The 63,490-nt window shown below is 47.8% G+C and overlaps 23 protein-coding genes across 23 annotated transcripts in view; 8 read left to right on the top strand and 15 right to left on the bottom strand.

The window, feature by feature from the left end:
* LY89DRAFT_685953 (uncharacterized protein) overlaps positions 1 to 1,376 on the bottom strand; it is a 1,556-nt gene extending 180 nt beyond the window's left edge. Inside the window, exons 1-4 of the mRNA XM_018215180.1 lie at positions 1,255 to 1,376; positions 845 to 1,201; positions 491 to 790; positions 1 to 241 (exon numbers count right to left, since the gene is read on the bottom strand). The exon at positions 1 to 241 is cut by the window's left edge and continues 36 nt beyond it. Of these exons, the coding sequence (XP_018069492.1) occupies positions 1 to 241; positions 491 to 790; positions 845 to 919 (616 nt within the window). The 5' untranslated portion in view covers positions 920 to 1,201; positions 1,255 to 1,376. The remainder of the gene's footprint in view (positions 242 to 490; positions 791 to 844; positions 1,202 to 1,254) is intronic.
* A 283-nt stretch (positions 1,377 to 1,659) lies between these two features.
* LY89DRAFT_588357 (Cloroperoxidase) lies at positions 1,660 to 3,078 on the bottom strand (the record flags this gene model as incomplete). Its single annotated transcript, XM_018209477.1, has 3 exons — positions 1,660 to 1,987; positions 2,048 to 2,676; positions 2,728 to 3,078. The coding sequence occupies 3 exons, from the start codon at positions 3,076 to 3,078 to the stop codon at positions 1,660 to 1,662; spliced, it is 1,308 nt and encodes a 435-aa protein (XP_018069491.1).
* A 1,305-nt stretch (positions 3,079 to 4,383) lies between these two features.
* LY89DRAFT_648297 (DUF221-domain-containing protein) lies at positions 4,384 to 7,618 on the top strand. Its single transcript, XM_018212006.1, has 2 exons — positions 4,384 to 6,462; positions 6,514 to 7,618. Exons 1-2 carry the CDS (start codon positions 4,464 to 4,466, stop codon positions 7,557 to 7,559), a joined length of 3,045 nt encoding a protein of 1,014 aa, XP_018069490.1. The 5' UTR covers positions 4,384 to 4,463; the 3' UTR covers positions 7,560 to 7,618.
* A 1,454-nt stretch (positions 7,619 to 9,072) lies between these two features.
* LY89DRAFT_587891 (uncharacterized protein) lies at positions 9,073 to 10,125 on the bottom strand (the record flags this gene model as incomplete). The annotated part of the gene is made up of 1 exon (XM_018209452.1): positions 9,073 to 10,125. A coding segment is annotated over one exon (1,053 nt), but the record flags the coding sequence as incomplete, so codon positions are not given.
* Positions 10,126 to 10,377: 252 nt separating this feature from the next.
* LY89DRAFT_685948 (uncharacterized protein) lies at positions 10,378 to 11,372 on the bottom strand. Its single transcript, XM_018215179.1, has 2 exons — positions 10,585 to 11,372; positions 10,378 to 10,531 (listed from the first exon to the last, which is right to left on the bottom strand). Exons 1-2 carry the CDS (start codon positions 10,992 to 10,994, stop codon positions 10,498 to 10,500), a joined length of 444 nt encoding a protein of 147 aa, XP_018069488.1. The 5' UTR covers positions 10,995 to 11,372; the 3' UTR covers positions 10,378 to 10,497.
* A 10,880-nt stretch (positions 11,373 to 22,252) lies between these two features.
* Positions 22,253 to 22,450, top strand: LY89DRAFT_537440 (uncharacterized protein; the record flags this gene model as incomplete). Its single annotated transcript, XM_018208117.1, has 1 exon — positions 22,253 to 22,450. A coding segment is annotated over one exon (198 nt), but the record flags the coding sequence as incomplete, so codon positions are not given.
* A 313-nt stretch (positions 22,451 to 22,763) lies between these two features.
* On the bottom strand, positions 22,764 to 23,419 carry LY89DRAFT_685945 (uncharacterized protein). Its single transcript, XM_018215178.1, has one exon. The coding sequence runs from the start codon at positions 23,351 to 23,353 to the stop codon at positions 22,802 to 22,804; it is 552 nt and encodes a 183-aa protein (XP_018069486.1). The 5' UTR covers positions 23,354 to 23,419; the 3' UTR covers positions 22,764 to 22,801.
* LY89DRAFT_104072 (uncharacterized protein) lies at positions 23,278 to 24,857 on the bottom strand. The gene is made up of 2 exons (XM_018205031.1): positions 23,694 to 24,857; positions 23,278 to 23,452 (listed from the first exon to the last, which is right to left on the bottom strand). Exons 1-2 carry the CDS (start codon positions 24,747 to 24,749, stop codon positions 23,417 to 23,419), a joined length of 1,092 nt encoding a protein of 363 aa, XP_018069485.1. The 5' UTR covers positions 24,750 to 24,857; the 3' UTR covers positions 23,278 to 23,416.
* A 108-nt stretch (positions 24,858 to 24,965) lies between these two features.
* LY89DRAFT_735262 (uncharacterized protein) lies at positions 24,966 to 26,497 on the bottom strand (the record flags this gene model as incomplete). Its single annotated transcript, XM_018219992.1, has 2 exons — positions 24,966 to 25,865; positions 25,916 to 26,497. 2 exons carry the CDS (start codon positions 26,495 to 26,497, stop codon positions 24,966 to 24,968), a joined length of 1,482 nt encoding a protein of 493 aa, XP_018069484.1.
* Positions 26,498 to 26,982: 485 nt separating this feature from the next.
* On the bottom strand, positions 26,983 to 28,791 carry LY89DRAFT_685944 (uncharacterized protein). Its single transcript, XM_018215177.1, has 2 exons — positions 28,583 to 28,791; positions 26,983 to 28,234 (listed from the first exon to the last, which is right to left on the bottom strand). Exons 1-2 carry the CDS (start codon positions 28,670 to 28,672, stop codon positions 27,023 to 27,025), a joined length of 1,302 nt encoding a protein of 433 aa, XP_018069483.1. The 5' UTR covers positions 28,673 to 28,791; the 3' UTR covers positions 26,983 to 27,022.
* A 767-nt stretch (positions 28,792 to 29,558) lies between these two features.
* LY89DRAFT_563938 (RTA1 like protein) lies at positions 29,559 to 30,395 on the top strand (the record flags this gene model as incomplete). Its single annotated transcript, XM_018208505.1, has 3 exons — positions 29,559 to 29,688; positions 29,741 to 29,983; positions 30,046 to 30,395. Coding segments are annotated over 3 exons (723 nt in total), but the record flags the coding sequence as incomplete, so codon positions are not given.
* Positions 30,396 to 30,885: 490 nt separating this feature from the next.
* Positions 30,886 to 32,972, bottom strand: LY89DRAFT_648285 (putative aldehyde reductase; the record flags this gene model as incomplete). The annotated part of the gene is made up of 12 exons (XM_018212005.1): positions 32,573 to 32,972; positions 32,434 to 32,521; positions 32,362 to 32,375; positions 32,195 to 32,279; positions 32,119 to 32,138; positions 31,993 to 32,065; positions 31,810 to 31,942; positions 31,696 to 31,760; positions 31,508 to 31,636; positions 31,339 to 31,454; positions 31,081 to 31,247; positions 30,886 to 30,962 (listed from the first exon to the last, which is right to left on the bottom strand). The coding sequence occupies exons 1-12, from the start codon at positions 32,617 to 32,619 to the stop codon at positions 30,886 to 30,888; spliced, it is 1,014 nt and encodes a 337-aa protein (XP_018069481.1). The 5' UTR covers positions 32,620 to 32,972.
* Positions 32,573 to 33,206, top strand: LY89DRAFT_104003 (uncharacterized protein). The gene is made up of 2 exons (XM_018205030.1): positions 32,573 to 32,833; positions 33,097 to 33,206. Exons 1-2 carry the CDS (start codon positions 32,629 to 32,631, stop codon positions 33,108 to 33,110), a joined length of 219 nt encoding a protein of 72 aa, XP_018069480.1. The 5' UTR covers positions 32,573 to 32,628; the 3' UTR covers positions 33,111 to 33,206.
* Positions 33,207 to 33,620: 414 nt separating this feature from the next.
* LY89DRAFT_103721 (putative charged multivesicular body protein 5) lies at positions 33,621 to 34,635 on the bottom strand. The gene is made up of 2 exons (XM_018205028.1): positions 34,256 to 34,635; positions 33,621 to 34,207 (listed from the first exon to the last, which is right to left on the bottom strand). The coding sequence occupies exons 1-2, from the start codon at positions 34,319 to 34,321 to the stop codon at positions 33,638 to 33,640; spliced, it is 636 nt and encodes a 211-aa protein (XP_018069479.1). The 5' UTR covers positions 34,322 to 34,635; the 3' UTR covers positions 33,621 to 33,637.
* A 1,259-nt stretch (positions 34,636 to 35,894) lies between these two features.
* Positions 35,895 to 39,413, top strand: LY89DRAFT_103946 (SAPS-domain-containing protein). The gene is made up of 3 exons (XM_018205029.1): positions 35,895 to 36,700; positions 36,750 to 38,279; positions 38,327 to 39,413. The coding sequence occupies exons 1-3, from the start codon at positions 36,047 to 36,049 to the stop codon at positions 39,113 to 39,115; spliced, it is 2,973 nt and encodes a 990-aa protein (XP_018069478.1). The 5' UTR covers positions 35,895 to 36,046; the 3' UTR covers positions 39,116 to 39,413.
* A 1,443-nt stretch (positions 39,414 to 40,856) lies between these two features.
* LY89DRAFT_698040 (class I glutamine amidotransferase-like protein) lies at positions 40,857 to 41,801 on the bottom strand (the record flags this gene model as incomplete). Its single annotated transcript, XM_018216950.1, has 4 exons — positions 40,857 to 40,950; positions 41,015 to 41,371; positions 41,440 to 41,683; positions 41,735 to 41,801. The coding sequence occupies 4 exons, from the start codon at positions 41,799 to 41,801 to the stop codon at positions 40,857 to 40,859; spliced, it is 762 nt and encodes a 253-aa protein (XP_018069477.1).
* Positions 41,802 to 42,287: 486 nt separating this feature from the next.
* On the bottom strand, positions 42,288 to 43,429 carry LY89DRAFT_783330 (uncharacterized protein). The gene is made up of 5 exons (XM_018222666.1): positions 42,937 to 43,429; positions 42,749 to 42,885; positions 42,675 to 42,698; positions 42,472 to 42,628; positions 42,288 to 42,389 (listed from the first exon to the last, which is right to left on the bottom strand). Exons 1-4 carry the CDS (start codon positions 43,087 to 43,089, stop codon positions 42,520 to 42,522), a joined length of 423 nt encoding a protein of 140 aa, XP_018069476.1. The 5' UTR covers positions 43,090 to 43,429; the 3' UTR covers positions 42,288 to 42,389; positions 42,472 to 42,519.
* Positions 43,430 to 43,745: 316 nt separating this feature from the next.
* On the top strand, positions 43,746 to 44,895 carry LY89DRAFT_735254 (NAD(P)-binding protein; the record flags this gene model as incomplete). The annotated part of the gene is made up of 4 exons (XM_018219991.1): positions 43,746 to 43,841; positions 43,904 to 44,019; positions 44,136 to 44,614; positions 44,684 to 44,895. The coding sequence occupies 4 exons, from the start codon at positions 43,746 to 43,748 to the stop codon at positions 44,893 to 44,895; spliced, it is 903 nt and encodes a 300-aa protein (XP_018069475.1).
* Positions 44,896 to 44,943: 48 nt separating this feature from the next.
* Positions 44,944 to 45,856, bottom strand: LY89DRAFT_103655 (uncharacterized protein). The gene has a single exon (XM_018205027.1). The coding sequence runs from the start codon at positions 45,726 to 45,728 to the stop codon at positions 45,213 to 45,215; it is 516 nt and encodes a 171-aa protein (XP_018069474.1). The 5' UTR covers positions 45,729 to 45,856; the 3' UTR covers positions 44,944 to 45,212.
* A 1,979-nt stretch (positions 45,857 to 47,835) lies between these two features.
* Positions 47,836 to 49,258, top strand: LY89DRAFT_685938 (uncharacterized protein). Its single transcript, XM_018215176.1, has one exon. The coding sequence runs from the start codon at positions 48,099 to 48,101 to the stop codon at positions 48,999 to 49,001; it is 903 nt and encodes a 300-aa protein (XP_018069473.1). The 5' UTR covers positions 47,836 to 48,098; the 3' UTR covers positions 49,002 to 49,258.
* A 405-nt stretch (positions 49,259 to 49,663) lies between these two features.
* On the bottom strand, positions 49,664 to 51,348 carry LY89DRAFT_670626 (uncharacterized protein; the record flags this gene model as incomplete). Its single annotated transcript, XM_018213173.1, has 5 exons — positions 49,664 to 49,703; positions 49,833 to 50,364; positions 50,502 to 50,592; positions 50,650 to 50,883; positions 50,941 to 51,348. 5 exons carry the CDS (start codon positions 51,346 to 51,348, stop codon positions 49,664 to 49,666), a joined length of 1,305 nt encoding a protein of 434 aa, XP_018069472.1.
* A 3,707-nt stretch (positions 51,349 to 55,055) lies between these two features.
* On the top strand, positions 55,056 to 56,040 carry LY89DRAFT_103619 (uncharacterized protein). Its single transcript, XM_018205026.1, has 2 exons — positions 55,056 to 55,348; positions 55,417 to 56,040. The coding sequence occupies exons 1-2, from the start codon at positions 55,237 to 55,239 to the stop codon at positions 55,806 to 55,808; spliced, it is 504 nt and encodes a 167-aa protein (XP_018069471.1). The 5' UTR covers positions 55,056 to 55,236; the 3' UTR covers positions 55,809 to 56,040.
* Positions 56,041 to 59,314: 3,274 nt separating this feature from the next.
* LY89DRAFT_750346 (uncharacterized protein) lies at positions 59,315 to 61,082 on the bottom strand. The gene is made up of 4 exons (XM_018221197.1): positions 60,236 to 61,082; positions 60,135 to 60,179; positions 59,799 to 60,082; positions 59,315 to 59,681 (listed from the first exon to the last, which is right to left on the bottom strand). Exons 1-4 carry the CDS (start codon positions 61,028 to 61,030, stop codon positions 59,348 to 59,350), a joined length of 1,458 nt encoding a protein of 485 aa, XP_018069470.1. The 5' UTR covers positions 61,031 to 61,082; the 3' UTR covers positions 59,315 to 59,347.
* Positions 61,083 to 63,490: the final 2,408 nt, after the last annotated feature.

Here is a 63,490-nt window from a genome sequence, read left to right as displayed (position 1 = left end):
CAAGAAATTGGACCAATACCATAGGCCCTTTTAGAGCAAGATGAACGGCCGCTGTAAGATAGGCCAATTTTGTAGCTGAACGGTTATCCTGCATGGTTACGCTATCCCCGATGGCTGCATCATCTGCGAAGACCTGTGCTTCGAAGCTATGGCCGCCGTTGTACTTCCACTCGGCATTTCCATTAACTTTGACAACGAAATCGCGCATGCCGAGTAACGAGCTGCAATATTCGACAAACTCCTACAAAGATACTCTCGTTATCTATAAGTCCTGATTATATTATACAGCTCATGATTGAGATACAAGTGTAGCCCATAGCTCATTTTTGGCACGGTAAAAATCCCAGCATCTGAAGGCGAATCAGGTAACTTGGATAAAGTGTCTAACTTATCTCATCAAATGCCATATGAGGGCATGCGGATATATAACAGATAGAAACCAGGAAAGGGGAGAGGTGATGTATGAGATTCATCGAGAAAATTAGCATACCTTTGCATTTGTCACATCTAACCCTGATGTACCATCATCAAGAGGTTCTTCTTCTCTTCGAGCACGCCCCAGCGCATCTAAAAACTGCAATGACGCGGACTTCCCAGCGGCCGACGAATTAGGAGCTTCTGCAGTTGTTCGTATGTCGAATGCTGGCAGCTCAATTGAAGATTGATACACAAGTCTTGGTTTATTTTTGGATATGTGTGAACTATGGCTGAGTCCAAACTTCGGCACGGTAAGCACCGAAGCAGCCTGAGTGTAGACATCGATCTTGAGTTGTACCGCATCCTTTCCTTTCTGTTTGAGTTCTTAGTAATTCGTTTCAGCTTTCTGATCGGGCCTGATAATGACCTTTCTAGTCGGGTTCACTATCACCTCCATCTTGTCCATCAATGTAGCCGTCTTCGTCGTCTTCCTTCCAACCATTCTCAATACTCTATCTCGGTCTTTCTTCGTAGCATGGCGCGTGAGGTTCTTTACTTTAGACCATTTGGTCGAAATATTTTGCCTCGGCTATTCGGATACAAGATCATTGCTTTTGGAAGGCAAGCTTCTGCCAGATACCAGAGCGGCGGTCGATTCCCCGCTTGCAAGCCATATTTCGGTATTGGATGCGGACTCCCTTTGCAAATTGGGTGGCAGGCGCTGTCTAAGAGGTAGAAGATAGGGGACGGAGGATAGGGAACGACAGCTAGCATAGGACAGGCACTAGAGAGATCTTGATTAGCAACGCAATGCGGTGTGAATTCGAGGTGGGATACTTGTGGAACCAGAAGCACGCGTTCGCAAACCGCAGCTGTAGCGCGGCAATTCATGAGCTACTTTTCTCCAGATGCCCATTTTCTACTTGCAACTGCAGACAAATCAAATGCCTCAAGGCACTACGTCGATCGAATGAGTGTTAATTGTTGGAAGTCAAAGAAAAGTTATTCTGGGCAGAGGAAGAAAGTTAATCGGGTCGGGTGAATGATGTTCCGAATACACATTTCAGCCTGCATTCAGGGCTTCGAGGACTAATTTCAGGGTTCCTCAAACTGAGATGAGGCTGCTCACCACGCTATTCAACCACGACTCGTTTCATCAGACAGCAACGAACACGATCATAGAATTCATATATCATTACTACAATTTTTTTCTATCCATCATACACAATTCCATCCAGTGCTCTACAATTGTGTAGCATACCCAGGGTAATTCCCAAATTGATCAGCATCAATGCTCGCAAGTTGTGGGCAGTTGAGTCCAGCCAACGCATTGTTTGTCGCATTATTTAACATTGCCAATGGTGCTGTAATATCAGCATATAAGCCTTTCAAGATATCAGGCGCTGCAAGCGCAGCTGCTTGGTAGACGAAACATGCGAGGTTGTTGTCTTCAAGGAGCGTGGTGGCGTTAAAGACACCGCCGGTCAGATCGTCAAAGTTGAGGGGCGTGAATGAGTTCACGGTGCCAGTGTTACCGCCGACTGTGAGGACGTTAGGGTATTGCGAGGCACTTGACAGCTGGTTAGCGTTCTACTCCGGATAAAGAGGGATACAAAGGTACTCGACTTACAAGTACAAAGTATCAGTTTCCAAAAACAAGATGGAGTATTCATCCCCAATAGCTCTCTTGTACCAGTTCTCCGGGATTCTTTCCTGACCAGGGTTATATGTGAAGTTTCCTGATTCACCAGTGATGGCGAAAAAGGACTTGAGCACATCCTGATTCAAGACCCCCTCTGGGTATTCAGCCGACTTATTCGACATGAACCTATAGATAAAGGTATGGGCTGCTTGGCTTACAGCCATGCCTGTGAAAGGTCCGTACCAGAAATGTGGGTTCTCTGCGATACTTCTTTCGAACGTAATCTTTCTCTCCTGCGCCAAGACTTCCATATTATAGTTTGCCGTAGCAGCATCAGGCTGGAGATCAAATAGGGTCTGGAATTGGGAAACTTGGAGGGCATAGTCGTTTCCATATTGGTATAAATCGCCTCGTGTGGGTGAAGTGTCGGTTTCGTATTTGTTGTGAGAGCCGGAAATACCGTCTGGTGTTCCTAGAAGACCGAGCAGGTTTCCGAGGAGGTTTTGTTCGCTGGCATCTGTTGGAGGACCGCCGATTGACCAGCCAGGTGTAAGGGAGAGTGGGTTTCCATCCATGACCGTTCCGTAGACAGAGAGGAAAAGGCCGAGATCGAGACTCTGTCATCTATTAGTATACCTCAGATGTGGAGAGAAAGAAGGCAGTCAAACCATCCCAAATACTTCATTTGTAGCAGAAACGAACTGATCAATAGTAGCAAACCCATCGTGAGGCAGGTAGTTATGATTTGCCAGCGCATTCAAGCCAGGACAAGGACCACGCATATCGCCAGCACTGAAGTTTGGAGGGACGAAGGCATGTTCGCCTGACACGTCGATAAGTTGCTCTGCAGCATTGAAACCAGGGAGGATGCCATTTAGTCGTTTCTCATGAGCAGCTCTTGCTGCTTGAAAGACATTTGCATGTCGGACTGCGTTTTGGGCAGCTTCGAGAGCAATGGTGGGAAATGCAGAAACGCCGGTTGAGAATGCAGCAGCTGCTGCTATTATTGAAGATTTCATCGAGGATATGATATGAAGAGGAACTTGAAGAAGACAGAAGGCAAGAAGTTCGAGAAAGGGGGGTATATATGGCTTCCCCGCAACACAGCGGAAGATATCCACCTCCTCTCCCCAGTCTCCATAATTCCAGTATCAAGCTCGGTGGCCCATATGATCCACATTCGCGGACAAACATCCAAAAGCGTCCAAATACCCCCAACATGCGGCTGAAGATTGGCTGCATGATTGACGCCGTCAAGTTCGGGAGATGAACAGAGCCGGACGTCGCCATCTCCTTTAGTCACTGAAAGAATGATCGACATTTAAGCTTGAGTTTAGTGCCGCGCTTGCATTAATGAGTGAGAGCTTAAATAAAAAACAATTTGAATTGACGAATGGGAAACAACGGATTTCAAGACGTGGATAGATTGAGCTGAAGCTTGAAAACTGCTGAACGGAGGAACTTCCGTTTCGGTTGGTGTTTATGACCAAGTATGACAGCGAGGATCTCTTCATGTGGCAGGTCGCTGTTCCTGCAGATATCCGGGAATGACAATGCGAATACAGCTGAATATATATTTGAAGTTCTACAAGCACCGAGCTTCTCCTTTATGTGCAGGATATTACTCGTCCTGAAGAAATGTAGACGGAGACCCCGAAATTTCTCCAGTAATACAAATGCATCGGTGGCGTTGCGGGTGACGAATTGGTTCATCCGAAGTAGCGCGCCACATTTGCCCCCCAAGTGTCGGCATATCATATCCGGAGCCAGTCGGTTGAAGGTTGTCGAGCCGGCTGGATCAGAGATGATAGAGATGTTTCTGTACCTTTGACAAAATCGCATATTCCGGAGCTTTGAATTGAGTTGTTGGAGATGAGAGACGTGACCAAGGACATCAACGGGTGATTTGCAAGCTAGAGAGAGCGAGATTGCTACAACGACAGTCAGATTTCTTCTTTACTCAGCATCTTCATCAACTGCTAAGACTCGACAACACATTCCAGAAATCGCAATCAACCCTTTTCAGCTCAGCAATCTATCCTCGTGGTTACCTTGTCTCCATCTCAGAAGGTTCTCGCCAATGCGTCAGTATAAGTGCAGCATACACTGAGATATATATTTGTTTAAACATTGTACTTGAACGATAACGGCCAAGTACACGATTAGCGAACTGATGGAAACCCCCTTTCTCCCTTGTAGTCAGCACGTGATCAATGCCGGCAGCAGCGTTTCGGCAAAGTTTGTGGCGCCTAAAATAGCCTGATGTCATCGTACATCACCATCCCAAACTAGCAACTCGACGTGTGTCACAACAATTCTGATAACAACGTTTATCGCGAACATACTTCTCTGCTATTGTTTGCCAGCACGAAACAAAATGCGATAACACAACCTGAACATCACGATGTCGGGGATCGCGAGTATCCTGAATGGAACGGTGAACGGGGCTGCAGGAACAGCACAGGGGAAAGCAGGCACAACGATCACAACCTTTTCCATCTCTTTGGCTGCTGGTTTTATCCTTTTCGCAACTCAGTTCAGCATCTTCCTAATCATTAGGAACTATCTATGGGCGAAACGCATCTACCAACCACGATCATTCTTGGTACCGGTCAAGCAAAGGATCAAACCACCTCACAACAATCCATTCAAATGGCTCTTCACCGTTTTCCAGATCAAAGAAGATCCCGAAGTCCTGGGAAAGGCTGGCATGGATGCATACTTCTTTCTTAGGTTTCTCAGCATGTGCCTGAAGATCTTTACTCCCATGGCCATCATTATCGTGCCCATTCTGATACCTCTCAATGTCAAGCAAGGAAAAGCAACCAATACCATTGCAGGGGTCACATACAATATTACAGGACTTGATACTCTGGCTTGGTCAAATGTCTCTCCTGCAAATAGCGACAGATATTGGGCTCATTTGATCTTATCAATTGGAGTTGTGGCCTGGGTTTGCTTCATGTTTCACCAAGAATTGATCCACTACATCACCAAACGAGTGGAATACATCAGCAGCCCGGGTCACTTATTGAAAGCATCCAGCACAACTGTTCTCATACAGGATATTCCAGAAAATCTCTGCAATGAAGCAGCATTGGAAGAGTTATATGGCGATTTCCCTGGTGGCATCCGACGAATCTGGATCAATCGAGACTTTACCACGATCGTGAACAAGGACAAGCTTCGAAAGTACTACGAAAATCTTCTCGAAAATGCCGAAACCGATCTTCTACGGAAAGTGGCTAAACGAAGTCGGAAGGCAAAGTCGCACCAGGCAGGAAACTCGGTTCAAGCTTCAGAGCAGGTAGCTCCAGAACACCAACCTGAAGAACATCCTGCGCGCCCGGAAATGGGTCCCCCAACTCCTGAAGCTTGTCGACGAGATCTGGAATATGACCTCGAAACAAAAGCTGCGTGGAGCAGATTCCTCGCGCCAAAAAATCGAGCAACTATGAGGATACCCAAAGATGGGCACACAGCAGCAGCCAAAATTCCCCTTATTGGCCGCTTCTACACTACAAAAATCGACACAATCTACTATTGCCGCAGAGAACTTGCTCGATTAAACAAGGAAATCGAAATAGATGCTCAGACACCAGACGCTTATCCACAAAATATGTCAGCTTTCGTACAATTTAATTCTCAGAAAGCAGCACACATGGCTTGTCAGTCCGTTGCCGACACCGCTCCTCGGCACATGAAGAGGAGATTGGTGGAGATCTCACCTGGAGACATCAACTGGCCCAGCTTGAATTTGTCCTGGCGTTCTCGCTACATCCGCCTTGTTGGCTTCTTGTTCCTTTTCGCCATTCTATTGTTCGCATTCGGTCTCATCTCGGTATTCACAGGCATCTTGTCTCGAGTATCGACTTTGTCCGGATCAACCTCTTGGCTCAAATGGATCGGCAGTCTCCCTCCATGGCTACTTTCCTTCATCCAAGGTACTCTGCCACCTGTCATCCAAGTCATTGTCCTTAGCGGCCCACTCCCGATTCTCATCCGCCTCTTAACAAATAGGACGAGAGGTGCAACGACCGGCCAAGAAGGCGAACGCTCACTCCAGCTTTGGTACTTTATTTTCCTGCTCGTCGAACTTTTCATCATACCCACCGTCTCGTCCGGTCTTACCAGCATCGTTGAAGAACTCATCCGCACTCCCACATCAGTGCCAAATATTCTCGCCACGAATCTACCGACGGCAGCCAACTACTACTTCTCATTCTTGATCTTGCAAGCACTGTCCTTGAGTGCAACGTCGATCTTGCAGACGATTCGATTGTTCAAGTTCTATGTCATTGGTCACGTCAATACGCCTGATTCGGTATTCGAGAAATTGAGCTGGACAAATTTAACGCGTATTGGCAGTAATGTTCCATGGTATACTACCTTTGCAGTTATTGGTATGTAACACACTACCTCCGGTTACCGAGCCTACACTAACCAAATATCAGGACTTGTCTACTCGACCATCGCGCCACTGATGCTACTATTCATGTTGATCACTTTCAGCCTCTTTTGGGTCGTGATCAAGAACAACGTCCTCTATTGCGTACGAACAGGCACCGTTGACGGAGGTGGACTCTTTTTCCCAAGTGCCATCAACCAACTATTCACCGGCCTCTACTTCATGGAGATTTGTCTTATCGGCCTCTTTTTCCTAGTCCGCGATACTCAGGATAAAGTCGCTTGTGCTGCGCAGGGTATCATCATGGCGGTGGTTTTTGTCCTCACAATCTTATACCAGATATGGTTGATGAATCATCTCGCTCCATTGTTCAAATACGCTCCTATTCGTTTGGAGGCCGAGTCCAAAGCTTTACTATCCGAAGACCAAGAAGAACGGAGAACAGCAAGTCGTGAGACTCATGATTCTTCGAAGGAAATCAACCCTGCACCCCAAGATGAAGAAAAAGACCTGGACCTCACCCAAAACAGCTCTACAGATCATAACCTCGAACCAAACAATCAACAGAGACCACCCCTCTGGCAACGACAATCCTCAAATCGCTCCAAAGACCTCCAAGCTCAACAGCGCGAGGATACCAAATCCGCAGCACGCATCCTAGCCCGTCTTAATGCTCCTCTAAATGAAGCCCGACTTTCGCATCTCGAGCACAAGCTTGCTGGACCCTCGGCCGCTCTGACCAACACCCTCCTGCCCCGCCGCGCCGACATCGAAGCCCAGATGCTCGACGATCCGATCTCCAAGGTCATTATGCAGCACAACGACGAGCTAGAGAATCTCGAGCCAGAAGATCGTGATCTTTTGATCTCGGTTGCGTTCATGCATCCGGTGCTAAGAGAAACGAGTCCCTGCGTTTGGATCCCGAGGGATGATGAGGGGGTGAGCGATGATGAGGTACGCAGAACGAGGGAGTTGAGTGCCGATGTGGTTATTGATAATAGGGGAGCTTTCTTCGATCGGAAGCTGAAGGTGCAGGTTGATAAGCAGCCGCCGGATATGTCTGAGTTTGCGCTTATCATGGCAGAGTTGTAATTTTGTATATAGGGCCCTTTTCTTTGTCAGATACCCATCTTGAATCCAGTTGAACGACCAACCTGTTGAAAAATGTCCAGTGAGCTTTCGCGCCTTTCGTTATAGTTGATTGCATACTCTCATAAGACCCAATCCATGTCTTCTCGTGGCGGCTGCTTTTTCCGGGCTACTACCACGTCCGCTGCGCAACAACCGTTGGCATCCTCATTTTGCCTACTACTCTGTTTTGCCGAGCTTCCTTCACTTTCCTTTGGCTAGTGCTACTCTCCTTTTGGGAGCCAATCTGGTTCCCCGCTACGGGACGAAAAAGGTGGTCGAATTTGCACACTGCCCAAATCTGATGGAAGATAAGTTATTGCGCACAACAAAATAGTGTATTAAAGATATTTTTCAATAGATCGAATAGCTTTTTAAAAGGTACAAAAGCAAGTCTTATCGAGTTTTAATTGTACCATAGCATATAATATTAGTTGTAGTAACGGGTATTTGGTGTTCTCGCCTGACAAAATCGGCCATTCATTTCCGCCACTACTACTCTCCTTTTTCGAATTACCTCCACTTCCGAGTCCTGACCGCCGATCTCATTTTGTCCTCCATTCTCTATTTTCCTTTTAAGGTTAGAATCTGGTGGAGCTGCGCCAAGGAGCCACGAAACCTGAGACTTTGAAAAACAGCGTAGGATAGTATCTCTGGCTGTCGTGTCCGCTCGTGATTTCCCTTCCGACTTGACGTCAGGCTGATCAAGATCACCTTTCTTGGACAAAAGGAGTTTTACCACCTCTGAAACACCTTTCTGCTCGGGCGATATCAGACCGTCTCTTAAGCTGGCCATGAATATCATGAAGGTAGTCGTTGCTTTGAAATGACGCGATGTCCAGAGTTTTCCGTGTGGATTCTTTTGTGGTGCGAGTGTCCTTCGCGCATTTGGATCGATACCAAGATTAAGCAAGTAGCTGACAAGCTCAGTTGACAATTCGCCAGAGACTCGGTTGGGCAATAGAGCGTGCGAAAGAATAAAGCTACTGGAATAATTATCGTGGAGGACTTCTGGATCGGAGTCTATGGTGCGGCTGATATAATGCAAGAGCCCATATTCGCACGCCACGCCGAGACGAATTAGATCATCTATGCTATCGATATCGTTTTCGATTCCCTCGGCTTCATCCAGAATATGGTCAACAGCAGACTGATCTGCGCATTCTTGCAATGCAAGGTATGCGAAGTTGAATATCTCATCCCAAATATCCAGAAATCGCCCGGGTTCGTCTTGCTCGAGTGAAAGACATTTTAAAGTGAGGAAGGCTACATGGCAGAGTTTGACCCAAAGTTGACCGTCTGCTACGGACTCCGAGACCACGAAGCTCCTGACGTCCTCTGAGCGAAGCAAATAATCACGAACGGTACGATGAAGGAAGTCAACTTTATACCGATAAAAGTCGTTCTCAGCCTGCTCGTCTGTTACAACTTCTACCAACCCTTTGCATCGACCGTCCAGACGGCGTCGCATAGTATCTTACTTGTCATCGATGGCAGAGGATGTGAGCTCAATATCACCTCCCGCGAGACCTAGGTTTGGGTCCTCTGCAAGATCGTCAACGAATGCGTAAGTTATCAATGACAACGGCTCCTCTCTGGACAGAGCAATCTGAAACACTTGAGCAGTTTCTTTGCGATAGAACTTCGGTATGGAGTCAATCATGTGCTGGAAGTAACTTTCAAGGTCGTCTGGAAATTGGTTAAGTCGGAGGTGCATAGTCTTTATTGGGTCATTGTATGTGAGACCATCGAGAAGATCACGAACAACAAGGAAAACCCAGAGGAATACCCCTTGTACCTTTCTGACGACTTCACCAATGAGGTCCGAGTAGCCTGGGCGTGCTTTCAGAAGTTTCTGGTACTGATCGTGCTTCATAAATTTGTCGGACACATATCGATATATGTCTGGCTTAGTCAAGTCTTCTAACTGTAGTACCCACTTGGTAGACGTAAAGGCATCCGCAAAGACAGTCCAGGGCCTACTTGCCAAGCAAAGTTTAACGTTAGGCCAGGTTGCCAGTTCCCGGAGGGTGCTCACAAGTTCGCGGTGATCCTGTGCGCCTTCTGCTTTGAACTCGTCGAGGCCGTCTATGAAGAAGCAGAACTTCGACTGTGCCTTGGTATGAACAAGACATTTGTATACATGAACTAACTCCTCATGACTCCAATCTAAACTCTCGTCAAGAAGGTGATCCAACTGTCTCGGAAGGTGTTCTGAACCCGGATTCAAACACCTGAGTTCTGGGTCCTTGAATCGTGCTCGAACCATACAGACGTAATGTAGAACCTCCGGGCACTGCCGCAGAATCTCAAAGAGAAGCGACCTAAGCAAACCGGTCTGAGATTTTTGCAGCGCTGTACCAGAGTTCCAGAAGAAGAATCGTGCAGTAATCAGTTGTTGATTTCCGGCCCATGCTCTCAGATGGTTTAAGGTCTCAGGATGATTGCTCAAGAACTTCATGAGGGTCGACTTTCCCGAGCCTGCTTTGCCTTTGATCCAGAACACCTCGCTTTGGGCTCCAAGCCAGTCGACAAAGTGGATTTTCTGTGACCTAAAACAGCAATGAGATACACAAGATCTCTAACAGTATTAAAACCCTCGAGCTAAGCGACGCGAGACTCGATTTGAGGATGCATACGGGCATACAATCCATGAAGCAGACGGAAAAGGAAGTTGGAAATATCTTCAAGCAAAAAGCAAGCATCGGACACACATCCCCGCCCAAACCTGTGAAAAGCGAAGATATAGGACTTGGCCACTTGCTCTGCACCGTCCAAGAGCAGCTGAATAAGTTGGAAAATTTGAACAATACTATTGCCACGATGAAGCAAGATCAGGAACTGTTGAAGAGCCTTTGGTTCGACAGTATATCTATCGTCAAGACAACCTCCCGCTGGCTCATCAAAACACATTCTCTTGGCTGTTCAAAAGTGCTCTGCCCGATACGTCAGGAACGGAGAACGAGTTCGCATTGTTTTGAAATCTTACCTAACCATGATCTGGATGTGCAAATTCATCTGGCTTTGGAGAGCCGATAGCCTGTCGGACATCTCATTTATCTTGCCTCGGCTCCATGCCTCTCGCAATGCAAGGACGAAGCTTTTCCATTTCGTATTCCGGCCTTGGAGTTTCAGCTTCTCTAGAGCGTCCAAGAGTTCCAGACTGATCCGCTTGCTTTCTGTCGCAAGACGCCTTAGCTCTTCGGAGTGCTGGTTCGAAATGATGATGCCGTTGCTTAGGTGTCTCAGGTCGTTCGCAATGCTTTGTAGGACAGCGTTGTCGTGGCTAGAGCCTGATGCTGACTTGTAGATGGCTTTGGTCCCCTCAAACAATTTCCAGGCAAAGTCGATGAATTGGACGATATTGCCGGCGAGGCCCAAGGCAGTAAGAGGGTCCATTGAGGTAATTGATATCGATCGCGAAGAAACAGCGACTTCAGCATGTGAAGAATAATTTCGCGATTTCGAGGGGGAATTGACAACAATGCCGCGGGCAGTGCCACACCACCACCAGCATCAGGCTGTGGGCTCAGGATGCCTTGTTAGACGCTTTGCTAGACACTTTGCTAGACGCCTCATTGTATGCCTTGTCAGTACCCTTCTCATCTAGTCGTTGATTGGGATGTCTGTCGATGGGTGACGCCCGACATATATGCACAACTACGTGGAGTCTGTCCATCATTGGGCAGCCAGAGCATACGAAACATGGGTTGTAAAGAAAGAAGTCAAGAAGTGTGGCCGAGTTCGGGGACGTCAAGAATCGACTATGTGATGTGCTGCTTGAAGGATTGAAAATACCAATGATCATTTGAAGCTGACCTTGCGGATGAGGAAACTGAGATTGACCCCACTTGCCTGATTTAGCTGGATCCAATCACGTGTGTCACCATAATCTTATGCATGTCGTGATTAAGCCACTATCTCATGCTAACGTATCTTCGTATGTGAAAGAAGGATTCGGATCACTTAGAGATTGATAGTAAGGAGATATCTCCTTAAGTGAAGCATCTCATGAAGTTGGGTACCACGTGATGCTGTCGTATCTCAACCTTGAATCTAATTTCATTGCTTTACCTGAAACCTCGAGCTTTATCCGTAAGCTTTAAAAGCTTAAGATACTTAGTTACCACTATAATACTTGCTAATTAAGGGTGCAATAGGTTACACGCTCAGTTGCTTCGCCCCCTCGCTCGCGCCGGTACTGCACTAACAGTAAACATGATACCTACGTAGGGTAGTGAGAGCTTGGAGCTTTGAGTGAGCTTTGAGAGAAAGCTTGGCTAAGAGAGGACTCGGAGATAGTAAGAACCCAGATGAAAGACAAGCCAAAATATACTTACTAAAATAGCGGCCGACAAACCCAATTGGGTTCGACCATCGTTGAACTAAGTATCATTCCCTCAGTACGGTACTGCCCACTAGACCAAAAGGAGACAGAGTATAAGTGGTTATGCGAGTGGAATGGAGACAGTAAACATTGCGCTAATTCAAGTAAAACTGAAATTCCTTCCTCTCAAAACTTTCCAGAGATCGGATCCTCTAATTCCCCACTTTCTCGCCATTCGTTCCTAGAACAGGGTATAGAGGGCAATGAGGCACGGATAGGAGATAATGAACAAGAAGAGCACTATAAACTCTGGTTTTTCTCTAAACGACCTACCGCCACAGAAATCATACTTTTCTTGAGTTGAGAGAAATGCCCGTCTATACTAACAAACTGTCACTTTAAACAAAGCAAATATTATAAAATATATCAAACGGCACTTTCAACTTCATGCTCCATCCCTTGTCAATATCATATATCCTCTCTTAACATCTAAACACTTTGCCCCTCATTATATCAGGAGTTAAAAACTCACTTGCAAAACTACAACAATTTTCAACCCAACAAATAACATCATCAACATCAACAAACCAGCTCAATACCCCGAATAAACCACCAACCATAGCAACCATCTAAACCCCACTACACACCCATCTATCCATCCACACCTGCCTCAATTCACCGCCCTAAAATCCATACCAAAGCACAACGGCCTCCTCTCGTGGAGCACATACATCCGAAAAAGAAAACTCGAAAACAGTCGTCTGGAGATAGGACATCTAAGTTATCAATTCAAAAATTGAATGAAAAATAGTGTATTCATTTCTAGGAATGCCAGTCTGTAGGTCGGAAATTATTCAGAACGGCTCGAGGAGCTGAAGTTGTGCTACTTGCGCTGGTTGCGCTAAACGCGCTGAACGAGCTGGATGCGCTGCGCAGATTGCGCTACTTACGCTGAGTGCGCTGGATGCGCCCAACCCGCCCAACCCGCTGAACGTGCTGAACGTGCTGAGCGCGCTGACTGCTCTGAACCCGCTGTTTGCGCCCACTGCAAAGAAAATCGAACAACACAAATGAAAAACGGCAACGCGCAATAACAGATATTTTACTCAAGCATCGCATCTCCTCTCTAAGTAATTGAACCATGGAACAGAATCCTTGGGGAGGAATACTTTTTCCTCCGCAGATAAAGCGAGCAGGAACGGAAATTGTAACAGTAACATTGAACCAAGAGGCCCAAAATACTCATTGACACACAACACCCTCCTAGATCTCAAAATAATCCAACAACAAACGCTCGCTCGAAAAGGTATAAAAAGAGTCCACTTAGACAGATACTGTACCCTCGGATCAAACTCAACTCAACTCAAGGAACCCTATAAAACGGTATCACATGAAGAAGTAAAGTGGTGATGCAGTGCAGATCAAATCAGAATATATTCATACACTCCCTTCCCCTCTCTCCTTCTCCTTCTGCTCTCCCTCCTCCTCTGCCCCTCTGCTCCCTCCTCATCTCACCTCACCCTACAACTTAAATTTAAATTCAAATTTAAACTCCCTAACCCGCACCGCACCGCAGAAAAAGACTCGCTTGTATAGTACAAATCCCCAAAGCCGCAGAAAAAAGCGCTCGCGCGTCCATCTTATCTTGTTTCTTCTCTCTCCTTCCTATCTTACAATTTCTCCCTTGCTTTCGAACTTTTATCCCCATTGTCAGTCAAATTTAAATCGGAAAAGAAACCAGCTCTTAAAAAGAAGAGGCAAATAAAATCAAACGCCATCCCCTCCAAACGCCAGAAAAGACTACCGCCACCACCCTCGGAAAATAGAGGAAGAAAGAGATTACTTTAATTCCGCCTCTGACTCCCACTCCTCCCCAACCCAAACCACTTCTTCCCGGAGTTCTTCCCGCCATCCTCCTCCCCCACCATCCCAGCATTCAAACTCCCCCTCCTCGCCCTCCCCTCCAGCATCTGCACCTGCTCCACCCCACCCCTCCTCACCGCATCCGCACCCGCGGACGTAGGTCTATAGCTCTGCGCTTGCCCCTGTCCAGGCCTCGTCCTCTTAATCGGCGGCGGCGTAGCACGCGCATCGTCGTCATCTAGTCCGGGGTCCGGGTACGATTGCGTTCTGCTCGCTGGCTTGGAGCGGAGGGGTTGTTGTGGTGAGGCTGTGACAGGAGGAGCTGGTGAAGTTTCGCTGCGGCGGAAGAGGCCGAGGCTTGAGAAGCGGGTCTTGTTTGGTGGTACGGATGTTGTGGGGGAGGGGATAGCGGAGGCTTGGGTGGAGTGGATGGAGCTATTGTTGGATTTTCTCAATTTAGTTGTGGCGGAGAGACTGGAGCGACGGTCTGATACTTCGGGCTTAGGCGTGGTGTCGATGGGGACGGTGCCGTATTGCGGTTGTTGGTCGTCGTAGCGGATTGTGTTGTCGCTTCGTGGGCCATCGTCGTTATTGAGGGTTGTGCGGCGGAGTTCTTGGTATCGGGCTCGGGTGTGGGCGGGGAGTTCGGGCTCGTTGTTGTACATCATGTCTCGACCCCAGTCTCCTGCTGTGAAGCTAAAGAGGTTAGGAGTCATGACTCGTTTGGGACGGAGGGGGTCAGCCGAGTAGGTGCCGTTGCTGGATATGCTTGCAACGTCGGTTGTCAGGTCTTCTGATGGTGTGTCCCAGCCATGACCTTCGCGTCTGCTTGTGACAGTCTCTCCTGCGCTTCGGGGTCGAATAGAAATTGTGGATTGGAAAGCATTATAGGTTTCTCCTGGAGTTGGGAATGCCGCGATGCTATTAAGAAATGTACCCTCTTTCATCCGATCTTGAGCCAACGTATCATTCGAATGCTGGTAATGTCTCAACGTATTGGTGCTAATGGTATCGGGAGTGGGTGGCAGCGTCTCCTGCTGATCAAAGTTACCCTGATCAGTAAAAACCTGCCTCAACTCCTTCGACTTTCGTTTTTCCTGGACACTCAGATTTCGTTCCACTTGCTGGATACCACGATTCTTCTTCTCCACCGTATGTCTCAACTTCTCCAATCTCTGCAACGGTGATTCGAGAACATCGTTGATCGACAAGAATTGACTCTTTCTCGCGGCAGGAAGTGGTCTGAGTGGTGAAGTAACGGTAGGAATAGGACGTTCATCGACCCATTTTTCAACCGAAGATGAAGCTCGATGTCGTCGTGGTAATTCGTCTTCGAGAACGTGATCATCTAGTGGCAATTGTTTGTGTCCATAGATACTGATGAAAGAGCTTTCACTCAGCACACTCAACCTAGGGCTATTCGCACCGTCTGATAATTCTTCCGGTAACTTTGGAAGACCGACATCGCTGTAGCTGCCATCATGTGGAAGGTACAAGCTCCTGAGATTCTCCGTGCCCTGTGTAGTCTCGGACAAAAACGAAGGCATTCGAGGAATACTTCTCGTAGGACGCAGTGTACTCTTCTCGTACTGTGGAGGCGAGCTCGATGGTTCCTCAGGGCCGTGATCAAAGTATCCGGGTTCATATGAAGCATCGAAAGCCTTGACTTCTTCCCTCTCATATCTCTCGAGCTTCTCTTCCAGCTCGCAGATCACCCTGACAGCTTCATTGACAGCATTATCCCTCTTCTCGAGCTCTGCTAGCAGTTGATCATTGATCTCCTGCAATTCCTCTCGCTCTGCAATCTGTTTGTCCAGCCGGGTTTCCAAATCTTCCTGTTGTTTACGGCGAAAGCTAAGCTCGAGCTTCAGATCGAAATTCTGCTTGTGTAAAGTCGAAACTTGCTGTCACAAAAATCAGCCCTCACGTTCCAATACCAAAACAACAACACTCACGTCCTCGATCTGCTTCACTCCCATCGGCTTCCCACCACTCGAAATGCCACACGAGCTCGGCCGCATCTCATCCCTGATCATCGAAGCCTTGACCGGCGAGCTCTGCACATCCCGATTATTCATGCTCAGATCAATACTCCTCCTCCGACTCTGCCTCGCGCTCTCAACCTTCCTCTCTCGCAACCTCTCTTGCAATAAACTCGCACCGGCAGAAGTCCCTCCTCTCGCGCTCTGGTTCCGCGGTAAGTTCGTCGACGAGCTATTGGAAGAGCTGGGCGTCATTCTCGTCATGGAACTCGCACTCGATTCTGGACGAGGAGGATTGCGCGACCGTCTCGACGATGCTTGGCTTCCGTCCTCCATATTTCCTTATTTGTGCTGCGTGGAAAGAGAAGAAAAGGAGTTTTGATGTTTCGATTTTGGTTGTTGTTTTTGTTGACTTTTGCTGCTGCTGCGCAAGCGGAATGGAGGAACGCGGCAGAATTGTTGTTGCAACGGTCCGCTTCCGGGATCTTGCTTGTATGGTATGCGATGGGATTCGCGGTGGTTGGCGAAAGTGAGAAGAAAAGGAACGGTTGTGGTAGGCGGTGAGGGTGAATTGCTGCGAGGTTCGACCTTGAAGAATTTCCACCTCGCAGACACGTCGTCGTCGAGAGGTTCTAATTGATTCTGAAATGAAGGTGAGAAGTGGATGCGAAGAAAAAGATTGTTGTACAGATGGACGATGGGTTGCGGTGAGTGGTGAAGGACTGTTGGTCGGGTTCCTGTTGTTTTTGTTTTGTTTATGATTTTTGGTTTTCACATTGTGCAGGTCAATGCAACACGCCGCCGATATTGGATGGATAAGAGGTCGTGAGACAGTTGGATAACTGAGACTTTTCGATGTCAGCAACAGAAAAAGAAGAATTGAAGCAGCAGCAGCAGAAAGAGGAAGAAGATGCACGAAGGCGCAAGACAGGACGAACGCACGAGCGAAGGAATCGAACTGAATATGCCCGACGAAGATCAGGCAGTCAGCGTTTCCCACGGCATTTGCTTCTCTCTCCTCCTCTCTACCAATTGCGCGTGGGAAGTTGGATCTGGCTGGGAGCTGGAAGAGGCCAAAGCAGAAAACGAGGCAAGGGACGACGACACGCGCGACCAGGGGAAGAAACGTTCTCTTTGAACGGTTTGAGAAGGTCTCTCAGAAATCAGGATTCAGGAATCAGGAAACTTTACTTACAGTAAGTACTGTTGGTGGTGTTCCCTGGCCCCTCTCACAGTCGGATCACTTTGGTCATCTCCACCCACGGCTGCGACCTTGGGTTTCCGTCTTGTACGAGTCGTCGCTGGACGCGATTGAGTTTTCGGGTGTGGATTTTGGACTTTTCGTTTTCGTGGCTGTCACACTTCACTTCACTCCAAGCTGTCAGCAGCAGCAGAGAACAGACTGGCTCGATCCCCGTTCTATGTACGGATTTCACGCGTCTCAGCCCAGTCCAACACCTCTCCTATACTCAATCGCGTCCAATTCCTCTTCCATCAAATTTCCAATTTTCTCTCCACCCAACGAACACCCAACGGTGCTCACCACGGATTCCCATCCCTGTTGCGAAGAGGTCCGTCCCCTCCCCCCAACCAATAGCGGCGATCGTCACAAATTGTGATATGCCCCTTTTTCTTCGAATTTACTGGAGACGAGACAAGGTTCGCGCCGACTCCCCGGAGATTTTAAGCTGTATGTGGTTTAGGTCGTGCGTTGCCGGGCGGGTGGGCTTCCCAGTGGTCGATGTTTGGGTCGCAGGGGATAGGTAGGGCAGGGGATGGCACGTGAGGGGATCGGGATGCAGGTTGGTGATGTGATGCGGTGGGAAGGATTGATACAGTAGCGGGGTAAGGTTGGGGGAGATTGGGAGAGTCGGTGTGTGGCCCCAAGATGTGAATCTCGAGGAGAAGAGGTTTGCTGTTTGTTGGAAGAAGAGCAAAGATGTCGTTGTTCCTTAGGGAAGAGGTGATTGAGAAGCTTGTCCGATAAGGTTAGTACAGCGAGACGGTTGAAAAACTTAAATAGACCACAGCTCGGCTGCCCTACTGTACGGGGAGGAGGGTGGAAATACGCGGCGAGTACATCCTAGTACTACAAGATCTAGACAGGCACAACTTACAGCTCTAGGTCGTTTATAAACTTCACCACGGGGACAAGCTACAATCGGCTAGAATAGCACAGGAGCTTCCGCGGTCCTGGCTCATGGTGGAGATAGACCACCTTCTACATGGAAGGGAAAATGCCTCAGCTACCGGTATCTGCACCTCCCCGGATATTCACGTTGCCGGGACGTAGTGCAGCTTGACCATGAGTAGGTAGGTCCGGGGTCATTATTGCTGGCGTGTTAGGAAAGATCAATCGGAAGGTTGAATAACTGTCTACAAGGAAAGAAGAGCTCTAAAGAGAACTCCTCTTTCGAATCCTTTTATGTCCTTCAGGCCTGTAGCGCAGACCTGGCAGCAGTAGGACTTTACGGTACATTCACTATGCACTCCCTCATATTTGCTTGTTTGGATTTATATAGCGGGTGGAAGGGAGAGGTTTGGTGAATTTGGGGAATTTGGGACGGGAAGGAGGGGGTGGGGCACGTGGATGATTTTGAGTTGGAGGTTAGGTTTGTTGTTGATTGGGTTGGTGTCCGAAGAATGATAATATTCGTCGGCTTTCTTGAGGTTGAGATGGTCTTCATAGAGTCTGAGATCCGCGTAGTGCGGAGATCAGATGTTGGTGATTACTTTGGTAATCTCAGACGACAAACGCGGTTAGTCACCATCGCCGCTCTGCTCTACTCGCCTCACCCTCTACTCAGGTTACTTAGTCACATTTATATTCTCCTTTTTAGCGGCCAATCATCGTCTACTTACTATTTTGTTTTCCTATGTGAGAATTGTCACCTCTACACGACTCTGTTCAAGGGGACCAAGTCAGCTCTTAGGGAGCCTAAATAGGATCCCCTTCAAAATACATCTTTCTAATCTAGATTAGAACCTCTTATGGACGATTATCATTCGCCGCACTTCTTGTTATTTCTCAGAGATGTCGGTTGTTAATGCAGACTATCTCAGTCTAGAAATGAAGAGTACAAGTCACGAACCACCGGCAGATCCTCAGGCCGGCCGAGGCTTCATCAGTCTAGAAGAGCGCAGTGCAAAGTCACCACCTCGGTGAATCTGAGTATATCAATTCAGCGGAGCGAAATCAGCAGGTAAACCCGACAGATCTTAGACCCCAGTGATCTACATACGAGCTTCTTGTCCTAAATCTTGCTTCCACGGAACCGCGATTCTTTTTGCTGATACGGGACAGGATCTTGTTCCCACGGTCTCCTGATATATCTTCCGATATGGTATATAACGCGCATAACTTGCTCGTATGTTTTAAGGGTATCTCAGTGCCGGCTTTGGGTGCGATGTCTCCTGAAGCTGTCTGTGGAGCTGGAGCACTATTTGGTCCCGGATTCTTGGCGTCTTTATATCCCCATACTTTTGCTTGCTGTTGTATTGCTTCGTGTGGGGTCATCATCACCTGCGGACGCTGAAAATACTAGCCAGTTCCTGTAGTCGCAAAATTCCTGAAACTTATCGAGGATTCATATCAATTGCTGAGCTTGAACTTGGATCTGGTGCTCTTACTAAAGGTTATGTTTTACTTGTTGCTTTTGCTGTTGAAGATGTTCTGGCAGGTTGACTGGTCGCATCGGTTGAGTATTATTCGATGCTGAATCTAGACGTTGTCAACATTCTGCCCCGGACCAAAACAAGATAAATGTTCAGTATGAACAAGTACATTTATCAATAAGAAGAAAAAAAAACCTCAAATCCTTACAAGCCATCTGCTCCTGTTGCCGGAGAAGCTCGCTTGCTGTGCTATCATAGCACGTACCTATTTCGTTGATTCTTAGGGAAGTAGCGCCAGCATCTAATCGTCTTATTCCGTTTGGACTTGGTCTCCAAGACGCGGCGGCAAAGTAGACAGAACAGTGGCCACATCCATGTCTCCACCACCAGCGCCGACATCAAATGCAGGCTGTGTTCCACCAAGGCGTGGTGAATGAGGTTCCCCGGTCCTATGAGTTTTAGCTAGGTTTTGCAAGGTGGCTTCTTTGTATTTATCATCGTTGACTTGGTTTGAACAGAAGCTCCATTTCTCAAAGTAGAGTGCCTTCCAGAAATTAGTACAGAACTGGTGAATTTACTCTCACTTACAGTAGTTTTGACTGGCTGAGTGAGAACGGCTGCTCTCCACTTCATCTGACTACCCAGAACACCTTGAAATTTCATAGATGAGCAACATGGAAACAACCGATAGCATTCGTGCTATCTGAGTGTTCTCGTATGAGGAGCTGAGAAATCAATATGAAATCTAAATACGTGGAAGGTCATTGATTTCCCATACTGCACAGTACTGATTAGGACTCCAAAGACGGACTTTGAAAAGGTTCAGTTTTGGCGTAATTTGTATTAGGAATTTCGATCGACTTTTTACTTCCTTTCTTTTTATCGCGGCTTATTACAATCGTCCTTCTATTCAGTTTCTCCAATCACGTTCCTAAATTTTTCTTCTAATAGCCAGTCATGATTACGTACTATTAGATTCTACCGTGTAAAAGTTATGACTCTACACAACTATATATCGGCGGAGGCAAATCGGGTCCCAAAGGAGTCTAAATAGAATGCCATAGAACGCAAATCATTGAAAAGAGACACTATACTACTCAGATAGACCTTTGATATTCATGGGATCCTAACTGATCCAAGGACTCTCCCGAACCCAATTACTTGAATCGCTATACTCCTGACTCATACCTAAGGTTCTACTATGAAATACTAGTCCAGACCAAGCCTAAGGTCATGAAGCCTTACGATATTCGTAATACCCACATCTTTAGCACAATATACTTACCCGTCCCTTCTACCACTGCTACCAGGTGGGCTTTCGGCTGCGCTAGTAGTTGTAGACCAGACACCAGCGGTACCCCAAATCCGCCGCACATTCAACGTCATTGCCAACGATCTGAACCTCATCAACTCCAACTCAAAATTTCTTCTTACTATTGCGACTTGACACTCGAACCAACCTCCAGACCATGGGTTTGCGCTGGCCTTGGTTTGTCTGGTAGAAAAAGGCCACAGAGGAGGACGTATTGCGCCAGAACATTATAGGTGAGTGCCTTCATACCATTCTCCATTGCACCCCTCTGCTCTTTTAGAGCTTTCCACCCCTTTTTCTGGCTTCTCTTCGTACGCTAACAATACCCTTAGCCAGATTAAAGGCAAAATCTGCCGCACGTGCGACTGAACATGACGAATGGAATCCGGACGACGTGGAAGAGTGGAATCCCGCGGATGAAGCAAGACAGGCGAAAAGATTGGAGTCCTGGCGATCTTCGCAGGAGCAGAGGCTTGGAGAAGGGAACCACAAGGTCACTGACTCTCCGTCAGAGTTCCGACCGTATGAGAATCCACGACAAAAGCTGCAGCAACCGTAAGGAGACCCACGATTGCGCTCTGAGAAATCCGTCCCGTAGAGCAACGGCAAAGGCATCTCAGTGAATTAGCGTGGCGGTCTCCATGTTTTGAGTTAGCCGCTATCGTACGACACAATCTATGAAGGAGTGGGGATAGATTGATATGTTCTTCTACATGCGACATTCTTGAAGATGGATTACTGGCATATTAGGGACATAGCATCAAGAAGATTCAGGACTTCCGTGGGACGCGACCATTCCCTTGGTTGGCGGGTCCAGGTACCGGCACTGGATGACGGACTACGCGGTGCCCACGCCGCTGAGGATGCGGTTTGTGATGTTGGGGATTCTGCCAGTCCTTGTGCGTGCTGCTGAAGAGGAATGCAATCACCGACCTCTAGTAAGGATGACCTTGTTCTCCTCGGCTCCTGGAACGGTGGTCGTGGAAACACGGTGGTTTTGTACAGCCTATACAGCATAATCTGTCGAGGCGCAAGTTCTTGTAGTATACAAAGCTTAATAAGATCCGAGAAATTTGAAGTCGTATAGTTGTATGCGAGTGGGTCGTTTGAGGAGTTGAGAAGGTCTCGGAGGGCAGTTCAAGAATTTTTTTTTTTTAACTTCCTACGTTCCAAACAACACCTGAGTGAACGCGCATAGTCTCTATGAAGTCGGCTGCTTCAGTGGTATCGTCTTAGCTTCTCCAGTACCGCGTGGAGCTTTGTGCCGGATTACGTCTGACTCAGTTGCTCTTGTTGGAACAGGCATGTTCACCGCTTATTCCTCTGGAAGCCCTTATGTTGCCAGTATCCAAGCATGTGGCGCCAAGTATCTAGCGACTTCTACATGTACGAATGTGTATTTGTAGCTGGAGCTTCATGCAACTTGCATTATGGAGTTACATCATATGTCCTCAACAACAGTGGAGTCAATGCTTACAGCCTCTACGAGGCTTCTTGCTTCACCAGCTGCACCATCACAGCAGCCGCAGCTACCACCGCTACGGCAACGACCACAGCCTTAAACTCTCTGCCATCCTGTGGCCAAACCTGCTTCAACAACATGCTGGGTCAATACTCAGCACTAGGATGCGCAAAGCCTGTGGCAACATGTCTTTGTGCCAATGTCAACTTCGAATATGGCATTCGAGACTGCTCAAATAGTGCCTGTGGAACGGCAGTTGCAAGTGCTTGGATTGCTTATGGGAGTGCGTATTGTGCTACTGCGACGGCTACTGGAACTTGAGTCCAGATCGAACAATCTTTTCGTTGCCTAACTTTGGTTTCGATTTATTATCACAACTTACGTCGTCTTGAAATATTTGTGAGTTAATATGCAGTCGCCGTCTCCTCGAGACAAATGGATTAATACCAGCTATTTAGTTTCCAGCTAAAACCGCCCTATTAACACGCTCCCCTTCGCGGTCCTAATCCAATCCTCCCTCATCTTTATCATCAAAAGCTCTAGCGCCGCGCAATAAACCATCAATTCCGTCTCTGCCCCCAACGGCTCATCCCTCCAATTCGCCGTCCCCATCGCCGCCAGAATCTCCCCCCTCAAGACCATAAGCTAAGGATGCACAGCCGTCAAGTAATCATGCACCGTCACAAAGCCCTCATCCCCATCTACCGTGGGTTTGACTACTATGGTGTAATCTTTATCAACGGGCCTCGCCACCCCGCAGCACTTCAGCAACACTAACTCCACCTCTTCCGTCTCATCGTCAACTTCATGCTCCGAAATGCCCCACTCCACACCCTCTCCACCCGCTCCCGAACAGCCTTCATGCATGTCCAACCAATTCTCCTCCCACTGCTCCAGCTCGTACACGTGCACGGTGATAGAGGATACTTTGGGCTCAGTAATCGGCAGTTTGGAGACCGGGTGCCATGTACCGTTCGTCTCATTGTAATACGGCTCTCTTGTATCTGGCGTGAAGGGAGTAGACAAGACCGCGAGATCGCTGGTAAGAGGTCCGTTGAGAGGCCAGAATAGTAGCTGGCCGCTGTTGGGGGCGGAGCGGACCCATTTCTGGGCGTCTCGGAGGCTTTCGTATGTCGGATATGGCGGACCCGTGTCTGGTGGTGCTTTTGGTATGGCTTTAGAAGAGGAAGAAGTCATTTCGCCGGATCGTTGATTTGCAAAGGATGAGGAGTGAGGATCAAAGAGGTTGTGGACTGCTGGCTAAAGCCACGGATTGTTGGAACTGTTGGAATTTGGCTTCACTTCCGTAAGTATAGGTATTCATCCGATCTCCAAAAGCTCCAAATCACTGGATTCTTGCTTTTCAAAGCTCACGTCAAAGGTTGTCTTGAGGTGGATTGGAAAAAAGTCTTAACAATGTCCAGCCTAGGGCATTGATAACAAGATTTACATTCGAGACGAGCTCAAGAACCGAGTACAAAGCATTCTAGAATACCACCGATACCCCAACATAACGAAGGAGATCCTGTCTACTAACACGTTCTTCCTCGTAACCAATTTCGAGACGAAGTTGTTGCTCCAGACGACGAGCTTCCTGGAGACGTTCTTCGAGACCCCGTACTATCATTCCCCGGCAAGCTTCCTGGAAACGACTTTTGAAAGTAATACGACGATGTAGCGATATGAAGTCCCACTCTACCTCCATTAAACGATTGCCCTTGCCCGTTAAAAACGGAGCTTGTATTTGCGTGGCTTGACTGTTCCAGGTCGTCTCGGAATGGCCAGCCAGGGAAAGTGATAGGGGGATTTCAGGGTCCCCAATGTCCCAGCTATGGCTTAGAGATATTAGCGGAAATGCCTCTTCATTTCGCTCCTCTCCTTCTGGTAGTACAGCAGCTTCCTGGCGAAGTGAGGATAATTGCAGACGAATCTCATCTTCCTGGCGATGTGCTGAAAGTTCCCGACGGATCTCATCTGCCAAAAAACTTTTCTCACTGACATCAGGTATGAATTGCATCATTCTGGGGTTGACATATTTAGGCACTGGAAGTCCTAATGGTCGCCGTTTGTAGGAGATTAGTTGTCGAATCTCCAATGGGTCAATATCTCCTGGTTGTGCTATTTTCGCAGCTTCCCCGAATCTCTTTGCATTGCTCACCCGCGATGTCTGCCGGCGCTGGCTTACTTTCTTTGCCTGTTTGTTCCTGGATGGCGTAGCTCGACCTCCTCGATTTCGAAGCCACTCCTCATGCTCTTCATTCTCTATCTGCAAGTGCCCTTGATACCGAGTCTGTGGGGTAGGCGTCTTGGCGTTCGATCTTGGCTGGACGTATTTGACGTTCGACCGTCTCTTCGAGGATCTTGAATCAGCGCGACCATCAACCGTAGTTGAAAGGTGTTCATCTGCTTTGTCCTCTTGGGGCGTCTGAGGTCCTTGTTCGCTAGATGCTTTCTCTCGTGGCACCTCATATTCTGTATTGTTTTGTGACTTTTGGGTAGGCTTTCGTTCTCGGTGCGATTGTCTCGGAGGTGGGAGACTGGAGAAAGATGGTGCTGGAGAAGGGGAAGGGGACCGTTCCGGATGTTCTTCCATGTCAATGAAATATGTTTACAAACAAAGTTAGTGATGAAGATATGCCCAACCAAGAAGAATACAATACTCGATAATGCAATGTTTGCTCGTAGAAAATTGTCAAGTATAGAAGAGAAGAAGACCGCAAGTCGAGAGTATAAGTGGAGTGTAACTTCCATATTCGAATTAGCCACATTGGGAAATCGTGATTGGCATCAACTATTCTGAAGCGAATCATCAAGCCCTCTTTTCCGACCACAAATCATTCCAAAACTCCTTGAACCCATACAGCGGCCTCTTTGAATCATAGATAGTCGCCGTGTCACTAGAGAATCTCTCCAATACACTCCCAGGCCTATGTCCAATCTTCTCCACCAGATCTTTCGCTGGTCTAGCAGCCCGCTCCTTGATAGCGTCTGCTAGCTGAGGAGCAACATCTGCATAGCATGACTTGAGCTCTCGGTCAAGGGAGAAGTATGGCTTCTTGGCTAATTCGGGAGCCATGAGATTGTAGGATCTAGTTAGACTGTTGAGATTGGTGATGGCGAGATTAAGGTAGGAAAGTTCGGCTGCTTCCCAGGAAGGAATGCGAAATAGTGCTGGCAAAGGAGCTGGAGTTGCCTCTGCGTCGCTTTCTGGTCGAACCTCTGCTTGACTTTCAGGTGGGGTAACTGTCGTTGAGTCTTGGACACTTGCTTCAGCGAGTACCACCTTTTCGTCCTTGTTTTCCACGGCAACTTTGATCACTGGGCTGTCTGATTTCGATGTTGGGACGTCTTGAATAATGCTGACCATGACTGGATCCGAAGTCGCATTGGTAGGGACTGAAATTTGTTCCACGGCTCTCTTCTTCGGATTGTACATCCTTTCCGCTTCAGCGTATCTGTCTGCAGTCCTCATTTGCTCTTGTAAACTGCCTCCTCGACTTGCAATCGTCCTTGCAGCATGGCGTTTCCAATCATTCCTCAATCGTGCTCGAAATACATTCGTAGCTTTGACAAGCTCTTGTTGTTTCTCGATCCATGGTGGAACGATCTCTTGCCGCTGAATCATCTTGTTCATGATGTATTCTGTGGTATCTATGAATGGATTGTCGGCTCTGGTATCTCTTTCTATTTTCTTGCCTCTGGGTATATTCTGAGTACTGATCAGCGGTGAACTTGGGACGAAAGTAATGAAGAGCATACTTTGAACTGCCCTCTAGCAATAGCATCCTCAATCCGCTCATTAGCCAAAGCAGCCAACCCACTGAAAGAAGTAGGCATCGCCCTCGCTGCAGGAGTAAACCTCTCCTTTAATTCCTTCCTCATAGCCTCTCTCTCCTTTTCCGACATATTCATATCTTTCGAAATAGCATAAATACTCGTCTTATCTCTCGCATTCGCCAACCTCTGTCCCGGCCTCGCCTTCGGCTCCCTCCTCAACCTCATATCCACCACCGGACTCGGGATTTTGGCAGCTCCTCTAAGTCCAGGCTTCGAAGGTTTCCTCGCATCATCAAGCATTCGCAGCATTGTATCCTCCGGAGCCTCAGACCCTGTCCATGCTTGACTTGCCGCAATGTCTCTAGATCCACGACCGACATTGGAGGTCATTTCTGCTTCTGCGAAAGCAGAGGCACTCTCGGATCGGAAGCTGGATGCTGCTACTTTTTCAAGTAGCTTTTGCTTTAATTCTTCTGAAAACCCGGCTTCTTCAACGGCTTTCCGTCCAGCGCGTCCGCCTTCGAGGAGAGCGTCTTCTGTAGCTTCCGAAAGTCGTCGAGACATCGCTCCTTGTTCTGGTGGGTCATCATTGGAGCTTGTTGTCGGCTTTGCAGATTCGTTTTGGAGTATTTTCGCTTCGATTGAGTCATGGTTCTCTTCTTCAGCTACCTTCTCAGCGGTCTTCTGGGAGCTTTGCAGTGGCGAACGTCGAGAGAATGTCCGCAGCTGGAGACTCGGAATGGAACGGCGTCCATGATGTCGCGAAGCAGCTCGCAGACAGCGAGAGCAGGTATATGGTACTTGTGACCTTATTCCGGGCATATAGAGAGGAGAGATGATGCACGAATGTCAATGTAGAGGTCATGGTGGGCAAGCTCTGAAGATGTTGAAGATATTCATGATCCCTGTAGACTCGATAGGAGATTAGATTGCTGAAGTCCGATTGGCAGTAGGCGTCGTTAAGGTTCCCCGCAATTTGGAGGTGCTGAAAGTCTTCAAGTCCCAAACCATGTCAATGAATATGATAGATATTAATATATATGTAACTCTGAGCTACTAATCTGAATTTCATCTCCATAAAATCGTGTATCATGTCGTTAACTCCCCTTCCGTAAAAACCATCTCCTTTGGCCATTTCGTCCATTCGTCCCACCCCTCACCCAATGCATCAAGCAAAGTTGTCAGAAGATTCTCAGCCTTCCCTTTCACCCACCACAAGTACTCTATCTTCTTCAACGTAGGGCAAAAGTGCATCGCAAGTATCAGAGCCTCTGGAACTTTCCTCTCCAACATCAACAGGTACTCGTCTGGAACGGCTGAAAACCAAGCCATCACAATGGCTATCTTGCTTATATTTGTGTTGAACGTCAACATGCTGAATGTCCGTCGCAGCTTACTGATACTTCTATTCAACGCCTCCTTCTCTGATATTGAGAGAGACTCGGATGATTCCCAGATCTGTGGTAGGGCCGTTAGGATCGGTTCTTCCTCTCCCGTCAAGGGATCCGGACGTGCTGGATCCAGAGCTGCCCAAGGATCGAATATTCCTCCCAAAGGCCCATCTTTGAGAACAGGCCAAAGAGTCTCGATGATCGAGTTGGTGCCTCGATGCAGGGCAATCCACTTGATATGCACATCTTCATCGTCTCGGTTACTCGGAGCAAAGAATATTGTCGAAGGTTTGGCTAAGTCTTGTGCTGCCCAGGCATGAACCCAGATCCAGGTGGAGAATGCGAAACATGCGTGACAGTTCTTGTAGGTGAGTCTTGCGATCTGAGGTTGGTAGAGTGATAATCCAGTGGCTGCATGAGCATCTGATGCATGACCGTAAAGTAATCGCTTCTCCGGACGAAGATGTGCAAGGTGGAGCGCCGAAACTGATAATAGCTCGTGCATCAGGAATTGGTGTTGGAAAGCCTGATGGACAACCGCTTGTCCGAATAGTTGTACGTAGGTGTTGTTGTCAAGGAACTCGTTGATAGAGACCGTAGTGTAGAAATGGAGAAGTTCGAGGTCAAGCATCGAAAAGTTGCCGCCTGAAGGAGAGAGGTAGTTTGAATCTGAAAATCCTGGCGATAGTTTTGGACTTGAGAGGGAAGAGGATGTGGCCGCTTCAGGAGTGAGCATGGATTGTATAGTAGGTTGCCTCGATGGTGACTTTGCTGCTTCTGCAGGCGGTTCTGCTGGTGGTGCTGGTGGTGCTGTCGGTGGGGGCAGTTTGTGCATAGGATATGTCTGTAGGAAACTGCATGATGTTCCGTATAGCTGACATTTCTTGCAAACGGGTTTCTCTTCATCGCACTATAGAATTATGTGAGAACTTAAATTGATGTTATATAACGAGAAGGGGTGGAAAGTGACAGAAAGTAGAAACATGCAGATTTGACGCGGATCTTGAAGATGCACAGAAGTTTCGAGAACAGGAAAAGAAGACAAAAGGGAGATCCAGGATAAGACTTGAAAATGGATTCGAGGACGAAGTGTAAATGACCCCTCCAACACCGAGTCTGAAGGCTCAAGTTCAGAATGATGATACTCGTCACGTGGAAGGACACAAGAGACTGAGGTGGATCTCGATGTCTGTCCTCAGTTGCACCAAACCAAGACATTGACAACACAAGTAGAGCACAAGAACGGGACTCGACATACCTTTACCTTCCTTTGTTTGCAAGGGACGCAGCCATTACGGGACTTGTGATGAGGACGCCGTACCTTGGCTCGTTGTGGCGGTTCAGTCATTGGTGGGAAGCTGAATGTTGGAACTCTCTCGGGTCGTCTCAACTATCGAATGAAATGTCTCTGTATCCGAAGCTGAGAGTGCTGTCGATACCGATAGGGGAGGAGAAGGATGCACGAGGTTATCTGTTGATTGCTGATCCGAGCCGACGATGCTAGATGGGGCGGAGCATAAGCACCGGATTCACGATGTTGTCATTGGGCGGGAGGTTGCAATACGAGAAGCGAAAAGCCCCTTTCAACGTCAAAATAACAATGTTTGCATTGTACAGCCTCAATATCCTGAATTCGTTTTCGTGTTACTTCTGGGATGACAAAGCGGTTGGAGTATATGAATTCCATGAAGCATGGAGATCGTTCTCTGACTCGCATACGCCGTATTTGGTTCTCGTTACTGAGCGACGGCTCAAGACTGGGTCAAAATGTTCGAATCTCCTCACATCTATTCTATGTTTTATTCCTTGAGCACTCTGTGTATTCAATGTGCTTTCCACTGAGTACGTTCCTTCGTTTTGTAGTAGATACACGATGTACGACATCGTAGTTGCGGCTGCACCTGCCCTCGATGTCCAGAACCATTCCTGCCTCAATATGTACCCAACGTGCAACATCCCGTTCTTGTTTCTCCTTGTGCTCAACAAGTTGACTCACCCACACTCTTTTCGATTTCTTGCAAACTCATTATTCCACAACACACTCCTTTGACAACTTGAAATTTCCTGGCCTGTTCTTCGAAAGACCTGTCTTCACTACCGCTGTTGTCCCAGAGAATGGATCCACGAAGCCAGTCATCAGCAAATCGCTCTGAAATTGACGATCCAACTACTTTCGTCTTCTACAGGTAGCCTTCCAATTGTACTGTACCACTTTGCAAGACCTAATCTCTCCCAGATACGACCCTTCGATCGTTGCAGCCGTGATCTCCATGATCTGTTTCCTCGTCTCGACTTGTGTCCATATTTTCCAAGCTAGCAAATATCGAACTTACTACTTCATACCTTTCATCGTTGGGGGACTGTGTAAGTCATTTTCGACTAAAGAGTCTAATTTCGGGCTGAAAGGATAATCTAGTGGACACGACCGGGTTTCTAGGACGAATTCTAGCCCACAGTCACCCATACGACCTCAATATCTATGTTGTGCAGACAATCTTCATCCTCCTGGCTCCGGCTCTGTTCGCTGCCAGTATCTACATGACTCTGGAACGTATAATCCTGTTTACCAGAGGGGAGAAGATCGCGCCAATTCCGGCTAGATGGCTCAGCAAAATATTTGTCTGTGGTGATGCCATTTTGCTGATGGTACAAGCTGCAGGTGAGCTCCAAAACATGTATACAACATCTCCAATCTGAACAATAAAATCTGACGCTTGGCAGGTGGTGGACTGATGGTCACCAAGAGCATGCTCCTCGGCGAACATCTCGTCGTCACAGGTCTTCTGCTCCAAATTATCTGTTTCGGAATCTTTGTCGTGACAAGTGGCATCTTCCATTATCGTATGGTCCGCTTACCCTTTGCCATATCGCCTGATCCGAATTGGCAAAAGTTCATGTATACTCTGTATGTTGCCAGCAGCCTCATCTTCATCCGCTCAATCTTCCGAGTCATCGAGTTCTTGGGAGGGAACGATGGAGTTCTGATGAGGCATGAGATTTCTCTGTATATCGTTGACGGAGTCATGATGTTGGCTGTCATGGCTTCGTTCAATGCTTTCCATCCAGGCAAACTAATTGGGAGACGACCTCTGGAGGATCTCATCATCCTGACTGGAAGAGATGCAACAGCAGGGGGCAGTATCGCATCATCGACGGACGCCGAGAAGCAATGAACAGAAGTGCTGTAAACGTGAACGGCAGCAGCTTGAGGTTGATCCCAGACTTGAGCCGTCAGAATGGGAGTCCGTAACATATCTTTGATTATGGAATCCGCATGATTAATTTTTCATCTACCCAACAACCTGGTTATTCGCAGAATTAGCTTGCAGTTGCATAGACGAGCTTTAGATACCCAACTTAGATTCAAGAATGAAATCACTTGCTTCATTCCGAGCTTTAATGCTTCTTGGTAATATGTGCCGCTAATTTGCAATCGATCTTCACCGGAGTTTCCATGTTGTTGAGATAGTAAACATTTCATGTGGCAGGGAAATTCATGATTCAAAAGAGCGTGATTCCATTTCTTTTGTGATGAGTACCTAGACTATCTCTACCAGAGACTTATGCCAACACAATCTTGTGCGTAGCACTCTTCTCGCCCTCCTCTCCAAAGATCTCAACGTCCCATCTCGGCTTGTCTAAAGGTCGCCATCAGCATACGTGTTTTCACTCCACACTTCTTTCCTCGTTCTTGTAATCTACCGCCCTCACGATATCCACAAAATGGCAAAGCGAGGGGAGAGAAGGAAGACTCACTGCAAAGATAAGGAACATTGAACCTCTCATGTCCCTTCGCGCTCATAGCATCAATCGCAGCCACATCCTCCTTCGAAAGCTCGATCTCCTGGAAGTTGTCCGCGATGCGGGACGGGGTGACGGATTTCGGGATCACGGAGTGGCCTCCGACTTGTGACCAGGCCAGTCTTTTTGTGGTGAGTTAGCAGAGCGAAAAGAGAGCTGGGGTCGATGGGAGCGGAAAGTTGGAAGAAAAGAAAGGGAAAGGGAAAGACGAACATAACGTGTGCGCCGGTGATCTTCTTGCCCGTCTCCTTGGAGATATTTTCCGCGATTGCGACGATTTCGGGGCGTGTGATCAGGAGGGGGTAGCCGTAGGCGTTGTTGCCGAATGCCTGAATGGGGGCTTTCTTAGCTATTGAAAACAAAAGGAAGGAAGGGGACAAACCGAGTAAGCGGTGATGTGGATTCCCTTCTCTTTGCAGTACTTGATCAATTCAGGTTGTGGGAGCATGGGGTGACGCTCAATTTGATTGACGGTGGGTGTCACGCCGGTGGCTTTGATGATTGTTTCGAGCTGGTGGAATGTTAGATGGATGGAATTTAATGGGGAGGGAAGAAAGGGGAGAGACGCACGTGCTCGATGGTGTGGTTAGAAACTCCGACTGCGCGGGCTTTGGTCTTGGGGAGCTTGAGCATGGCTAGATACTGTTAGTAAGGAGTGAGAAGAGAAGGAGAGGAAAGACTGACCTTCCCAGGTCTTGACGATGGAGACGCTGTCGTCGATTTCGACGTCGCCGTCGGGGAGGTTCTTGCCTTCAACGAGGGGGAAGAGGTTTCCTCCTGCGGGTGGGAAGGCACAGGGCCAGTGGACGAGGTAGAGCTATCTGGAATTACCAACATGATTAGCAGTAGGGAGATGCAAATACGTACATCGAGATACTCGAGGTCGAGCTCTGCGAGGCAGTCATCTAGAGCTGCTTCGACCTCTTCGGGACGATGCTGGCTGAGAAATATCAGCTTCCCAAACTTGAGTCTGTGGATTCGACGGATACGTACGTGTTCCATAGCTTCGAGGTCTAGTCGAAGAGACACAATCAGCTATATGCTAAACGATGGTGGGAAAAGGCCTTACAATGAAGATATCTTCTCTCTTCAGGCCTGGGATCTCAGCAAACGCCTTCTTCAATCCTTGAGCGACCTCCTTCTGGTTCTCATAGCTAGAATTGCAGTATCAGCACCAAGGAAAGCTTGGTGTGGGACTCCAGAAAGGGGAATGGGCATTGTCACGTGGAGACTCACATCTTCGCAAGATCCTGCAAACGCTCGTCAGTATCTCTCTCTGTAAATAGCTCTAGGAAACGAAACGCTTACAAGGTGTCGATATCCAGCTTTCAAAGCCTCAAATACACCAACGGAGACCTCTCCAGGAGCAGATTGCCATGTACCGTAGCCTAGAGTCCTGAGAGATCATGTCAGCATAGAATCACGGATCGAGGAGAGAATGTCTTACAGAAGCTTCTGGCTGGAGTTTAAAGTTACGGTTTTGCGGAGAGACATGATGGATCAATGGATGGTCGTTTCTCGAATTCTCCGGGATCGGAACTAGGATGTTTTGGTTTGCCGATATGGCCTGATGTTGCTTCTCCTCTTGTCACAAAACCTCGCAGAGCTTTCTTTGATTTTTGGATTGTAAGTGGAAGAAATTTCTTTTTCACCTCAAGAGAAATTTATAGAATCTTCGTCGTCGTCGTTGATGAGACGGAAGAAGTGGGTGAGTTCACGTCTCTCCAATCACGATCCCCACATCTCGCCTCACCTTCCCCGCTGTTTTTATACCCACGGGATAATTGCAGCTTTTCCACCAATGGTGTTGTGGAGGGGTGATTGAGATGTCGAGATGGGAGGGGAGTTTTACCGCGCGAATGGGAGGGGTTTGGTGGGGTGAGATTTGAGTTGAGGGTTTTTGGGATTACGTGATTGTTTTGTTTTTCGTATAGGTCATGGACTATTGGTTGATTGTACTATTTCTTCTAGAGCATAGTAATTGAAAGCCAAAATATGTTGTTTTTTCCAGAGATAGTCCTCACTGGGCTCTAAAGAGGATCAGACATTTATCTCTTGCCTGTGGTCCCAGCATTGTTTTGAATGTTTGCCCCGTGTGCTGGGAAATATATCCGGAGAAGGTGCATGTTGTTCGATCCTGTGAGAGTAAAAGCATTAGAGCATTTTGCTGTGATGCTAGAAATCTGGCTTATTGTTACACAGCTCATTTGAGGTCAATTTTGTAATGTGCAAGAGTTGAATGTCGGTCTCAAGTGGTAGAACTTTTGATGTTCAAAAGTTTGGAAAATGGGACCGATATTGGTTGGCAGGTTTGTGTTTGGCCTCAAATGTTGGTCTAAGAGGCAAGACTTATTGTAGGACAACTGCGGTAGGGGAAGACAGACATTTATCTGCCCTGTGGACTTGCGAGGCGGATCAAGCAGCGAAAGACATAGACGAAGATGAATGTGGCAAAGCGTGCTTCAGGCATACGAATTAGTATTTATTCACTAGACAATACTCCAACCCTAGGTCATCCTGCAGCCTCCTTGACTTGATCGGTCTTCTGCGGTGGCTCATCAATGAATTGTGGTACCTCATCCACCATAAAGCTCGGTGTACTCTCTGCTCCCATATTCTCGTACTCGACCTCGTCACCCAGAGCCTCGAGCTCAGCATCCAACTCGGCCTCGTCCACATCCTCAGGTATATCGTAGCTCCGACTTATGCTCTCGTTGATATCATTGCCAATATCCATCAGATCCGCCATCTCATCCTGCATCCGCTCGATCTTATCGATGTTTATCTTGCCATATTGTTGCTTGAGAGCCTTATTTGTCTGCTTCATGGCATCCACGGTCGTCATAACATTCTTCAGGTTGTCTTGCATCATCCCTGCTTGTTCCATATTCCAGGACTGCTGTTGTAATTGATCTCTTTGACCTTCGTACATCTTCCGCCGTTGTAAAACCTTCAGCGCCTTCTGCTTGATGGCAGTCTTCCCCGGCCCATCGCGCATCTTCGACAGCTTGGTCTGGTATCCTTGGAGTTCGGCATTTATGGCAGCAAGCTTGACATCGATCGAGGAGACTCTGTCGTCGACCTGGAATGGATATTAGCGGGGTCGCGGGGTGATAAGGATAGAGCGTACATTTGAGATAGCTTGATTCAGATTCGGCTTGGGAGCTGTGCTCTTTGCGCCGAATAATCTATTCATCTTGCAGGTTGTCCTCTATGCCCAAGCTTGATCTGCGTCTCCTTGCTTTCGCCAGTGTCTTCTTCTTGAGTAGCCCGTTCCACCAGGCTAACGCCGTTGAATCCTAGGAAGACTGGAGATACAAGCGCGTTATTGTGCTCGAGTAAGGAGAGTGGCAGTAACGAGATGAGAGCGTTGTTATTGTGGTATTGTTACCTGGCGAAGGCAGTCGTACGTGCAGCGGGTTGCGTGGCTTGTGGAATGTCTCGAGGCCGTTGGGAGCTCGAGGCTGAAGATTGCCTAGGTTTCGTTTCGCAGGATAAGGAATGGTCTTCTCGAATAGTGTGGATCAAAATGAGATCAAACACGGGTATCTGACAGCGGAGATGTTTCTTGTTTGGAATGAGCTTCTTCTCAGTGTCGTAAGGCTGTTGTCTCCATATGATCTCCAAGTCGTATCATTCGTCACGGTCATTTGGCCCGAAGTCTTGGCAAAATTGGTGAACTCACGTGGTTGAGCCTTACAAGTTTTATCCAAGGCCGCCATTTGATTGGATTGGAGAAGATGCAATTCGTAAATAGCAATACTAACTAAGCTGGCTGATAGCTGTTATTATATATGCCTTCCGTGACATCATTCCCGCTTGAAACTATAAACATTGTTCTGTTCTTGTCCAGTTGTCGAAGTCAAGTAGCAAGTGATGAGTGGCACAACGTTTTTCTTGTTTCCACATCCCTCCGTACCCGCGCATGCACGACGTCGTGGCATGCAGCATTGATGGAAATGTCGAAGAGTTGTGAAGAGCCGAAGCACGGAGAACGTTGATGAATGACTTGCAAAATGAGTCAGATATTATTATCCATGAACAACACTGTGCTCCCATCTTGTGTGTCTTCTCGTTATCATTATTACTTGTCCTCATGTTATTTCCACGAGCAAGAAAGGGGGTTGTCTAGCGCTGTCGGCCACACACCTCGCACGCTTTGGTGCAAGGATCTGCGGGAACAACAGCCATAGCCATAGCCATCCATATCAGCAAAACCCAGTCGCAAAAACCAACGACCTCATCAAACAAATAATCAAGAAGTTCGCAAACCTCAACCACTCCATCTGCAATCCCCATCCCTTCACGAATTGTACTTCTATACTTTCTGCTTCATTTTGTTGCTCCTTTGATACCCGACGCTTTCTTCCAGTCACCTTCTAATCTTCGCTTGCGCCTGACGGAGTGCTTCGCCCTATGATACTTTGAGCCTCAACTAAAATCCTCTGTCCATCATCACCCTCGGCACACGACCCCCGACCAGACCCAAGACCTTCTTCAATTGTACAATAGCTTTCGATCTCAAGATCCTCTTCTGTATGCACCCCTTCCCCACACGTCCACCGTGCAGGTCCGAAGACTCTGCGCAGGGCTGAGCCGCGCCGTGTGTGAGGCATCAGTGCTCACCGAGCCACCGAAGTCGAGAGACAATCAAGGCTAACGTCATGTTTCGCAGGATCTTTGTAGCAGCATCAGCATCATCTCCCTTACGAGTCACGACACATAGATAGACGGTCCACGCGCGCGTCGCGACCTTTGACAACGGCTCTTCTTCGTCGGGAAAATATCTTTGGCGGCTCTAGCGACATACGACGTACCTCGCATGACCAACTTCCAGCTATTGCCTGTCTTACAAAACGATATTCATCTCGCTCTACCGCCACATTCCCGGTGGCAGACGAGTGCAGTCACATAATTCAAGATGTTTTGGCGATTCGGCGGATACGCCAACATCTCCACAATTGATACAATTCTCGACAAGCCCGATGTTACACTCGAAGAGCTGTTGGATGAGAGCGACCTGATACAAGAGCTCAAGCAACATAACACCAAACTCATTGAGTATTTGAGGGAAGACAAGATCCTAGAGAGACTCCTAGAATACGTTGTAGCGCCCAAATTAGAGGTCGTTGCTTCGGAGGAGGAAGCTACCGAGGAACAAGCTAAAGAAACAGAAGGGAAAGGAAAGGAACGTTTCTCAGCGACCTGGCCGCCTCCAGAAGACGAAGATGAGAAGGAAAAGAAACGAAATCGTTATGCCTACGTCTCTGCTGAGGTATTGTCTTCTGACAACTGGTCAATATGCGAATCCTTGATGGAAAACCAAACTCTTCTACGGAAATTCTGGGAATTCCTCAAGTTGCCTCCACCTCTTGATCCTCTACAAGCCAGTTATTTTACTAAGGTCAACGAAGCCCTACTCGACAAGAAAACCGAGGAGATGCTCGAGTTCTTCAAGTCAATTGATGGAGCGGTCAAGAATATGCTCCAACATGTTGATTCACCTATGGTTATGGATTTGCTTTTGAAGATCATAAGTTTGGAGAAGGCAGAGGGTGGACAAGGCATAGTTGACGTAAGCAAGTGGCAGCTCAATAGCAGATTTCTGGCTAACAATCTTACAGTGGCTGCATTCTCAGGACCTAATGCCAATCTTGCTATCATTCCTCTCTTCCGAACACTCTTGGGCTACACAAACTTCTGCCGGAGATTTCTTAAAGGCTATTATTACCATATCTGCGAATGCATCCCAGAACGAGCAGTCCTGTATCGGTCCGAATGAGTTGACCAGACAATTGGTGTCCCAGCCGTGCATTGAGAAGCTCATATCAGATATGCTTAAAGGAGGTAATCCTTTGACGGTTGGCGTTGGAATTGTGATTGAGGTCATCCGCAAGAACAACTCCGATTACGACCCAGACGTTGGGGCAGAAGCGAATTCTGTTCCTTCCTCCCGAGATCCAATTTACCTTGGCACACTTCTTCGCATGTTCGCCCAACGAGTTCCAGACTTTATGGAGTTGATTCTGAGTCCAAACCATACAATTGGAGGTGGCGACGGACCTGTCACCATTCGGAGAAAGGAACTCAGCGCAGCATTCGGTGGGAAGATCGAACCATTAGGATTTGATAGATTTAAGACTTGCGAATTGATGGCTGAGCTCCTACACTGCAGCAACATGGGTCTCTTGAACGAGGTTGGGAGTGAAGAATTCGTCAAATCAAGAGATATGGAACGCGAGAGACTGAAGGCGGAAGGCAAATTGGGTGTTGCGGCAAACCCCTCCAATCATTCCAGTGGTGAAGATCTCACCATGAAATCTTCGACTCAAACTCGCCTAGGATCTCCTGAAGGAACTCGAAAACTTGAAGTCCAGAATGCTTCCGACGACGATGGTTTCGAAGAAGTCAATCACTCAACTGAGGACGACAGCAAGGACGACTTCGACGAGAGATTCGACGTGAAACATGAGGGCGAGGATAATAATTTGACTCCCACTCCTGCGCCACTGTCCTTCATGGACAAAGATGACGAAGAGTTTGTGGACGAGCCATTAAGTTCACCACGATTAAAACTCGAAGAGATGGACCATACACATCAAATGGAGGAGCCAGATATGACTGTGTTACCACTGTCGCCTACCAAGGAGCTGTCTCAGCAAGTCGGATCTCTCGATCTTCAACAAGAAGACACTCCCATGACCTCCCCACCTCCGTCAGTTGAAAGCGTAGATGTCGAAGATAGCGAGCCTTCTTCAGGTGAGTCGAACAAGCCTTCACCAGAGACGTCAGAAGAATCGGCCGACAGCCCTCCAAAAGAAGAACACGCCGAGTCGCATGATCCTATTGCAACAGATGAAACTCCAATGCCGGATCCATTAGATGTTGCCCGACCAGAAGATGTTCCTGCACCACTGTTTGCAAAAAAGAGTGAGCCAGAGCAACAGGAAGTACCACCACCGGTGCCAGAAGTGGGCGCCAGCCTCGAGAGCCTTGACACGACAATGGGCGAAGCCGGCGATAGTTCTCAACTGATCGCTATGGCCAATACGGATGAGCACAACCAAGCTGCTGAAGAAAGCCGGATCACTCCTGTTGTTGGAGACTTCCTCAAGATGCAATTCGTGGAGCACAAAGTTGTTCCAACTATCTTGGTGAGTCTTGATTACGGATGATGCTAGCAGTGAACTAATTCAGATAGGATTTCTTTTTCCGTTTCCCATGGAATAACTTTCTACATAATGTGGTATACGATGTTGTTCAGCAGGTCTTCAATGGCCCGATGGATCGAGGATTTAATCGATCACTCGCAATTGATCTTTTCGAGACTGGCGATATCACTATGCGCATTGTTGATGGCCAGAGAAAGAGCGATGAAGCTCAAGAAAAGAACCGGATGAGGCTGGGATATATGGGTCACCTGACCCTCATCGCCGAGGAGGTCGTAAAATTCACGGAGCGACATCCACCCGAGCTTCTGTCGGATTCTGTCTTGGAGAAGGTGATGAACGGCGAATGGATCACGTACGTTGAGGTAACTCTGGCTGAAACAAGAGAGCGAGACAATGCCATCCTTGGAGGTGTGAGACCAGACATGTCTGTTGGCCCTCGTCAAGCTGTCATGAACGCAGTGAACGCAGCCAACAATTTCGGCGGTTCGTCCGCCTTAGCAGAAGCTGGACTGAATGGAGCAGCCGGACTCGACACCATTGATCTGGCGAATGGAAATGGCACATCGGCATTTACTCTTAGCAGCGGCACCCTTCTCAGTGGTTTCGGCAGCTCGAGCGACGAAGAGGATGACGAAATGGACGAAGATAATGATGAAGAAGGTGGAAGGAATAATAGTGGCGCGGCTGAAGTGGGTCATTCTGTTCCTCCAGCCCCCAATCTTGACAAGTTCGACGAAGAAGAAGTCGATTACGAATATTTGGAGCAACTCGATCGCGAGACCCCCTTGTTTCCTGAGGGAGGAGTCCGGGACGAATGAACTCTATTTCATTTTCTTGTACATTATTTTGCATCACTACCGGCGTTTTCTTTGGGTCTCTGACAGCCGATCTTGTCAACATTGGGAGATGAGTTCTTAAATCTAGATTTATGAACATGTCTCTCACTTGCGATTGATTGCCGAGAATGATTGATGACTGCTCCACTGAGCGGACTTCGTGCCAGGTGTGACAGGAGGATTATAAAATACTGACGAATTGTTTTTCTCTAGTTCTCGAGATACATATCGACGCCATCAACAACTACAGCAACGAGTTCCGATCTTGACCCTCCTTCAGTACCGCCTCCACCCCCACCCCCTTTGAACATCACGCCTTCTCGTGCTCGTCGCCAGCTAGCTGCTCGGTTAGCTCTGCACAAACACAATGCGGAAAACAACAACGAGAACGGAAACAAGCAGGAGGAGGTTGAGCATCAGAAGAATCTGAACCCCTTCGCCACAGAAGAGGACGACGATTCAGATAATGATGACCACGACGGAGACTTCTCCATCGGGGACCTGGAAGGTGAAGATGACGGGAGAGGTCTACTAGGATCTTCAGGCAAGGACGAAGAGCAGGCCAACGGCAGTAAGCATGTGGGTATCCCCAGCAACCACCTCGCGAGCATTTTGTCTTCTACCACCTCTTCCGTCACCACGTCGTCGTTCACGGGCCTTGGAAGAGCAGCCTTCCCGTCCATGTGGCCTTTCAACACAGGCAGCAGCAGTCCCAAAGGCGGCAGCCATTTCGCTGTTGGTGGCGAGGACAGTAGTAGTCAGAACGGACACCCTTCCTCGTCGTATAACCACCGTAGTAGTAGCCATGGCAGGGGCGAGAATAGTGCTAATGACGATGATATACAGAGCGATGATAGCGATGATTCTGATGAGGGGAGAGGGTTCGGTGGTGATGGAGAGGGCGAGTATAAGGGAAAAAGGAGGCTGAGTGCTACAACTGAGGCGAAGCGGAGGACGAGTCTAGAGGATGATGATGAGGATGAGGAGGTCGTGCATGTGGCAATGGCGGAAGCAGATGTAGAGGCTAATGCTGAGAAGGGCGCGGTGAAGGAAGGTGATGATGAGGAGTTGGTGGAGGTTCATCATGCGGAGACGCAGGTGGAGACCAAGTGAAGTGAAGTGAATGATCAGGGACGAGTCTGTAACAATAGCTTGCATGGTGGTGCATAAGGTGGGATGGGTGGATTGTATATTAGGAGTGTGTGGGTATATGAAGAGTATTTGAACATGGATTATATCGTTCTTTTCATCTTGTCGTGCCGGTGTCCCAGCTCTATGATGAAGTTGCAAAGTTGCAAGACCCAATCTTAATAAGGTCGTCCTAGGGATTTCGGAAGCCTCGGCATCTTTTTACTTCGATGATAATGGAAGCGTTTTCAGCGCGATTTGCGCAATTTGCGCGTATTGCGGATGTTTGGCAGAGGCTCAAGATAGTTACTTGGAAATCCAAGAGACTTCGTTTCTTGTGCATGGTATCTTTTAAATTTATGTGCTCTCATCCCCTTCCTTATCACACAACAGATTTTCTGTCTCTTAACTTATTTTTAGATGAGAATTATGAATGTCTTCGCAAGGGCAGTCGCAGCTGGAAATCAGCACATTGGAGAAAGTGGTTCAAACCAAAAACAATGGGCTGCGGTTTTCACTCTAGAATTCAATTTGTCTTCATTGATTGATAGAGTTGTGGATCTCTACAACTTGACGTTGAATGGTGCCCCGGTTCCTAGCGTCGACTCGGGTTCGTCGAGTTGTTCGCATCTGTAAGACCGTGCAGAGTCGCAAAAGGGTCATCGGTCGAGTTCATATGTCTCTCGTACCTAGACGAATCGAAAAGTCAGCATTATCTTCCTCAAAACATCACCTTCACAGAAATCAACTCACTCCATCCCATTCGCAATCCCCGTAGCATTGGCCTCCGAATACACAGCCGAGATCCACGCAAGCATAACATCGATTCCAGCCGACACACCAGACGAAGTCCACACATTCCCATCCGTGACCCATCGCGCCTGAGCGACCCATTTGACCTTGGGTCCCAGTGCAATGGTCTGGTCCCAGACCGCTTTGTTGGTCGTAGCATGCTTGCCGTCGAGGACGCCTGCGCGAGCGGCGATCCCGGCGCCGTTGCAGACGGTGATTAGGTATTGGAGGGTGGGGTAGCGGGCTTTGATGAATTGGATGGTGGAGTCTAGTAAGGGGGCTGGGGCGAAGAGGCCGTTGCCGCCGGGGATGATGAGTCTGTTGGGTAGGTGAGTTGAGTTGTGCCTTAATACAGGATGGATGGACGGATGGACGGATGGACTTACACATCGAGTGGAGGAGCTGTCTCGAAAGTGTGAGTTGGGAGGACATGCTCGGAGAAGGTCGAATTCATCTTGTTGCCGTTGAACCAAGAAGTCGGTGGTAGGCTGGAGATGGGATCCATTGTCTCGGCGACGATGGTTAGGTTCAGATCGTAGAGGCCGGCAAGACCATTCAGTGCTTCAAGAGGACCGAACACATCGAGGACTTCAAAGCCTTGGTAGAGGAGGTACCCGAAGTGAGTAGGTGCTAAAATTTGTCAGTCATAGCTCGCAATAGTTCGAAATTTGAACAGCGTACTGGCATTGACTTGATTTGCCAGAAGGTAAAGACCAATGATAATGTTAGAAAGTGTTTGAGATAGCATCTTTTGCGCTGAGTTTAGTTTTCTGAGGAAATAGAATGATATTCAAAAAAGCAATACGAATGAGGAGATTTGGAAGTCCATCTTGAACTTCTGCCCTTTATATAGCAATGGCGAAAATGATACAAAGTCAATAGCAACAACAATCACACTACCCTTCCGGCACGGCTAAGAAGACTTCCATAAGAATCTGAAGCCGCGAAGTCAGGCTAAATGAATCGAACGTGGACATTCGAGTACTTATTATATGAGAAAGCAAATTCATGGCCAACAGGAGCGAGTAGTCTAAACACCTATACGAAACCACATGACTTGCAATATATGAATGTTCGACCCCTCATCCGAAAGTGAGAGGTTTTGCGCAAGAATGTAAGCGGCCAAGGTTTTAGGTTTAGCAAGAGTGCTTTTCAAACCAATTGATTTAGCGAATGTCAAATTGAGTCGGACGAATATTCGTCGGATATAGCTGTGGCGTATAGTAAAATAATTGTCGCGATGTGGGCTATATCCGAGGACGGGTCTTCCATCCGCTTGTGGTATTGAGCTCGAGTTAACATCACACGACGCGAAAGTCCGGTGTGAAAAGGGATACTTTTACGCGTAAGCAGAAACACGAAAAGGAATCGATGGAGAATGAGGGCTTTAATTTTGGGTGTCGGTAGAATCCTCTTACCATTGTCAATCAGCTAATGAGGAATGATGAAGAGCTGCTGCATTAACTTCAAATCTCGTTCGTTTCCATCACCTCTTTCAACATTGCAGTATTTATATACTCTCTAATAGTGACCACCTTGCCAGTCTTTCCATCAAAGATCAAGATCCAACAGTATCTGGAATGTCTGTAAGCATATATGTAACTTCTAAGTGAGCTCTCACCTGTTATTATACTGCTTCCCATTCCTACGTTTCACATCAGCAATGACAAGCGAGATTGTTCGACATCTACTCACTTCTGTGTTGCAGACCCGCTCGCTTCGACGATCGCTTTGAGCCCAATGATGTCCAGACTTTCGATTTTCATGGTTAGAGGGCTAGCAAGCCGTGCTATGAGGGGTTTGTTGACTATTTCACGCCAGGTTTTGACATTCTGTGGACAGATTAGCATTGCAGTCTATTTTGAAGATAGAGAGAAGATTACATATGTCCCAGTTCGATGTTGTTCGTTGAAGGTTGGATCTCCGATCATCCAGTTCACGTCCGGATCCAGACCATCGAGGAATGGTGTCCATTCTCCTTGAGCTGCTGGACCCAGGAAGGCGTAGATATACTCGGGGGTAAGTTGGAAAGACATCTTGCTATAAAAAAGAGAAACTTATATCTACGCTCTGATCTTTCCAGCAAGCAGTTGAGGGCAAGAGGGGAGACCTTTGACATTTTCAAGACTTTCTCGAACATTGCGAGAGCAGAGAGAAGAATGACAAGATTCTGCTTAGAAAGCAAATGAGCAAGATATATAATCACAAATTCCACTCATGTTTGAGGTTGCATCGCACTTGTTCTCCACTCTGACGAGTTGGTGCATCCGGTTTGACGAGTGAGGCTATTTTACTTTGAAATAAAACATTGTTCTGGACCTCCTGGTACAACACCGCTCTAAAAGACTCAAGACTGTCTTCTTTGTTACTTCATCTTGCTGGAAGCAAAATGAAATATGGAGAACATGTTCTATGAATAAAAAAGATTTTTGATATCCGGGATTTAGATATCGAAACTTTCGGCGATAAGATTAGGTCAGACGCTTCAAGTCGATGATCCCACTCTTGACCACTCCTTTTCATTTCTGCTTCGATCTAGGCCAGACCAAGTATCAACATCACTTTCTTGACCTCAAAGTCTGCGTCTCACCCTTCATTGGTCTGCCACATTCGTGCATATTTATTTAGCACATACCTATCATCGCGATCCTTCGCTTGTCAGTCAGGGGCACACCTCAAGCGAGTTGTAAACATGACTTCAACCGAAATCGGAAATCTGTTCTCTGTCAAGGGACGAACTGCTTTGGTGACTGGAGGAACAAGTGGCATCGGGCTTATGAGTGCGAAGGTTCTACGTCTTTCCTTGTTTCTCGCAACACTGCTGGCCGTTGCTGATCCGTCTCGCTCCAGGGTCTCGTGACTAATGGAGCTCGCGTCTATGTTTGTGGGCTGGAGAGCGATCCTATAGCTGATGTTGAAAAAGAATTGAATGAGTTAGGAAAGAGTTCTGGCGGGTCTGCCTATGGGTAAGGACTCATATTTTATCATGTTTTCTCTACCGATAACTTCCCACTGCTTCCCACCAAAACACTCCTGATCCGGATCTTGGCTCCTTATGAAACGATCGCTGAGTGCACCACAGTTTTCCATGCGATCTCACATCCAAAGAAGGAATCGAAGCAGTTTCAACACAACTCCGCTCCCACGAAAGCCATCTCGACATCCTGATTTCCAACGCCGGCATCAGACGAGACCCTCCCATTCCATGCAATCCTCTGACCGCCTCACTCACTGAGCTACAGACTTCTCTCTGGTCCTCAAAACACGAGGACTGGACGCGATCGTTCCAAATCAATACCATGGCACACTACTATCTTTCCGTCGCCCTCCTGGATCTCCTTGTTGCTGCGGGTGACATCGATATGCCGGATGGAAGCAAAGGCCGTGATCATGGGCGCGGGGTTGTGGTGGTTACGTCCTCGATAGCGAGTCTCCATAATGCGACCAATGTCGATATGATGAGCTATGCGAGCACGAAAGCTGCGACTGATCATCTGGTCAGTTTGCTTGCTGCGAAGTTTGCGAGGTGGTATGTTCGAGTTGTGGGTATCAATCCTGGTTGTAAGCTTCTCCTCCAATTTCTGAAATGTCGACAGATAGAACGGGGATTGGAGGGCTGATAGCGTACAGTTGTTCCTAGCAATATGAATCCGATGGGTACAGGGAAAGGGGCTGATATCTTTGGAGATTTGGTACAGAAAGTACCTGCAAAGAGAGCTGGAGAGACAGACGACCTTGCAGGTATTATACTATTCCTTGTGAGTAAGGCCGGTGCATATGTCGATGGGAGATGTATTGCGATTGATGGTGGGAGGACTCTGTTCGCAAATGGACAGGTATAAAGAAAACGAAGACATGCTGGAAAACTCGAGTTGGATTTATCATGCTTATATTGGTGATATCCGCGATACTCCTTGCAAAGAAATGCTAAGAATGAGAGAGACATGAAATTTGTCTCGTGAATGAGAGTCCGTAAGGTGAAGCCCAAATGTCCCCAGATGTTGGTACATTGTACCGTAAGCCCCTAAACTCCATGCCTTGAATGCAACCCTATGACAAACATCCTAAGAAAATGCGGATTCCGCGAGGTGTAGTATATAGAGATGATATCTGATCGTTCGATAGAAATAGAAAACTTGTCTTGGCCCAGGTGAAGCCTTTACTCTTCATCCTCCAAGCTCAACGGTGGCAGAGGCTCATATGGCTTATCTGCTCCGAGCCTCTCGTGGAGTCTCTTCCATACATCCTCGCTTGTAGAGTCCCTGTCGCATAGGTCCATCAGATGTTCTCTGCGGACATCCTCCTCGACACTGAACCAAATCATTGCCTTTCTTTCTCTGTCCATCTTTGCCAAGACCTCATCCTCGATATAATGGAAGTTGTCGCTCTGCATATCGGAGCGGATATAATCGCCCATTCCCTTTGCATCGAGATACACTTTCATGTCTGCTTTCCATGCTCGGCAGCGGGGAGACTGACCTGGTCCGCCAAACTTGGTGAGATGAATTGTCACACCTCCGATGGTGTCGGTAAACAGGGTGGTATCTTCGAGCAGGTCGTCGGAGCTGCTACTTCCCGAGGAGTAGCTGGATGTTCGGCTGCGGGGTGCTGAAGGGCGGAACGAGGGGCGCGAGCCTCGGAATCGAGGAGAGCGGGGTGAGCGTGGAGAATGCATGTTGATGTGAAGGGTTGTCGGTGAGAAAAAGAGTAGGTTTCGAAAGGGGTATTGTAATCTTCTGTACTCGACTCGCCGGTGCTGTGTATCTCGAAGATGGTTTGTCGGTGGTTGTCGGTGATCTCGACGTGGGGAATGGCCGATTAAATATCCAACAACTCAGCTATCTTTAGGCGTCCGAGAAATCTAAGCCACCGATGAGATTCTGAGATCTGGGGAAACGGAAGCTTTTTTAGACCGCCGCCAACGTGGAGTTTCAGAGCGTGGCCGAGGGTTCGTGTGTACTGTTGTATCTAAGACATTGCTCCTTCTTAGCCTTGCCAGCCAATGCTGAGTTGAGTCGGTGTATTTTGATCAAGGGTATGCCTGTGATTTGACGAATAGAATCATCCTTGGCGCGGGGAGAGATGTTCAGGAACGTGGGAAGCGTGATCCGCATATAGAACAGCGGTAGTCGTAGGAGCAATCAGCGACGGCACCGAATGCTACAGGAGCTGCTATCACATGTTAAAGTACGTGAGACTTCGTAAGGCTAGCTTGTGAACGTTCGCTCAGCGGTCAATCAAATCAACGAAACAATGGAAGGATTTTGGGAAGGCATGGAAGGCTGAAATTTTTCTTCGGCATGTTTAGTGGAGTTGATCAAACTGATAAGCGAAGACTTCTCCGCTCAAATAGGTCTCAATGCCATGGAAGACTTCCAGAAGGAACATAAAAGTATTCTAGCTCCTTGGTGGTTCTTGGTCTTGACTTGACACGTTTTAGACTTGATCCAAAGAGATGTTGAAGCCTGATCTTTGGGGTGAGGTAAATCGCCGAAGACTGTTCATTCGCGAATCCACTCTTCGTCGGACACCGAAAATAGACCAGTGCTCGTCGTATCACTAAAGGGCCTCGTGAGCATGACTAGGTGATGTCATACTTCACGTGTCGAGCTGTCTGCCAGACTTGTAGTGTTTGATGCTCATCTGCGCACTTGAAGCGAAAGAGTTTTGTTTGGAAAAGAGAAATCAAGAAGGGAGAAAGTCTGAAGTTGTCGCTGGAGACACTAGCTACGGCGAGCGAAAATTGCACTACTTGCGCGCTTCGCTTAGTGACGCTCAAAAATAATCTCACAATTTTCACGCATCCCAAATCTGCACTGGAAGCACACACGTCGTTTGGTGCAATTGAATCAGCTTCTGCTGTTTCTCCTAGACTAATAGCTAGATGGAAATATTGTGTGGTTGAGAAATGGGAGTGCGTCATGTATGGGCATGATCTGACCAATGAAAGCCCGTGGTACAGTTACGAAGTACCTAGGCCACCCACACAATAAACCATACCCACAATTCTATTATATAAACTCAGATCTCCCTTCCTCATCTTCCTCTTTTCCCCTACACACCTCGCACATCAAAGAGAGATCTCTGGTCTGGAGAATGGCAATGATTTTCTTTTTTTTGCTTTTCTTCACTACAAAGATCAAAAGCGCATCGAGGCCTGGTTCATCGACCAAAAAGGAATCATCTATGTATGATCTGATGAATGGCAATGTCTTTTTTAATTTGCCAATCACCATCCAAAGATCTCATGGTTCTGCCGTTTCCACTCGTTCAATCAAAGAGAAGCTACTGGTGTGAATGTACGGCAATGGTAATTTGCCTTTCAGCACTATGGCTCTGACCACAGAGCTTATATATTTTTTCATTGCAAATGCTAGCTTGCTAGTTCTGCGAAGAAGAAACCGAGCACTCCTGTCCCGTCAGTGTATGTATTTGCATACGTCAAGCATAGGGCGAAGTGCGAACTCGTCCAAAGAACTCGCCATTCCTCGGGAGTGGATTTTCAGACTCGCTTGCGACAGAAAGGAGAATGCTCAACTCCGATCTTCCTCAAACTGTGGAAACTTGATTATCTGTTTGCATAAGACCTCGTTTCGGCTCTCGGCTCTCTTGTCCAATGAGTAGATCGTTATTGCGCTGGCGTCAGATTTAATTGCCGTGCGGCGTGGGGACAATTATCGACTTTCGCTTAGCTGGCTCGCGCGAGTGATTGATGCTCGGGAGAGGCGCAGTTAAGTGAAGCGCTATTACTAGAGAGGTTAGGTTTCCCGGGCTCAACACTAGAACCAACATCGAGATATAAGTACGTTCTCTTATGGCCGCAATGCTACGTTGTTAAGGTTGCGGCGTAGGTAAAGCGCTATTGATTTGAGAAAGCGGAAGTCATATGGATCCTTATCGAGGACGGCCTCCAAAGCACGCCTAGCGATAACTACCTAGGTAATGTATCAATACAGAAACGAGAACCCCGCATCGATAGAAACGTTCACTCTCACCTTGATTCTACCTTTTCACCAATTTTTCCATCACAGCAACGATAGGCAGTATGGAGAACCTCTCGCTACAGGACAATGTGGATCAAGAGCGCCGAACTAGGATTGAGTCCGCACTCCAACAGTACCGCGAGACAGTATCACAGCACAACGTCACCTTAATCCGCGCTTATGTTCGAGCTGTAGCAGCGCAACCTGTTCCAGGGAATTGGTCAGAAGATACAGCCCAAACAATGCGCATGCGAGAATGCAGTCGTGCACTGCGAATCCAGTTTCCCGAGTCCGTCTCTCCACAACAATTGCTTGACGACGACAACGTGATCGCTGAGCTTGTGCGAACCAAATACCTAGAAGGCGTCTCGTCCTATCCCGTCAACCTAGAACAGCGAGAGGAATATTTCGCGAAAGTCGGCACCCGCGTCCGAGAAATCATTGATGTAGCGGAGTTTCCTCCAGCGGATCTGGCCTACCTTTGTACATTGGTGAGCGGTATTACGGGTCCCGGACTTTCCTACCACCATGATGCGCAGGTATTCGATTTTATTTCGCCGATCAAGCATGCTCAGATGGTGGATGAAATGGCACAAGCCGTCATCGTGCCCATCCGGTACGATTACTCAGGCAGCGCTGATCAAACAACGGATCAGTTGACGTTCGTATGGGAGGAATGGAACATTGCGGTTGCGTTCCAGATTGGCAGTGGTCCACAGACTGGTGGATCTTTTGCGTTGTATTGCCGTCGTGTAGAGGCAAATGATGAACCGTTCAAGTGGAGGTACGGCATTCACGTCGATCACTGGGGGAGCGAGGTCTACGATAGTGTCGAGGAGTTTCTGGGCTTTTACGGTCACTTCAAAGAACAGACCGAGCAAGACATTGTACGTGATATGAGACCTGTGACGGGAAGTGGTAGGGGTGGAAGAGGAACAGGTGGACGAGGAGCAGGAGGAATGTGATAAGGAGCTGTCAATTGCCATTCATCTGACGATTCTGCAATTCTGCTGCTTTATACTATAACATTCCTGTCACGTACTCTGCCAAACTATATAGGCTTGCCAGTCCAGCTGCACGAGATGAATGCAGCATCTTTATCTCGAGTAGGTAGTATGAAACAAGGTGGCACAATACAAAGAATCCACCTCCCGTCATTGGAGAACGTATCGACAGTTTTCCGGGGAGTCGATGGCGAGCAAGTCCGTCTAGTACACAGACAACTACATACAAGCTGCATATCAAGATCTCTGGCTTCCAAAGATCCAGTGATCGTTTCTTCCCTCCAAGATCAATGACAACTCTTCCAGTCTCCTCTTCTTGGAGATGACTATGGTATTTTCGGAAGTGGTCCAGTCTACGGCGTGCGTCGAGATATTGAATCGCTCTCCGGAAGTATCCAATGTCATTGGCGGTGGGGGACTTCCTTGCTTTCAAATTCCCGTTTGCACTTCCAGGTGACTTATGATTCCGAGCTGTAGGGCTCTCAACCATAAACAGTCGAGAACTCGCCTTGCTAGCACTCGTCGTACAGCTCGCCTCGATCTTGAGATTGAGTATGCGAAGTACAGTATCGTTGCTTTGACTTAGATTCGGGTCGGGCACTGAGCGAAAGGTTGTCCCGAGGCTACATGCGTGCTCGTGGCTGTAAAAGCTGATTCCAATATCTTCCATTGGATCATAGTAAGCTGTCCAATCACAATGCGGAGAGCTAGGTCTGGCAAGTGTTCTTTGAACGATATTCTCAGCATTGCTCGGTAAAACCTTCGGCGGAGATGGTGTGAAAGTGAACTTACCCTACTCTTGTCCTGTCATTCTTTGGTTCCTTTATGCCGTCTTCTGCCATGCTGAAATAGCCCGCTTCACTGACTACTCGCTCACCGGGTATGACGCAGAGATATCGAGCCGCTATTGAATCATACAAGCGCACTGTACTCCCAGAATGGATTGTTTTCTGTGAAGTGCGCCATCTCCGTGTCTGTTGTGGGAATTGCTTTATTTCCCAAAGGTACCGTTCGATGAATTTGTCTTGGAAGAAGACACGGTGAGATCCTTCGATGGACCAGAGTTGTCCCGTCTCATCAACATAGTGTTCGGTAGAATTTGGCGAAATTTCTGCTGGCAGACTTTGCTCCCAGACCATGGAATCGCTCCAGAGGAAGCCAGCTCCTGGGACATATAGAGTATATGCCGTGTCATGATGCGGAGCGAAAGGAGGTCCAGCTTGTGCCGAAGATCGAGCGAGCGGAAATGGAGTGAGGTCCCTACGAGCAGAAGCAGAGAGATAGCGGAGGTTGTAGTTTCCTCCAGCTGATGATTCGGATATGGCTTATAGACAAGTCAGTATATAGCTTTATTCTGGGAGCCGAGCCAGTTTTTCTTTTGCAGCTCAACTTCAGCTCGTTTGAGTTTTCGGGTGGCTCGCTTACAAGAATAAGGGGGAAGAGGAGTGTTTGTAGACTTACGGAGGAGTGCGCCAATGACGATAATGGCGATGATTGGACATACTATGATTGATATAAACAGATTCGAGATTCCGGCGTAAGCAATAGACACCTATATACAGGTTGTCAAATCCCAATATTGACAACAATGAAGGTTGGGCAGACTCACCGGAGAGCATTGCACGTTTGCTACTTTCCGGATAATTATCCTCACACGAGCAACGAATATGAGAAAGTATGCTACTACTGCGTCGATGAAGTTACAGCCGAGAGCATAGCCGGTGAGAACAAGAGCTTCTCCGAGACCTAAGAAAAGTAGTACCCTCAAATATCCGGGGAGACGTCCCCAACCCGTTGTGGCCACAAAAGCCAGGGTCAAAAATGCATCCGCCACTCCGTTCGGCTTCCAAGTGGTTAGTCAGCGCAACAGTATTGTCTTCAGAAGTCAAGTGGTACATACAAGTGAGAGGGAATTTTGCTGCCTGCTGGAAGTAGAAAGCCAGACACTCGCAAACGAGATGTACAGAAACGTGCTTGTCCAGAATTTGCTCCCCACTTGCGCAATTTGGTGTGCTTGCAGTGGCAACCTCAAAAACGCAAGGCCAACCAACATCCAGGCAATGTCAAATGCTATTGTCATAAACGATTGACCAGTGGGCGTCGAACCAATGATAGTGGACAGTGGTGCGAAAAGCTCCACTGTCGCCTGACCTCTGGTTGTGAAGTTGGTTAAAACTTCGTGTAAACGAACGAGATGGGGATCGTAGTCTGAAGACATATGGCATAATGTGTCTAAGACCGCAAAAAGAACTAGAAAGACGAGAATAGACCACCAGCAACTCAGAGATAATGACTTCGAGGGCTTCATGGTCTCTCTCTCCGGGATGCTTTGGTGACCCATGATATCCTATTGCAAAAGAACAATACCTTTTCCCATCGAAATATTCAGACATATTTGCTCGAGATCCACATTACGCTCTTCGTGGTCTTGCTTCGGAGCCGCGACGGACTCTTCTCCGAGAATTGATGCTTGTATGTGATAAGCTACAGTAGTGGCGCCAACGAACGCCGCATTTAAGGGGGCGGCGGCACAGGACAGCGGCTACTTTGCATTATTGCAATCTGATCTTTGTTCCGGAGGCAAAGCAAGTCAACGTGACTTCGGTAGACGATGCATTCTTTAAATATTCAATAAACGGTCAATAGTGCGGCCGAAATGTTGGTTGATGTGTGGCACGGATGTTGGATTATCCTCAATGTGATGGAACTTTAGTTAGTACGTCGCTAATTATCCTGGCACAAATGTTGGATTTTTTGAACGCACTCCGTATGCGGAAGGTATTCTGCATCAAATAGTCTACGTCGTATGGGCTCAACCAATCTCATCGCAGTCTGATATATCGTGCGGGTTTATGAAGCCGTGATAATAATCTGTGAGCTTGGAACATATCCACGCGATATGTGGCTTAGTCACGCCTTTAGCTAAGTACAGTCAATTCAACCGCGTAGCGGGACATCGTCTGTCTGCCACTCCTTGATATCGGCCATGAAGTCCATCGACGACGAGTGAGTTTCTCTGAATCCAGCTGACGATGCGGGAACGTTTGCCGAATCAATGTTAGCCCTAATTTCAACCTCCATCTCCAGACCACCCGTCGCCCGGTCCTCCGGATCTAACGGTCCCACTGCGCCGTTCAGTCTCTTGAGAAGGAGTGTGTATACCCAGCCTCATCCCAACTGTCTAAATGATCTAGACCATGTGGCACAGCTGGAGAAATAGGACTGCCCCTGTGGCAGTCAGATTAAGTCCAGTATTCATGCGAAGCTGGTCGTCGAGGAAAGTAAAAGGGGGAGTACAAGAGATGGTGCCATGCCACGTTGTTGGGGATGATTCGACTTCATTTTCATGTCAATAATGTCTAGGACTTTTGTGACCGTGTGGCGGGCCTGTTATGGCTCGTATCTTGGTGTCCTCTTTCTTCTCCTCAACTTTGCTCCTGTTCAGGCAGCCAACACAACGATGAGCAGCACTCCAAGTGCGACAATTGATACGATAGATGCCCCCAGTACCATCGAATTCTCCTCGGCGGTGCAGCTAGCATCTTCCATTTCGTTTCAATTGACCCAGCTTGCAAACAGTAAGTCAAAGATAACCGTTCTTTCCCTACCGTGCTCGGAGCCGGGAAGTATTCAAGAAATGAAGAATGGATCTACCCAGATCAAAGATTTTCAGCTCTTCATATCTGCTCCTTGGTTCCAAATACAATTTTTAGAGTCCATACTAACGTGTCATTAGGTACGTTGAATTGAAGCCTGATCTTCTCTTCGTCTTTGGAACGAGCTACTCGAGAAATATTCAAGATATTCCAAATAGCATTCAAGAACGTACTATTTGGACTCTTCGAGGATCCTCTCTGGCTTCTGGGACATTCTTGAACATGGAAATTGACTTTTTGATTGACAGTACCCGCAATTCCCATACCAACCAATATCACCGCTTTCCCGGAATACGAGATTGTAAGTCGACTCGCGCCTGCTATGCCACCTATACAGGCTGGCGTTGCCTTCCCAGATGCAGACAGCATGATTGCCGACCTGATCTCATCGACCAACGTATCTGGGTCGTCTGGGTCTTCTCTCGCTGGCCGTCAATCGGCTCTCAGAGTCATGGTTGTTGGCGACTCTATGTCTCAAGGTATGACCATGCAACTATTATGTTAACGTCGCTATGAGCGTATTGACCTAGGCTTACCCGCAACGCTACAGGTAAAGAAGGTGACTACACTTGGCGCTACCGAATCTGGCAATTCTTTCAGCAGAACAACATTGATGTCGAAATGGTTGGCCCTTATACTGGGACGGTATGTATTTGCGCGATATAATCGTTACGAGGCCATTGCGATACTAAGGACAGACTTCAGGTGCCACCAGATCCGGCAACACCACCAACGCCGCCGATTTTGTATGGCGAAACAGCTCCATCATCCATGATTGGAACCAACGGCGGATATGCTGCAGATGTGGACTCAGCTTTCTTATCGAATTCTAACCACTTTGCTGTCTGGTAAGCAATAATATACCCCTAAATTTCTCACGGATACAGCTGACCTTGTAGGGGTATGTACTGTTAGCTCGGAGCAGATTTAGCTTTTTTGGTGAGACACCCACTAATCAAGATCGTATTTAGGTAGAGCTGTAGCCGTCGACAAAGGCCTGATCCAGGGCGTGCTCGAGTCAACGCCCGCGGATCTCATTCTCTTCATGTTGGGATTTAACGATATGGGCTGGTTTTATAGCGATGCTCCTGGGACCATCTCTAGCGTTTCCACTTTCGTGACAAACGCTCGAGCAGCAAATCCGAACGTGAAGTTCGCTCTTGCTAATGTACCACAACGAAGCTTTCTGGGTGGTCGCCAAGATCTCGTCGATAATACCGAGATCTATAATCAGTTACTTCCAGAATACATCGCACAATGGACTACCACCAAGTCTCCCATTTCTCTGGTACAGCTCGAGGAGAACTATGTAGGTAGCACCTTGACAGATAACGATTGACCATGTACTAAATCGAGTTTAGGATTGCCAACCTGGCGGCTGCCCGGCCGGTATCTGCTCCTGTGACCTCTTTCTCTCCTGTACCGCAATATTAATGAATCATAGGTTACGACGGCTTGCACCCGAATGCTTGGGGCGAGTACCAAATTGCCAACGCTTTCTCTCAGACCCTGGTCAATGATTTTCAGTTGGGAACCACTCCTATCGCAGTTCCGGCTCAGGATGATTCCAGTTTGACGCGTCCTCTGCCAATCCCGTCAAACTTTCAGGTTTTCTCCTCTCCGCAAGGCGTGACAGCTACTTGGGACGCTGGTGAGTTGATTTTAAACATAAGACTTGTTCTTTTTGAATTCTGCTGAAATGACAATAGTATATGGCGCATATGGCTATGATGTTTCTGTTTCTATCAATGGAGGAGGAAACGGTTTCTCCGCAACAAGTTCCTCTTTCAATAGATGGGATTCGCAGTGGCCACTCTCTGTAAGTTGAAGAAAGAGCGCCTGATGCCATTTCATTTGCATTGCGGCTCGGGAACTGATCGGCAAAAGTCAGACAAGTGTCAGCGACTTTGTGTCAAAGGGCAATTTCTTCAGCTCTTCTACTCTCCTCCTCACTACTCGATGCATTTTTTTAATCATTTTCGTTCATTTTTCTGTCCTGCGAAGCTAGGAAAAGGCCCAATGTCTGTGCCTGGAGACAGGTGTTTCCTGTCAAAAGTCGTCACCAATTCTGGGACATTCAGAGTGAGAATGTTGGAAAAGCCCCTGCTAATTTGCGCATAGGGCTGGACATATGCCGTTGCGGTGCGTGCTCAGTGTGGCGACAATAGAGTGGGAGGGTACACATCGACATTGTCAGCAGAAGCCACGCCGCAACTCGCTGATCCACCACAGAATGTTGTCGTGGAGCCCACTGCAGATGGCTTCACGGTCACATGGGATGCTCCCTCAGGTGCCAATGACGGTACGTACACACAAATCACACACCAACGGGTACATATTCATGTACGAGTGCAATGTTTAAAGCGTCGCTAATTCGTGCTCGTTGATTCTAGGCTCCATCATTGAGTACAATGTCATATATTGGGATTCGTACTACCTTGATTGCCAGTACATCTCAGGAGCAGCATTCACTAGTTCGCCCGCAGTTATTACTGGCTTGGTGCCCGGGAAAAGCTATTTGATTGCACCTGTTACCTGGAATGAGAATGGCCAAGGACTGCCAACCTTCGCCAATAACGCTGTGCCAGGTGCCGGAACACCTTCTGTTCCAACAGACCTTGTGGTCGTTTCCAACGACCCTACCACTATTCAGTACGTGAGCATCTCTTATTTCATACCCGCCTTAACCAGGAAAGACTGACTTTCTGATCTCATTATAGCGCTACTTGGACTGGGTCAGATTCTGCTGGAGGCTATCACCTCTGGTCTCGAAGTGTCGACACGGCAAATGCGCCATGGAAGCTGGCTGGTAATATCACTCATGGAACTTGTGCAGACTCGAATTGGCTTTTTCCTGGCACGTGGCACTATGAGTGGAGTGTCACTGCATTTAATGGGAACGAGGAGTCTGCACAAGCACCAGCAGTGCTCGCCCCATCTCCAGCCAGCACAGTCACTGAAGGGAGTCCTGGACCCACTTGCCCTCCTGCCCCATCTTGGTGTCCTGCTGGAGCCGGTGCCTCGGTTCCTACTGAAAGCGGAGGCACACTTCCTACTACCGGGCTTCCAACTCAAGTTACCTCACTTGAGACGATCACAACGGATGGCGTGACGATCACCCTTACGCCTTTACCTACTGCTACTGTAGAGACTCTAACGGAACCTGACGGCTCCACAATTACATTGACTCTACCCTCAGGTTCGCCGGTGATTACTGGTCTTGAAACCATCACCACAGATGGCTCTACCCTTACGGTAGGACCAGCTGGCAGCTTCACCGAAACGCTGACAGAACCTGATGGATCCACCATTGTCTTGACTTTCCCTTCAGGCTCGCCAGTGATTACAGGACTTGAGACAATCACTGAAGACGGCTCTACGCTCACAGTAGGACCAGCTCCAACAGGAACCATAAACCCAGGTGGTGGTGTCACAGAGACGCTGACCGAGCCTGATGGCTCTCTCGTTACTTTAACCTTTCCCTCAGGGTCTCCGATCATTACTGGGCTTGAGACAATTACCACAGACGGTTCTACGCTTACGGTCGGACCATCCCCTACCACCGTGACGTCTACTATGACCACACTCCCTCCTGGAGTGTCATTTACGGCATTTACTGAGTTCCCTATAACAACTAACATTTGGTACACAACTACTGTATGTTGAGAACAACCTTTTACCCCCTTTTTCATCTCAAAAGCCGAGCTACTCGGGAGCTCCTTGAGAAAAGTTTAGCGATGCTGGAAAAAAAATCAGTGGTCAAACACATTGCTTTCATCTTTCCGGTTCTACCCTTCGGCTCCCAAGTCGATCATAAAAGTTTATACTAATGTGTCGTTAGGGAAGCGACTCGTCCACAACAATCGTCCCAGTTCTCTTACCCTGCCCAACTTGTCAAGCTATAATTATCTGGAACGTTCCTGAAATTCCTTGGGTTGAGTTCAAATGGCCACAACTACCGGAACTTCCTTCTTTCCATTTTCCATGCATCAAGATTTTTGGCATTCACATCGCGGGCGATTGCCCGAGCCCTTCCGGGCCACCACCTGTGGACGATGGCCCTCCTCCAGACCCCGAGCCTACAACCACTCCGGGAGATACTGATGACGGATCTGACCCCTGCGAACTGGAAACGAGCACCGGAATGTGTGACAATGGCAACTATCCCGTCTTTGATCCGAACTCTGGGACCATTAGCTGCGATGGCTCGACTACTCAACTCGACCAATGCCAACAAAACATAGACGACAACATCGAAGCTGTTCAGAGCTATCTGGAGAATGAACAGTCCTGCTGCTCAACATCGAGTAAAGCTAAGAGACAAGCATCGGGAGGCGTTCTTTCGCTACTCAACCGCGGTCTCGACTCCTTAGGGCTGAGCCAAAATAAGCGGGCTGATTATTGCCCTGCTCCAGGTCAGAACCCAAAAGAACCGCCAGCAGGGACATGTTATGCTACATATACATGCCCACATATGCTGTACCCCAATGTTTGTGGAAATGCCAAATCTGCCATACTTCATAGAGGGGCGACTTCAATCTTGACCCACCACACTGGGTCAACTTTTCATGATACGAAACCATGGTAAGTTACCCAAAGAAAAGCCAAAACAATCCAAAGACCTTCTTCAGAACCAGAACCTGCTACTGACGCCCTCATGATGACAGGTACTGGGGACATTATCGTTCCTATCCAACTGACAATCCAGCGGCCGGTTGGGAACTTGATAAGTGTCAGCCAGAAGAGTATCCTTTTGGTTCTGGTAATCCTAGCCAGGTCTACGATGGAACATCTGTCCTGCGACTCATTCCCGGAGCGGGATTTGAATGGCGTTTGGAAAATCAACTTCATGGAACCTCACTTGCACGCTGGGTCCAAGGAATCGCAACTGATTACAACAATTACCAGAAAGAATTGACGAAAAAACAGGGTACGCTTGGCCGTGATGGTATTGTGTATTGCGTCGAATTCGACCCAATCTTCACGAACTACCTGCCAGAGGACCTCGTGAACGAGAACTTTTGCGCTTGGCCTTATGGACCTCAGTATACACTGGTCAACGATTTTTGGGTTAATGGCGTCAGGACATGGGATCCTTGGTTTGACGTGTCTGGCACGAATCGGAAGTCGTTGGAATTCCTGTACTATGTGAATGCTGAAGGTACAGAAATTGACGACACTCCGAACGTGGGCGACCATTCTGTGTATGGTTTTGTACCACCAACTTATTGTTACCTACCATCGCCTGGTGCCCAGACTTGGAACAACATCACTAAGGTCTGGGAACCGACACCGGGCTTTGGACCGGCAGGCAGGTCGAACATTCCAACCGATCAAATGTGCATTGACCCACCAGGGCAAGCCACCATGGCAAAACGTGGGAACGAAACATTGTCCGTACACGCTGAGACAAACCAAACTCGTGTTCATCCTCGAGATTTGACTGTTCGTCAACTTTCCTCAACAGGAGGTTTCCTCGACCCGAATGTCTACATTTATATGGGCTGTCTTACCAGCGATGCCGGCGGTGACGGCGATGGAGACGATCCTTGCGCAGGCGACATTGATGTCTGTCCAGACCCCGCCGCTGACATACCAAGTGGGAATGGTATACCAGTGACTGCAGATCCTATCGGGGCTTCAACCGAGTCAGGTTACTACAGTACTGGTCCCATTCCCTCCACAGCGTTCCAAACCAGTCAGTCCACATCCGGCCTCGCAACTCCTACCTCCATCCAGTCAACAACCGGCCTCGCATCCCCCACCTCTACAACACCCACCGCTACCTCTACGGTCTCCGCTCTTCCCGACCTTATCTTCTGCTACATTTACGTCTTTGATAAGAGCGTCGCATTCCAGTCGTATACCTACCAATGGTTCGCTGATAACGGGAGACTCAATTGCTCAACAGTCACAGACGAAACCATCATCTCGAGCGTGTCGGCCAACACCACCGAGGAGGAGTCTACCTACCACTACCCATATGGATACACGCCCATGGGTGATCTCACATTAGACTACCCCGGCTTCTTCGATTGCCAGTTCATCACACAATACAACGGCAACTCCGGCGACGATGCGTTGTATGGCGCTGCGGACCAGGGGTCGTCGACAGGCAGCATCGGATGTAATGACTCACCCGGGGACGAGACGACAGTCGACGCTTTGTATGGTTTTTGTAATAAAGAGTATGAGGTGGTAACGACGTCGACGGGAGAGATCTTCGAGGAGCTTTTCAGATGTACTATGGCCAACCCGAGGGCGTAAAACGATTGAGTAGATAGAGAGAAGGAGAAAGGGTATGTGTACCGTGAAACAAGAGGTGATGTTGTTTTAGAGTCTGTGGGACAATATGAGCGAACTAACTTAGTCCAACTAAGTCCCAAGTGTGAATTAAGATACTCCTATCTATCTTCGCAATCTCTGGAATAATATTCTTCTATATCCCATTCTTTATGGAATGCAATGTATTCAAGCTCAGTGCTGCATAGCCGTCGGCGAGCCTCAATAATCGAATTAAAAATATATCCGACGAAATATTGTTCAAGTGTTGAACAGGATTGACGTCACTGTGCTGCTAGGAATTGATAATGCTCTCGACTTATCTATGAATTTTACGCGTATCTTCATTCATCTTCTCGGATCCATGCCTCAAGAGACAGATACTACGCTAGAATTACGAGCACTTCCATGATAATGGCCCCACAAAGCTGCAACCTGAACAAACTGCGTAGAATTTGAAATAGACACCTTTGTCTCAAACCCATCATTGGCAACCGTCTTGGTAAGATTCAATGCATCGGCAGTCTCTCCTTCATATATTTCCCAACCCGCGATGTTCGTAGCTCCGTTCCAACTCATAAACGCCGAGCCTGCTCTCGCAACCACGATTGGAGATGCCGCCGGCTGGGCTGTCCAATCTAGACGATAGGTACGATATGAAGAAGAGGCATCCAGCCCTGCCCATTGAGTGGACATGCGAACACTGTCGATTGATTAGTTGCAGTTTCAAGATCTGTCTTCGCAGCCGAGCTGTTAAGCCTGGCATCAAGACATATTCCCGGAACTCGACTGTCCGGGAGTTAGAGCGGATTATACTTACTCTCCTTCTGGACCGAATTCCTTGAATACTGGCAGCTCACCGTAGCCCATAAAGACGTTTCCGTTGGGGAGCGCATCGTATGCTCCTTGCGAGGTAGCAAATAGAGGTTCGTTAGGGTCGGCCAGCCTCTTGAGAATAGTTGCCTCCTTGCTAGTCAGGTTGAGATAGAAGTCTAAGCCGAGGGTTTGATTGGGAGTGATTCTGTTGGCGTTGGCATTGTCGAACATATGGAGGACGAGACCCTCGGGAGTCACATGCTCAACTCGAACACGATGCTGCCATGACTAGGATAAAAAAGTTAGGATGTGTGCAAATGGGTAGGTGGAGATTCCACACGAATTCACCGTCAGATGGAAGTTCAAAGTCTCCACCATTCGATCCCTATGTGAAGGTTAGAGATTCTTAACCCATACTGCACGTTTATAGTGTATACTGACTTCAAACTCCCATTCAATTTGACCTTTCGAATCAATCTTATACGTGGTCCACGTGTGCCGACTGTTCACTAAGAATCCATCTCCAACAGGTTGGATTGAGTTGATGTGAAAGTAATCGAAGGGATCGGCGCTACTCCCCGCACCTGCCAGTGGTAATTTTGTAGCATTGACCGGAACATGTTCAATTGCACTCCACGAAAATAAGATTTCTTGAGTTGGGATATCGATTTCGAAGACTAGGCCATCATAAATCCAACCATCAGCAGTGCCGTTAATAGACGTGAGATCAGCCTGGGTATAATTATACGCAGTCACAATCAAAGTGCCTCTGTCCGTAACAACGGATTCATGAATATCCGCCTGGCATTCGTACCTTATTGCCGCAGGCGGAAAGTTCAAGTTGAGATCAGGACATATACTGTAGAGTTCCGTGTAGGTGTTATCGAGAATCTGCACTTTGCCATAACCATGTCCTGAAATCAGAGGGTTTGCGTTTCCGGTTCCATTCCAGAATGTGAGAACTGGCTGGCCGTACAGACTTGTAGTTAAGAAATTGGTGTATGATCCGCTCGCCTCGCTGCTCCAGACAAGGTCGCCGCTGCCGGTCATAATCACAGCTGACCCCGCAGTGAGATTCAATGGCGTCAGGAATACGAGTCCGGATGCGAGTGGCAACCCCGATAGCTCGGTGACATTGAAAACTGGGGGTGCGAAAGGTTCAGTCTCGAATGACGAGACTGTGGTAATTGCAACGCCCAGTGAGAGAGCACAGAAAATGTGACGTTGTACAAACATATCGCAATCCAAGAATGGGTAACAGATTTGATAGGCTGCGAATGAATATGAGGTACAGAAAAGAAAGAGAAGTGTGTACACTTGTACATAAGAAAAGAAATAAAGCAGGACTACGAGAAGTGAGCCATTACATAATAAGGTTGCTGGTTATGTTATGTCTTTTCATGAAATTCAGGTTTTCGCAACTGTACGCTAGGATGACGCCATTCGCATTTCTTCCATTTTGCGCGAGGATCTTCAACAGCTTCTCGGGCATCACCACGCTATTTATGTGGGAGTGCAAGGATGCTTGGCATCGTTAATTATCGGTTTTGGTGATCAAAATGTAGCGCTTCGCTTGCTAGCCAATCACAACCAAAAGAGCCTTGTATCAGTACTATTGCTGATCTCGGAGGTCTTGAGTTTCATAAATTGTTCCATAAAATCTAGAATAATATCATCTTATATTCCAAGCTTTACTGTAAGTCGTTTAACAACATTAAGTACGAACTTTAGACACAATGGTATTTCCTAACGAGGTCGCTCGTCGCATTTATCCAAATTCTGCGAGTCGAAGAGCTAGCACTTGGTCGGGCAAAGGTCCTGAAGCATCTCAAAGATGAATGAATGCATTCAGTCATGGAAAATGTCGGCAGAGAACCGACATTTTCTTTCTCCTAGCACGCTGGCTTGGAGAAAATACCAGTCGCCGCCACAAGAAAGTATGCAATGGCATGAGGATTGCAAATAAAGCGGACAATTAATTCACCCAATAAGAGGAAGGAGCTTGGATAAGCTGGTAAAATTTGATGTATGTCTCGGTCGTTTCCAGAAGGCCTCTAAAACCATAATAACATTTGCGCCTATAACAGGTAGTTCGATATCGGAATCTCGATATGAGCAAATTCCATTTCCGTCTTTGGACCTGAGCTGTTGCTGCTATAGCCTGAGCTATGGGTAAGCGAGTCTGACTGAGAAGGGTGTCATAAGAGGTGAGCCGAAGGCGACCCTTTTGGGCTCCTCGGCTACGACTGCCGCCGGCTAAAATTGGAAAAAGCAAGGCAAGGGTTACTTCGGGACCAGTTTCGATCCTTATTCGCAAGAGCCGCACCAAACGACTTACCAACTTAAACGTATATAAGCACATACTGATCTATTAAGCACTTATTCAGCTTCTGTCTGCCATAAAATATCGTACTCGAATACACACAATACTATACCGTAATAGTAGTCGATCGATGATTCTATATATGGTTTCAAAGGGCTAAAAGGACGACAATACAAATTCTAGAAGTCAACGTTTAGCGTGCCTCATGAGCATGCTATCCATCATACAACGCCACCAAATGCTTCCCCTGGGCAAGGTATCGTTCATACAAAACTACGAAACAAAGCGGGATACGGCAGTCGTATCGGGGGCTACGACTGCTATATACTCAATAGGAATAATAATATTCATGGAAACACGAAATCACACCAAGCGACGATTTATACCAAGGTTCCGTCTGCCTGAGGAGCAGAGGATTTCATGCAAGCAAGGCAAGGTAAGGCAAACAGAGCTATCTCGACGACTGAGCTACATTGACGGAAAGTTGCTAGTACGCCTGTTGTTGTTACAATACCGGAATCTCGACACCTCCCAACCATCAAGCTTACGTGATCTCGCGCCGCCTTTGCTCAGGCTGGCTCAGGCCCGGCTCAGCTTCGGCTCAAGTCTGCTCAGGTCTGCTCACTCTTCTCACCAGACATCGTCAACTTTTAACGAGGGGTCTGAAAAGGTCCCCTTTCCCAGCCAGGGATCCCGAATCTGTTCCCACTGCACTTTCACAACCTGTGCCAGCCAGAACTCATTCCCAGACAGTCATCCCGTCTGCTCGTCTTCATGCAAAATGCCCACATGCAATGACATTTTCTTGCGTCTTACTTTAGGGTGTTTGACGTCGTTCTTTGTGGTTTGCCTGGGACTTCGTACTCTATAAATGGCTGGCTCCTTCTTGCCTTCACATCTTTTCTCTCCCATCTTCTCACGCATCTTCTCACGCATCTTTTCACTTATCTTTTCTCCTATCTTTTTTTCTAATCCTTTACTTATCCTCTCTCCCATCTTCTTACCCTCTTCTCACTTCTCTCTCCAATCTCTCCCCTTCCTCAAACAAAACCTTCTTTTTTTGTTTCTACTCCAAATATCCACATTCGCGTCTACACGCCATGAGCACTGTGATGGGTTGAACCCATTCTGTGGCTATGCCCCTAAATGGGCATAGCCGTCACGTGAGCAGACGCTCGGGCCTTGGCGCCCTCACAAAAGGATTTCTCCGGGGAGAATCCTTCTTTCCTTAACTAGTTCTTTTTGTAATACACATAGCTTGTTACTTTGACTCATTGTATCAGCCCGTGACTGTTACAGATCTGGTTCTGTAACGATGCTACACGTGACCTTGGCTCTAAGCGAGTAGTCCAGCTTCCTGTATATAAACCCCT

This window comes from Mollisia scopiformis, assembly GCF_001500285.1.
Source record: "Mollisia scopiformis unplaced genomic scaffold LY89scaffold_15, whole genome shotgun sequence".
NCBI lineage: Eukaryota > Fungi > Ascomycota > Leotiomycetes > Helotiales > Mollisiaceae > Mollisia > Mollisia scopiformis.
The sequence above is the reverse complement of the archived record's forward strand: the minus strand, read 5'-3'. Positions and strand labels throughout refer to the sequence as shown.

Bases quoted from the DNA above. Each gene is read 5' to 3' on its own strand.
- LY89DRAFT_648297 (XM_018212006.1), top strand. From the start codon at position 4,464: ATGTCGGGGATCGCGAGTATCCTGAATGGAACGGTGAACGGGGCTGCA. The intron at 6,463-6,513 runs GTATGTAACACA...ACCAAATATCAG, and splicing joins TACTACCTTTGCAGTTATTG to GACTTGTCTACTCGACCATC.
- LY89DRAFT_685948 (XM_018215179.1), bottom strand. From the start codon at position 10,994: ATGGACCCTCTTACTGCCTTGGGCCTCGCCGGCAATATCGTCCAATTC. The intron at 10,532-10,584 runs GTAAGATTTCAA...CGTATCGGGCAG, and splicing joins CACATCCAGATCATGGTTAG to AGCACTTTTGAACAGCCAAG.
- LY89DRAFT_685945 (XM_018215178.1), bottom strand. From the start codon at position 23,353: ATGACTTCTTCCTCTTCTAAAGCCATACCAAAAGCACCACCAGACACG.
- LY89DRAFT_104072 (XM_018205031.1), bottom strand. From the start codon at position 24,749: ATGGAAGAACATCCGGAACGGTCCCCTTCCCCTTCTCCAGCACCATCT. The intron at 23,453-23,693 runs GTTAGTAGACAG...ACGGAAGTGAAG, and splicing joins TTGGTTACGAGGAAGAACGT to CCAAATTCCAACAGTTCCAA.
- LY89DRAFT_685944 (XM_018215177.1), bottom strand. From the start codon at position 28,672: ATGACTGAACCGCCACAACGAGCCAAGGTACGGCGTCCTCATCACAAG. The intron at 28,235-28,582 runs GTATGTCGAGTC...ATAATTCTATAG, and splicing joins GCAAACAAAGGAAGGTAAAG to TGCGATGAAGAGAAACCCGT.
- LY89DRAFT_104003 (XM_018205030.1), top strand. From the start codon at position 32,629: ATGGATGGTCGTTTCTCGAATTCTCCGGGATCGGAACTAGGATGTTTT.
- LY89DRAFT_103721 (XM_018205028.1), bottom strand. From the start codon at position 34,321: ATGAATAGATTATTCGGCGCAAAGAGCACAGCTCCCAAGCCGAATCTG. The intron at 34,208-34,255 runs GTACGCTCTATC...TATCCATTCCAG, and splicing joins TGAATCAAGCTATCTCAAAT to GTCGACGACAGAGTCTCCTC.
- LY89DRAFT_103946 (XM_018205029.1), top strand. From the start codon at position 36,047: ATGTTTTGGCGATTCGGCGGATACGCCAACATCTCCACAATTGATACA. The intron at 36,701-36,749 runs GTAAGCAAGTGG...ACAATCTTACAG, and splicing joins GTGGACAAGGCATAGTTGAC to TGGCTGCATTCTCAGGACCT. The intron at 38,280-38,326 runs GTGAGTCTTGAT...TAATTCAGATAG, and splicing joins AAGTTGTTCCAACTATCTTG to GATTTCTTTTTCCGTTTCCC.
- LY89DRAFT_783330 (XM_018222666.1), bottom strand. From the start codon at position 43,089: ATGTCTTTCCAACTTACCCCCGAGTATATCTACGCCTTCCTGGGTCCA. The intron at 42,886-42,936 runs GTAATCTTCTCT...ATCTGTCCACAG, and splicing joins AACATCGAACTGGGACATAT to AATGTCAAAACCTGGCGTGA. The intron at 42,699-42,748 runs GTGAGTAGATGT...TGTGAAACGTAG, and splicing joins AGCGGGTCTGCAACACAGAA to GAATGGGAAGCAGTATAATA.
- LY89DRAFT_103655 (XM_018205027.1), bottom strand. From the start codon at position 45,728: ATGCATTCTCCACGCTCACCCCGCTCTCCTCGATTCCGAGGCTCGCGC.
- LY89DRAFT_685938 (XM_018215176.1), top strand. From the start codon at position 48,099: ATGGAGAACCTCTCGCTACAGGACAATGTGGATCAAGAGCGCCGAACT.
- LY89DRAFT_103619 (XM_018205026.1), top strand. From the start codon at position 55,237: ATGAGAATGGCCAAGGACTGCCAACCTTCGCCAATAACGCTGTGCCAG. The intron at 55,349-55,416 runs GTACGTGAGCAT...ATCTCATTATAG, and splicing joins AACGACCCTACCACTATTCA to CGCTACTTGGACTGGGTCAG.
- LY89DRAFT_750346 (XM_018221197.1), bottom strand. From the start codon at position 61,030: ATGTTTGTACAACGTCACATTTTCTGTGCTCTCTCACTGGGCGTTGCA. The intron at 60,180-60,235 runs GTCAGTATACAC...ACCTTCACATAG, and splicing joins AAATTGAATGGGAGTTTGAA to GGATCGAATGGTGGAGACTT. The intron at 59,682-59,798 runs GTAAGTATAATC...ATCAATCGACAG, and splicing joins GAATTCGGTCCAGAAGGAGA to TGTTCGCATGTCCACTCAAT.